Source organism: Palaemon carinicauda, chromosome 42 (assembly GCF_036898095.1).
Source record: "Palaemon carinicauda isolate YSFRI2023 chromosome 42, ASM3689809v2, whole genome shotgun sequence".
Lineage (NCBI taxonomy): Eukaryota > Metazoa > Arthropoda > Malacostraca > Decapoda > Palaemonidae > Palaemon > Palaemon carinicauda.
In genome coordinates, this window is record NC_090766.1 from 40,961,251 (window position 1) to 41,033,339 (window position 72,089).

The 72,089-nt window shown below is 41.8% G+C and overlaps 1 long non-coding RNA gene across 3 annotated transcripts; it reads right to left on the reverse strand.

Moving 5' to 3' along the window:
- Positions 1 to 11,821: 11,821 nt before the first annotated feature.
- On the reverse strand, positions 11,822 to 50,432 carry LOC137632759 (uncharacterized). 3 transcript variants are annotated; one of them, XR_011042113.1, is made up of 8 exons: positions 50,232 to 50,432; positions 31,665 to 31,926; positions 29,027 to 29,120; positions 15,826 to 16,088; positions 13,569 to 13,640; positions 13,089 to 13,221; positions 12,617 to 12,785; positions 11,822 to 12,201 (listed from the first exon to the last, which is right to left on the reverse strand). It is a non-coding gene; the product is annotated as an uncharacterized lncRNA (long non-coding RNA). The 3 variants fall into 3 exon arrangements; XR_011042112.1 differs by lacking the exon at positions 13,569 to 13,640; XR_011042114.1 differs by lacking the exon at positions 13,569 to 13,640 and having other exon boundaries at positions 15,826 to 16,097.
- Between the last annotated feature and the right edge of the window lie 21,657 nt (positions 50,433 to 72,089).

Sequence of the window (72,089 nt, forward strand, 5' to 3'; positions counted from 1 at the left end):
CTCTAGCCGGCAGGTGACATTCCCGGCAACAGAGTTCCTGAGTCAGGAGAGGGTCGCAAAGTGTGCCATACAGGCCACTTCGTGATCAGTCAGGAATATCGCGTCCCGTTCATAACATCTCATCCTCCCCTGACAGCGAATCCAGTGTCGTTGAGGTCCTATGCTCATGGGATTGGTAAAGGGGCTAGCCCTTTGGGCAGAAGTCGAGACCATGCTCAAGAAGGATGCTCTCCAGGAGGTCGTCAATGGCTCTCTGGGCTGCTTCAGTCGACTCTTTTCTCGTAAAGAAGGCGTCTGGAGTCTGGAGACCCGTCGTCGACCTCTCAGCTCTGAACAAGTTTGTCAAACAAACTCTGTTCAGCATGGAGACAGCAGACACGGTCAGACTTGCAGTGAGACCACAAGACTTCATGTGTACACTGGATCTGAACGACACGTACTTCCAGATCCCAATCCATCCGTCTTCCAGGAAGTACTTTAGATACAGCCTAGACAACAAGATCTACCAGTTCAAGGTGCTGTTTCAGTGTCTCCACAGCACCCCAGGTATTCACCAGAGTTTTCACCCTGATATCTTCATGGGCACACGGGATTGGCATCCGTCTCCTCCACTATCCGGATGACTGGCTGATCCTAGCAGACTCGGAGTCGACCCTTCTTCGACACAGAGACAAGCTTCTGGGACTTTGCCAAGATCTAGGGATCATGGTGAATCTCGAAGTCTTCTCTGCTTCAATCTCAACGACTGGTATATCTAGGCATGATATTGGACACCAATCTCCCCAAAGCCTTTCCATCATACGACAGGATTGCAAGGCTGAGGAGGGTCGCAGATACTTTCCTCAGACGAGGAGAGCTTCCAGCCCAATCTTGGTTACGTCTCCTAGGTCCCCTTTCCTCCTTGGCCCGTCTGGTTCCAAACGGCCGCCTGAGGATGAGATCCCTGCAATGGCGGCTCAAGTCCCGGTGGAATCGAGGCCACGTTTCCCTGGACATTCTGGTCCCTATGGGTCCTGCGGAACGGACTGACCTTCAGTGGTGGGTGACGGATGGAAACCTTCGAAAGGGAGGGGATCTTCTCGTCCTCCCCCCGGATTTGATGCTGTTGTCGGACGTTTAAAAAGAAGGGTGGGGGGCCCACGTTCTGAACCACAGGATCTCAGGCCTATGGTCAGAATCAGAAAAATGCCTCCACATAAATCTGCTAGAAATGAAGGCCGTATATCTGGCACTTCAACAATTCCAACAGACCCTGGCGGATCACTCCGTTGTGGTCATGAGCGTCAACACCACGGTAGTGGCTTAAATCAACAAGCAGGGAGGTACCTTTTCACGACAGCTATCCCATCTTTCAGTAGAGACACTGAGATGGACCGAAGTCCTCTCGATTCCACTAAAGGCTCGCTTCATTCCGGGCAAGAGGAATGTGCTCGCCGACAGTCTGAGCAGAGCATCGCAGATAGCGAGTACCGAGTGGTCTTTGGATTCCACTATCGGCTCGCTTTATTCCGGGCAAGAGGAATGTGCTCGCCGACAGTCTGAGCAGAGCATCGCAGATAGCGACTACTGAGTGGTCTTTGGATCCTCTAGTAGCCAACAAAGTCCTGACTTTGTGGGGTTCCCCGACGGTGGACCTGTTCGCGACAGCCTTGAACTTCAAGCTTCCGCTGTACTGTTCTCCAGTCCCGGACCCCAAGGCACTCTGGCAAGATGACTTCCAACAACGGTGGGACAACACAGACGTTTACGCCTTCTCACCATTCTGTCTGATGAGAAGGGTGCTCAACAAGACCAGACTATCGGTCAACCTGTCAATGAACTTAATAGCTCCCATATGGCATCATGCAGTGGTTCCCGGACCTTCTGCAGCTCCTGACGGAACTCCCGAGAGAACTTCCTCCACAACACGAGCTACTCAAGCAACCACACTGCATCATCTTCCACGAAGCTGTAGCATCGCTTCGGCTTCACGCCTGAGGACTATCCAGCATCTTCTCACACAGAGGGGCTTTTCGCAACAAGTTGCGGAAAGGATGTCTCGACACTTGCGAAAGTCGTCTGCAGAGGTCTACCAGGTGGAGTGGAGTGTCTTCTGTGGTTGGTGTCGTGGAAGGGGTATCTCTCCTCTCGATGCCACTATTCCAGCAATAGCAGAATTTTCTTGAGTATTTGCGGGAAGAAATGCGCCTTGCGGTCTTGGCGGTGAAGGCTATCGCTCAGCCTTAAGCCTGGCCTTCAAGCTGAAAGGAATGGACACTTCCTCCCCGCTGGAACTTTCTCTACTACAAAGCTACGAGTTTACCTGCCCTCAGTCATAAGTGAGACCACCTCCATGGTACATGGTTCGTGTCCTCAGGTCTCTTAAGAGACCTCCGTTCGAACTATTACGCCAGGCTTCTGATCGTCGCCTGACTAGGAAGGCTATGTTCCTGCTCGCTCTGGCCTCTGCCAAGCGAGTCAGTGAACTTCACGGTCTCTCGTACGACGTCGCCCATTCACAGGGATGGGTGGAGGTAACGTCCGGGTTCGTGCCTTAGTTTGTTGCTAAACTCAAAATCCTTGAGTTCTGGACCCACGGTTCGACTCCTTCAGGATTTCGAGTCTCCGTTCTGTAACAGATGACCCAGACCAGCCCCTACTGTGCCCAGTAAGGAGTCTGAGGCTCTGAGGCTCTATCTTATGAGAACAGCTGCAGTTTGTCCTAGAGTGCAAGCCCTGTTTGCGAGCACAGGAAGGACGAAGAGGGTGGTCACAAAGAACACCATCTCAGCTTGGATTCGCAGGGACATCCACCATTCCCTGAATCCAGACCCTCCTCCGTCACGTCGCCCTAGAGCACATTGTGTCAGAGGCATTGCTACATCCCTGACATTCAAGAGAAACTTCTCAGTGACGCACTATGTACAGGCTGGGGTCTAAAAAGCGTCAATCGACCTTCTCAGCCCACAACCTGCAGGACGTGACCCCACAGGAGGCTCGATATGTTCTCTATCGGCCCTGTGGTGGCTACACAACAGCTTATCTAACCTCAGGCTCCTTAATGGACAAGTAGCAGAAGGTTGAGGGCATTGTTACCCGGTTTTAGTTTGCATGAATGAAAAAGTATGCCTGGCCCTTACTATTTTCTTCATCCTCCCCTCTCTTGGGGAAAGCAGCATCCTGGGTTCTCTGCATAGCTGACCTCAAACCACTGCAGGTAAACCATGCTTCCTTGTGCTCCTAGTATTAAATAATACTGTCGCGTCCCCCATACCCTGACGAGGTGGTATTGGGAACGTCCTAGCCTAGAATTCCATCTAAAGGACTTCGGGTCGACTTCCTAGGACAAGCCACACTTCATTCCTTCACACACAAGCTTATGTAGGCTGCACGTTCCTTGCGTCGCAAGGAACTTGCGAGGTGCAGGGACTCCTTATCTCGAGTGCTACACACTCAGATTCTGAGTCCCCGGCCAAAGCCCAAGCCAGTAAGGCTGGGTCTTACTACCCTACCTAAGGGTTAAGTCACCCCATGTAAATAGCGTGGTTTGTATTTCGGTTACGGAAGAAATGACAAATTCGGAGATAATTTGTATTTTTTCCTAACCATACAAACTTTAGCTATTTACACATACTTGCCCGCCAGCCCTGTACCCCGTGAAGTCCTACCTCTAAGCAAAGTGAATCGGTTCACCGGCGTGTGAGGGGGGAGGGGTAGCTAGCTACCCCTCCCCTACCCCTTCGCTAACTAGAGAGGGGGCAGTTAACCCTCGTTAGAAATCTAATGGCTCGCCGTTTCAGCTATGCCGAAAGTAATACCCCATGTAAATAGCTAAGGTTTGTATTGCTAGGAAAAATACCAATTATCTCCGAATTTGTCATTTTTTCCTTTTATTGGATCAAATGCCTGTAGTTGCGGATATGGCCATTTTTGGCAGTTGCGGATATGGCCATTTTTGGCAGTTGCGGATATGGCCATTTTTGGCAGTTGCGGATATGGCCATTTTTGGCAGTTGCCGATATGGCCATTTTTTGGCAGTTGCCGATATGGCCATTTTTTTGGCAGTTGCCGATATGGCCATTTTTTTGGCAGTTGCCGATATGGCCATTTTTTTTGGCAGTTGCCGATATGGCCATTTTTTGGCAGTTGCCGATATGGCCATTTTTTGGCAGTTGCCGATATGGCCATTTTTTGGCAGTTGCCGATATGGCCATTTTTTGGCAGTTGCCGATATGGCCATTTTTTGGCAGTTGCCGATATGGCCATTTTTTGGCAGTTGCCGATATGGCCTTTTTTGGCAGTTGCCGATATGGCCATTTTTTGGCAGTTGCCGATATGGCCATTTTTGGCAGTTGCCGATATGGCCATGGTTGGCAGTTGCCGATATGGCCATGGTTGGCAGTTGCCGATATGGCCATGGTTGGCAGTTGCCGATATGGCCATGGTTGGCCGTTGTGGTTTTGCTCTTTACTTAATGTGTTTATTTGCTCTGTATTTTAGGCAGTTGTGGTTTTGCTCTTTACTTAATGTGTTTATTTGCTCTGTATTTTAGGCAGTTGTGGTTTTGCTCTTTACTTAATGTGTTTATTTGCTCTGTATTTTAGGCATTTGTGGATCGGGCCTATTCGGGCACTTGCGGATCGGGCCTATTCGGGCACTTGCGGATCGGGCCTATTCGGGCACTTGCGGATCGGGCCTATTCGGGCACTTGCGGTTTTGCTCTTTACTTAATGTGTTTATTTGCTCTGTATTTTAGGCATTTGTGGATCGGGCCTATTCGGGCACTTGCGGATCGGGCCTATTCGGGCACTTGCGGATCGGGCCTATTCGGGCACTTGCGGATCGGGCCTATTCGGGCACTTGCGGATCGGGCCTATTCGGGCACTTGCGGATCGGGCCTATTCGGGCACTTGCGGACTAGGTCCTTTGTTTGGGCATTTGGGGACTAGGTCCTTTGTTTGGGCATTTGTGGTTTGGGCCCTATTTGGGCATATAAGTAAAAAATCTTAGTTCAGTGGTTTTGTTTATTAACACACCATTGGTGGTAGTTTATCCAATATCTAACAGTTTTAACTTCTAAAATTTCCAGTTCAGAAAACTAAATTTACTGTAACATTAATATGAATTGGTCCCCATTTGGTGTGCACAGCACTACACCAATTCTCTAATAATCATATTTATAAGGTATAGATCCAATAACGTAGCATGACTTTAGATTTGAAAATTATTAACTTACGGCCTGCATTTTTTGCCCTATGCAGCAGGGAACCCTACTCTCTCTTGGACCCCCCAGTCATGTTGTTATTTGTTCGAAAGCATTCAATATTTCGCATCACATATTGCTGATTATTGCCAAATCCACACTATCGAAGCACTTAAAGAACTAGAAAGTTTTTAGTTTCTTCTTGAAAGCCTTACTATCTAAAGGCTTTCAAATGACCAGTGTTCTGTAGTCACGGGGCCGCATATTCAAAGGCTCTAGAGCCTATAGTAGACGTACATCTAGGTTCCAATAATTTGAAACCATATGTAATTAATCTCTTAACCCGATTTGTTGGCTGCACAGTATGTAGCAATTCTCTCGGGTATTTTGGTCGTCAGGTTCTGATAACTTAGCCAGGCTTAATACTAGAAAATTCTAGGTAGTTATCTAGTTTGAGCTTCTATTTAAACACTGTTCTAGTTTTGAATTACTGTAAACCTTCTGGATTTCAACTTGATTCAAGGAAGTCTGTTTTTGCTTTGTAGGGAAATATTAATTCATAGGGATAAAGATGTTCCGCTAAAGTTGGGATTCTCCATGTATGATTTGCACTGAATGGTCTCCAGGACCGACCCAACACCAGCCAAATGGCCGAAATCATATAAATAAAAGTTTCCCGAGTATTTTTAATCTTACTTGACGATAAGACCTGTTTTAATCTTCTTGATAAAGCTTGTTGTCTCGCATTCCATTTCTGGTTCTAGATATTAAGCATACGATTAGTCTTACTATAATAATAGTTTTGGATTAAGTTTTGAAAAGTTCAAGGATTTGAGTGGTTTCTATGATGATGCTGAAGTATATATACTAACTTTAATCATTTTTAATTCTTAAGTATTCCTATATTTTGGTAATTAGTGTTGTAAATACTGGTACATTTTAAACAACGAAAATTATCCTTGTCAGCTAATAGGTGCACTACATCCTTGTATCTTAATCTTGCTACAGGTCTTATGTATATAGTTTCAAAGTAAGCAATCCATTGCTCAATCTGAATTTCCAATAGTTACAAGTGTAGAATATATTTGGCTTAATTTAATAAGGGTACTGTCAGTTGATTATGATAAGTTTTATACGGCAGATTTTGTAGAAATCGATTGTACAAGTCACATCCAACCGGGACCCAGCATTTAGAACATTTCTATGAAACACGGCATCTAACCAAAATTCACACAAGTTTTTTAAATCATTTATAAGAACTGATTAACAGTGTTAAGTGGTAATGATAAAAATAGAGGTGGTCACCCATCGTTTAAGATAACATGTCATTCTAATCGTAATTATAGAATAGACCTTGATCAATTTAACTAAGTAGTTTAGACTGCTAATATGCTCGTTTAAAGTAGGAAAGCTTAAAGTGGGGAATCTTCAGAAGTATAACACAATAAGACAAGGGTCGCTAGATTGAATTCAGTAAAGTAGGCCTATTTAATTAGTAATTTGGGCCATACAGCACGTATCTGTACCCGGGGAGGTAATTTAGTGCCAAGGTGCAATTGTGGTCCGGGAAATACCCAGAATCAAAGTATGATTTAAAAGGTAAGAAAATGTAACAGATCGAAGAGATGCAGGAAACTTGAGGCAGAGTAGATGGATAAGAAGTGAGTGCAATTGAGAAAATAAGGGATTCAGTTGATATGAAGTACACCTGGCAGTAATTGTAGATTTTTTAGTAGCTGGTTATAAATATCTTTGGTGGTGATTTTAGTCAAGAAATTGAATCCTTCATTGTTAGTGGTATCGGAAATTATTGGTTTAGTTAATGCCGTAGCAGTAGTTATTAACCAAATGAACTTTTTTTTTTTTTTTGGGGGGGGGGGGGTTGTTGCGTACAATAACCTGCCAGAATTTTTCATTTTCTATTATATTTTATTCTTCACAGGACGCTGATCAAACCATCTATGCAGAGATCTTCATTGAACATACTCTCTTGAGTAAAACCACGAATCATGAGAGATGCTTATGGTACAGGCAGAAAATACACAAATGGATGCTGCGTTAAGTGACTGCATTGAACCACGTGAGGTATGCTACAGTCACATCACGACCTTGTAGATGTTGTTCTGTTTGATGTGGATTGTCAACCTTATTTTTCCCACTTTATTTCTGTCAAGTTGCATTTCTGTGGCACATTTACTGTGTAATGTATACATGTACAGTAGCTAGCACGGACTTTGGAATTTGTGGTATGTTTAGCCACTTAATTTCAGTTAAGCTCTCCCAACGTTGAAAAAAAAGTGAAAGTTTTCATTTTCAGGTCAGCAATGCAGCTTTCCTTAGTTTTTTGGCTTGGGTGTGACTTCTGGCTTGCTGCGGTGACGCGGTAATGATTCAGTGCAATGGAGTAACTAGGAAAATCCCCGATGTTGTACGATTATTGAACAAATAGGGAAATCCTGGATGTTGCACAATTGAAGGGGGAGATTGGGCGGAAACATGGAAGAAAGAAATAGGACAAATGTAGAGGCTGATTAAACAATGTAGCTAACGGTTCAAGAGACCCTGTAAGACTAGTGTAATACTATGGTGGATACACTGAGGTTACGGAAGTAAAGGTGAATTGAAGCAGCAATGAAACATTTCTATGAATTTGGATTTTTTAACAATTCCACTAAGGAAATCTTGTTCTCTAAATATCAAACTAAATTGGTGATAATAGTTTACATTCAAGATAAGTTTAATTTTTTTTTTTTAAATTCAACCAAATTATCAACAATACCAATACAAATTTTTGAAAATTGATTAATGCATAGACTTTGAAGGTATAGAACACTTGCTTACCTGTCTTGTTGTTATAAAGATCTTGAAGGACTGTTAGGTTACTAGAGTTGAAACTTTTTAATCATATTTATCTGAATTTAAGAATAATTACAATCATTGTTGTTGAATTTATAGAAGCAGTAGACTGGCAAAGCTTGTAATTGCATAAAGATATTTTAAATAACTTATGCGTTTTAAAACACTCCAGGAAGAAAGAGCCTTGGTGCGAAATTTTATCTCTGGACGTTGTGAAATTAAATCTGTAGCATACTTCACAATGGTTTCTCAACAGACTGCTTGTTATCGTAGTATCATTTATTTATATAATGTACAAAAGGGGTAAGGCATTCTAATAGGTATTCGATTCATTCCTAAGAAACACCAATATATTCAGTAATTTTATTGCATGATTGCATTAGTTACTTGAAACCATCATAAATCCTTTAATATGCATTTGACAAGTAATACTCTCATACATAAAAGCCGTCTTATGTGCATATTTGTTAACTGATTATTTTTTTCTTCCAGGAATGTTGATCTAGTGTGAACGTCGCAGTTGAGGTAACTAAGGTTATGTAAACACAACTTGGCAACCTGAACACATTGGAGAGTGGTTATGGGCATAGATGACCACAAACGAGAACACTACTGCCGTGGTCGTTGTTCAGGCAAATAACGACGACACTCGCAGGTACACAATTCCATAAGTAACAAGTTTAACATGACATCTGGCCATTATTGTTTTTGTCCCAAATATTAGTCCATGGCTAAACATTACCTTGAAAGATTGTAAAAAAAATTTGGGCCCATTGTCGTGTACTTTTTCAAAAGTCAGATTCGTAGCCATCTTGATGTTTTTCTTTTTTAGATCATAAGTTTTCGTTTCTGTTTAAAGTGTTGAAGTTTTCATTTGAATCTTGCTGCTAACCTTTGCTATATCTGGCAGTACTGGACTAAAACAACTAACCTTTAGGCCAAAGTTTGAGCCCAGAAGCTGTACTAAGTTCAGGACCTGATCGTGGTTGTTTTCAACTTTTATAGCGGTCATTAAGTGAGAGAGAAATTGCCCTGGAGACTAAGAAAAATATGTTAGCACTGTTTGTTAGGTCCATATCATTGGTTTTTACACTAGTCATCACCGGTCATTACTGTAGCCCATCATGGTCGGATAATGATAGATGCAAGTCAGGTAGTGCCCTTTTGTGTAGATGCAGTCTAAGTCGCTACATCCTAGAGCGGGTATCTCCTAACTAGAGGTCTATGGTGACTGCAAATAGTGATGGTGACTAATTTGAATCTCCCATGAAAACAATTCCCTTTGTAGTTGCTGGTCTCTTATAATAAAAAGTTCAAAGCACTATAGCTATTGTTACTACAACACCTGCTACTACTTCATGTGATGTTGATAACAAAAGCTAGTTTCGAATTGAGCGATTAATCTAAAATGCATGTTATGAATGCACAGGTATCTAAAATGAATTTATAGCTATTGTTCTGATACACAATAAAAAATTGTTGAAGGCAGAGATGTACAGAAGATTCTGTTGTCCTGAGAGGGTTCCGAAGTACTCTGGAAAGGACCCAACACCTCGGACCTGAGTATCAAGAGACTTTTAGTATTGGCTGGTCCAAGAAAAGGTGTCGAACTCTCACTGGCTTTGAGAGATGATCCATAGAGTGTAGACCTCATCTGATGTGGCGAAGCATTAGCCAAGATCAAAGCATGCAAGTAGATGTTGGCCCGACCCTATCCTAAAGGACAAACCTGTCAGTGGGAAAGTGTTGAAAGCCTGTGTTTTGGAAACTGCCTTCATGGCCTTTTACTTGATATACACACAGGTTCCTTAACAAATTTTGTTTGTGAACCTGTGGTGGGTGCTCTGGTAGTAGTAAATATCCCAGCTCGCACACGGGGCAAGGGTGCATCTTGTCTAGGGTAATATGCAGATGTAAGTCTAGAATGAACGGTAGTAGGACTAGCTCTTGCCTTCATTTTTGTGACCTAAGCGGTTGATACGTGGTGTCGAAACGTTACGGGTGGTTGATTAGTTGCATGCTGGTCTACCATGTGCTAGTAATTTACCTTCAGAGCTCCATTCTTTATTAGTAGTTCTCCCGCCCCTTATGACCAGGGAGGTGGTGAATCTTGTACTAACAAATTAATCTTTAGCTCGGTTTTTGTTTCAAATTCTTGTTCCCTTCGGGGGAAAGAAACCTCCAGTTTTGATTAGGTAAAGTTGTGTACAGTCGAGGCTTTTTACCAGTCTTTCATCAATAAAAATCTGATAGCGAGGTGTGGCTGTCATCACTTTGCATCTCCATAGATCAAACATGATCACTAACATGAGGAAAATGAACTTTTCAGGCTGGGTTCCAGGAAACTAACACCATCCCACCAAGCAGTGAGTTTCTTTTAAGTAAGAGGACGAGGGGTTATATGATACATAACAAATGACAATGAAATTGTATTTTTTTTTTTTAAATTTTGGCTTTTCCTAGTCATACAAACCTTAGTTTGTTAATCCAACTAACCACCTCGATCATCCCTCTGTCCTGGGGCGATATATCGAAAGTGAAGGGTCTCCGGCTAGATAGGGGGCGGGGATCCATGCCCCACACAAACGCTAAAACAATATACCCAAATTAAAGGACTCCTGTTTGTATTGGCGGGAAAGATACAAATCAATTCAAAGAATGGCGAATTTCAGTATTGAAAACTCATTTATTTTCCTACATTAATTATCACAAAATTATGCACTTTTGTTAGTTAAAATTTCTTTGAAAATTACATTAATCCATGATTTTTTTTTTTTAAATGTCCAAGTACTGCAATTTACACTAAATCTCGCTTACATTTTGTGCATAGTCGAAAATTTCTTATGAAAATTTACTTTAGTCTACTAGCAACTACAATGGTTTCAAATTTAAATTTTACTTAATATTTTTACCTTGAAAGTATATGGTATTTTTTTCAGGGAGGTATTTGATTGGGGGATAACAACTCAAAGCAAGCGTGAAACAATTGGAAACTTTCGGCAGCATCTGTTTGTTCGGAAAATCCAGATATTGCTAGTTACATTAGCAATTGCAACATGTCCCGTTCTAGTTTTGGTGAGTAATGAAGAAGGGGAAATTGTTTTAACTCGATTATTCTAGTAAGTTGAAGACTGAACATCTATCAAGTTTTAAAAGTAAATTAAAAGTTCAATCTTTATGCATTCGTTAAGTTATTTTTATGCATTCGTAAAGTTATATGCTATTGAGTGTTTGACAGTGCTTGATTTTATATGCATGTAAGGTAACTCAAATTGTCTTTGTTGATGCATATCTTTGTTTTCAGGTATCCTAGGCCCATTAGTAGATAATTTTACTCATTTATATATTTTGCAGGCTCATTGTCAGAAAAGTGAGGAAGGTCAATCGTAGTGCAGGGGAGAAATTACGTTATAACATGAACTGGCAGTCACATAGTCACAGCAATGGGAGAGGAAAAGCAACGACTGGTATTTTACAAAAGGAACTGATGTATGAAGGGAATAAGGAAACGTCAGCCAAGAGAAAAAACCAATGACAGCAAGAAACTTGAGACGAGATATATAGGTATAAGGAAACGTCAGCCAAGAGAAAAAACCAATGACAGCAAGAAACTTGAGACAAGATATATAGAAGAGTATTAAAAACCTATAGTATAATATCTCTTTAAAGGAACTAAACAAATACGGGAAAATAAACATTACGGGACACCATAGCAATTTTATTATCTTATTTGCAGTATAAAATATACGAAAAGTATAATAGTTATATAGTTCCACCCCTTCCTCTCCTTGGATTTCCTGCTGCTTCTTATTTTTAGTTGTTTCATTTTCTTCGTTAATACATTCAATCTACTTCTTCGTTTGGTTAAATTTCTACTATTCACACTTCTGGGTGAGAGACCTTTTTATCACAGTCCACATGCTTCAGTCCGTACTACATAAAGACTGGAAGGCAACGGCGGTGGAAAAAGATTCAGTGGACGCAATGTGTTGGTACCTGAAGACCCAATAAAGTCCCAATAAAGTAAAAGTCCGGCCGATCGTTGACCACATAATGGAGAATCCCCCAGACTTGCACAATTCCGGCCAATAGTAATGTAACAACGTCCCGATTCATACGCGTGCACTAAGACACTTCAGGACCTTTCGTTATGTTCCACACTCCTGAAACGATAATTATTCATGAAGATTCACCTCATTAAGTAATAGTGTGCAAATTTATTTCCTTTTCTCTCCAAGCAAGAAATGAGGTAAACAAAAATTACAGATTACTAAATTTTTTTTTCCACCAAGTTACCCCTATATATAAAAATAGTGAATTCCTCTAGTGATTTGTCAGAAAAAAATGCCCCAACAAATAAATGCTAAATTAGTTTTACTTCCACAAAAACGATTTATGTTGTTGTACAAGCAGACAGTACATTTACCTTTACATTTCTATATTTGGTGTGACTGAAAGAATTCTATATTTGGTGTGACTGAAAGAATTTAAAATTTGATACACCAAATGGCTTCTGCAATCCTTAATAAATGACCCTTTATATACAACTGTATTAACGATTCATTTCGATTTACTTACACCAAGTAGACGAAGCGTGAAACAGATTCGCTTCGACTTAAGCCTAGTCCTAGGCTTAAGTCCATATGCGAAATTTAAATCTCTCTTGCTTTGGCGATGGATATAGACTCGATGGATATTTTAGTCTATAAACCAAAAGACTTGACATTCTTACAAACCTCTTCTAAAGCTGTTGAAAAAAAAAAGGGTTAATTTCAAGACTCTTGAACCTTTAGAGACTAAAGAATATTGTTTACATTTCAGTGACATGAAATACACCTATCATTATATTAAACTTAAGTAGAATCAATGATAATTACTTAAAAATCGGAATGGTTATCAAGTAAAAACCTGATACCAACTCTGCATTTTCAGTATGTGAGCATTCTTAATATCCAGTTTTAATATAGAGAACACTAGCCAATTTTGAAGGAATTAAGCAAAGCTTGGAATTTATTACACCCAAACTTTAAAGATGACCAATTTTACTTACAGCCTTACTCCGTTCCCAATTATATTGTAACACGTGAATTAGTAACCAAAAAATTCCATTAGGATTTAAAGTATCTTGTTGACTTTGAAGATTTTATCTTGATATTAGACCCATTGCAAACTTTACTCCCCATCTGAAAAGAAGAAAAGAAATATTTAAACTAATTTTATAATAGCAAAACCTTTAAAGTTGAGTTCGTAAATCTAATTGCATTTTACTCGATTTAACAATTCAAAACGAGAATAATGTTCCAACATTAAAAAAAAACTTTAAATACGATAAAACGGCCTGATACAATAGAGATGCTAAATCGTCTATTACAACATATGTTGGAAAGCTATTTAACTAGCAGTATTTTCTTAAAATTGATTTTCTTTATATTGGAACCACTGCACCTTACATTAGAATTTATAAAATACAAGTTTGTTACTTTAAGACAGGAAAAACAATTAGAGCTTCAATGAGAGTTCCCAAACTTACTTAGAAATTAATTGAAGATTTAAGTTCTTGGCATTCCTTTGAAATTCATACTTTGGCCAGAAAACCAATTATCTGTTTGTGAAAGGCGCATTACCATAAACTAGAGATACGTGGCTTTTTACTTCTCTCAACAAATTAAGAAATATATATAATTTATACTACTAGAGCCTAGATCGGCTGATGGCTTAGGGCCTAGATTTGTACACCAGACAAACTGTTACAACAAGGACACCTAAAGGTAATTTAATCCAATAACCTTGTAACGTTTGCCAAATTCAAACACTATTGGAGTAAGGGGACTTTTTTTTTTTTTTTTAGGGGGGGGAGAGGAGAGCGGCTTCATTGATCATGCTCAAGCCTACCAATTTCATCTCTTATTCCTTTGAAATCCAACAATGACATATAATATTTTACTTATTTATAATCTTCAATTCTTAATATCAAATTAACTCATTAACACCTTTGAAATTCAATGATTGTCCTCATACTTTCTAGAACACGTACACCAAGACATTTCGTAGAAGAAAAATAACTACCGAAATCAATTTACGATTTAACAGTTATGTGATGTATAATTTCAGTGCTAGAAGAGAAACTAATTGATGCTCATTTCTAAACATTTCTTTTAACTAAAAAATCTTTGGTGCATACTCTGATCTTAGTTCAATACTTTTGAATTTAAATTTTTCTCAGAATGGTATTTCTGGAGTGTCAAGAGGATTAATCTTTTTTTTATATCTCTGCAGTGGTTGGCAACTTGTAACAAATAGGACGAATTAATGACTGTAAGAAGTGAGATTCGTTTCACTTAAAACATGTAAAATTAAGTTTTGAGTCCGAACAATTTGCCAGAAACTGGTGAAGGCTTGTTAACACAAGTCAACATAAAAAAATCTATACAATTCTCATAATATAAGCTGAAGCTCTAAATGCATTAGTTCCAAAATAATACAAGGCAGATTTCAAAAGTAATTAGCATTCTTTTTGTGACATAAACCATTCATATAATTATTCGCCACCATCAGCTGGAAGGTATGAGAATTGGGGAGTGTACTTAACACTAATCTGACATAATTCATCAACACCAGAGACAAATACGGTTGGTTCTAAGTTTGAGTATGATCAAAGACAAAGTCTGTATTTATGGGAACCACGTAAATTACTTCAACTGTATACTACAGTAGTTATTGTGAGAATATACACCTTACTTGGTTTATAGAAAGATATTGGACTGTTTTACCTGCAGGTAGTCCCAATTTCAAGCATATGTAGATTAATAATAGTGCCTGTTGCCTCGTGTACAATACGGCTTACGATGCAGACGGACAGGCGAAAGTAAAGTTTTAACATATCTAAAGAAAAATTCAAGAGGATTCCATGTTTCTAATACTAGTTTAGAGTAAACAGGCTGGGACATGGCAGTTATTAATGCAAGGATAAGACAATGTGTTTCTCCTCTTCCCTACTGGTCGAAAGAAAAAAATAATTGGATACAATAGGCTATGGGTCTTAGATAGGAAACAAGACAACCTGAACCAAAACCATTCCAGTAATTATATGACCTTGGTTGTTAAAGAAAAAGGAGAACATGGGTCAAGTGTCACTAGCCAATTACCTTTTCTGAAATCTTAATCCAGATCAACCATTAGGCAAATTCTTTTCTGTACATGAGGAATTAAGTACCAGAGTCATTGAGTAACAACTACAGATACTGTACTATAAAGGTGTTCTGCAAGGACTTAATAGTATGATGCCAGTAAGGTTTAGGGAGGTGAAGGAAGTCTCTTATCACCAGACTTGGACCTTGAGTATCTCCAAGTTTCTCACAAATGAAAAAGTAGGTGATTTGTAAACTATGGTGCCAGTGTGAGCCACTTCTCAGTTATGAGACTGGATACAAGTTCTTTATGTTCTTTAGGACCATAATCTGGAGTGGTTTAAAGGACATGAAACAAAATTACAATAAAAAAGGCAAGCTACATATATTGAATAGCAACCCCATTAGGTGTCATCAATGACCCTCACATTTTTAAAAAGTCTAAATGATCACTGTGAAATATTTTTGGAAGCCAGTTTTGTGGCACCTAAAGCAAGAGTTCTTCAGAGTTTGTATTTTTCTAATTCAACAGTTAAATTTTGACTACCAATGTAAATGTTTTGATAATATTCAAGCAACAACATTACCAAAACAACGTCATTCATATATAAATTCACCTAAGTTTATATGGCTTTTAATGCCACCTCTGGAACCGTTTACCTTTAAAGATGGTGATGTAAAATATACATCTCTATGCCCTCTACTCTTAATTCAGTAGGGTGTCAACATTACAGGCTTCATCATAATAGAGAAGATGAAAGTACAGTACGTCATGTCCAAATTATTTTATTTTGGGCTTCCCTCAGGTGTAGTACCAATGTCCCCTTGCAAAAGGTAGCAATTTGTACACAAAATGCAGTCTTCCATCTGGGAACAATTGCATTCAATAAGATGCTGCTACCACAAAAAGCGAGTCTCTGAAACTAGAAGAACTATAAATAAAATGAGTTTAACTAGTTTGAACTGAATATAAACTTCATTTAAGCAAAGTGCATGTGTAAAAACTGTATTGTTGGTTATATTTAAATACATAACTTTAATATGACTTTGAAGGCTGCTATAGGAGCAGCTCAATGCACATATGCACAAATGGCAACTAACTGGATGGCCATTGGAAGACATGTGAATCACTCGGAAAAAGAAGGCATATGGAGAGTTTCATTGAGCATTTCATCAAATTTATACCAAAATAAATATATCTCTTAATTTACCTCTTATATCCTTATTTACAGCATACACGTTCTGATATTCAATAATACTCCATCTCGATGCCAAGGAATTTAATGAAAAATAAATAACCATAAACAATTTAAGACAAAGATAATCAAACTTTTCTTTTCATAAATATAATTCCAATAACTCATTCCAAACATAGGTCTAGAAAACATTTCCCCCAAAATTTGAAAAGAACATTCTAATATCTCGGTGATTACACAGTCACAGATATACAGATTACTCTAAAATAGTACAAACATCTAGATTAAAGGCAAGGTTGAGATGAACTACAGTTAAGGTAGAGACATAAGCACAGTTAAGGTGGACAACTCAAATGTAGGGAACATAAATAGCTTTTGATTAAGTTCCGTAATGTTAAGATGGGTTGTACATTAGAACCTCGAGTTTGGCTATGTATTTACCCTATACAGTACAATATGTTTGGCTAGGGAATATGTTATGAACAGCAAGGCAAGAAGAAATAGACTCTTCTACTGTATTACATGGTTTAGGCAGCCAAATGAGTAAACAGAGAAGTTGGGCTATGCAATGAAAAAGTGGGACAATTCAAGTTACTGTTCATGCTAGGGATGTAGGCAGAAACACGATGCATTGACTAGGTGAAGCAAAGTTGCGTCATTTGTCAGGACTGTATTTCATGTGTAGAATACCGACTTACATTAGACTTTAGCATTTCTTGTGAATAACTAATTTCTTTCAGATCAATATTTTCAGAAATAGAAGTCACCTTTCAACATAATGATAATGGAGTAACACGGTGGAGAATCCGAGGCTTTTGCAAGAGGTAACAACAATAAATTACATGTTTGAAATCAACACTAAGCCATCATCACCCTACCCTAAATTAAAATATACAGTACTGTTCTTATACCATAGGAACTATACCCAACGAGACACGGGGTGTTGTAATACTTTGCAAATATGAAATAAAACTATGAATCTAGATTAAGCTAATACTCAATAAACATGTTTCCTAGTTGTAGGCTACCTTAGGGATAAGAAAACTGGTGAATCCCAGTAAAGATGTAAAAAAAAAAAGAAAAAAGAAATTTGTTAAGCATAAGACCACTGCTTCCCACTGTAGTCTCCCTTTTTGTTTTGAAAATATAACTTCTATTTGTAGAAAGATTTGAAAGATGGCAATTTTACAATAGTGTTGGATACATTCAAATTGAAATAAATCCTAAGGAGGCTTTGGATAGGCTACAGTCAACTTTAGTTATTCCAAGAGAAGACAACATAAGGAAATAAAAATTTCTTAAGAATTAGTTATAATAGTCAAGTAACCAATGAAGAAAGTCCTTGATGATTAAACTAAAACCAAAAAGTTTTAATCAATCAATAAACAATGTGCTCAGTCATTTTCACCTGTATTGCTGTATATACAGTGTGCTTACAAATGGGGCACTTAATATGTGTAGCCATAGATTAGTTACTTAAAACATGCATTAAAAAATATCACTAATTGTCCATTTTTGATATGTTTGAGACGATTTTTTTATGTTCAGCATACAAAGATAACCGAGTAAGCAAAGAAACAAAAAAAATTGTAAATACTAACACATTAAAACGAATTTTAATTTTTTATAGGTATACAAACCTGAGTCCTTTATAATAGGAAATGCCTTTAACAAAGCTGGAGCAGGAATTGAAACCATTAAAGAAATAATTATTGACAAGGGGAACGCAGCGAGTAGCCCTAACCACTTTTTCTGTCGAAAGACTTTTTGACCATTTCAGGATAAAGAATTGGTTAAAGTGGAAAGTTTAACTTATAGAATTATTCTTCGTATTGATAGCAAAATGTTTTCTTCGTATTGATAGCAAAATGTTATTTTCCTTAGTAAAATAAATTTTTGAATATACTTACCCGATGATCATGTAGCTGCAACTCTGTTGCCCGACAGAAAAAACCTAAGGTCGGGATACGCCAGCGATCGCTATACAGGTGGGGGTGTACAACAACAGCGCCATCTGTCGAGTAGGTACTCAGGTACTTCTTGTCAACAAGAACCAATTTTCTCCTCGGTCCACTGGGTCTCTATGGGGAGGAAGGGAGGGTCCTTAAATTCATGATCATCGGGTAAGTATATTCAAAAATGTATTTTACTAAGGAAAATAACATTTTTCAATATTAATCTTACCCGATGATCATGTAGCTGATTCACACCCAGGGGGGTGGGTGGAGACCAGCATACATGTTAACATTAGAAGCTAAGTATCCCGTATTTCATTTTAGCAGTTATTCAAAATAACAAACATAAAATAAATAAGTACCTGGTAAGGAAGTCGACTTGAACCATTACTCTGCCTTTTTAAGTACGTCTTCCTTACTGAGCCTAGCGATCCTCTTAGGACGCTGAGCGACTCCTAGGTGCTGAAGTATGAAGGGCTGCAACCCATACTAAAGGACCTCATCACAACCTCTAATCTAGGCGCTTCTCAAGAAAGAATTTGACCACCCGCCAAATCAACCAGGATGCGAAAGGCTTCTTAGCCTTCCGTACAACCCAAAAACAACAATAAAAAGCATTTCAAGAGAAAGATTAAAAAAGGTTATGGGATTATGGGAATGTAGTGGTTGAGCCCTCACCTACTACTGCACTCGCTGCTACGAATGGTCCCAGGGTGTAGCAGTTCTCGTAAAGAGACTGGACATCTTTAAGTTAAAATGATGCGAACACTGACTTGCTTCTCCAATAGGTTGCATCCATTACACTCTGCAGAGAACGGTTCTGTTTGAAGGCCACTGAAGTAGCGACAGCTCTAACTTCATGTGTCCTTACCTTCAGCAAAGCAAGGTCTTCTTCCTTCAGATGAGAATGGGCCTCTCCAATCAAAAGCCTGATGTAATAAGAAACTGCGTTCTTAGACATCGGTAAAGCAGGCTTCTTAATAGAACACCATAAAGCTTCTGATTGTCCTCGTAATGGCTTTGTACGTCTTAAATAGTACTTAAGAGCTCTTACTGGGCATAGTACTCTCTCTTGTTCGTTTCCCACCAAGTTGGACAGGCTTGGGATCTCGAACGACTTGGGCCAAGGACGAGAAGGAAGCTCGTTTTTAGCTAAAAAACCAAGCTGTAAGGAACATGTAGCCGTTTCAGATGTAAAACCTATGTTCCTGCTGAAGGCGTGAATCTCACTGACTCTCTTAGCTGTTGCTAAGCAAACGAGGAAAAGTGTCTTCAAAGTGAGATCTTTAAAAGAGGCTGATTGAAGCGGTTCGAACCTTGCTGACATCAGGAACCTTAAAACCACGTCTAGGTTCCAACCTGGTGTGGCTAACCGACGCTCCTTTGAGGTCTCAAAAGACTTAAGGAGGTCCTGTAGATCTTTGTTGGTGGAAAGATCTAAGCCTCTGTGGCGGAAGACTGCTGCCAACATGCTTCTGTAACCTTTGATCGTAGGAGCTGATAGGGATCTTACATTCATTAGATGTAAAAGGAAGTCAGCTATCTGCGTTACAGAGGTACTGGTTGAGGAAACTGAATTCGCCTTGCACCAGCTTCGGAAGATTTCCCATTTTGACTGGTAGACCTTGAGAGTGGATGTCCTCCTTGCTCTGGCAATCGCTCTGGCTGCCTCCTTCGAAAAGCCTCTAGCTCTTGAGAGTCTTTCGATAGTCTGAAGGCAGTCAGACGAAGAGCGTGGAGGCTTGGGTGTACCTTCTTTACGTGCGGCTGACGCAGAAGGTCCACTCTTAGAGGAAGAGTCCTGGGAACGTCCACTAGCCATTGCAGTACCTCGGTGAACCATTCTCTCGCGGGCCAGAGGGGAGCAACCAACGTCAACCGTGTCCCTTCGTGAGAGGCGAACTTCTGCAGTACCTTGTTGACAATCTTGAACGGAGGGAACGCATACAGGTCTAGATGGGACCAATCCAGAAGAAAGGCATCTACGTGAACTGGTGCTGGGTCCGGAATCGGTGAGCAATAATTTGGGAGCCTCTTGGTCATCGAGGTAGCGAACAGATCTATGGTGGGCTGACCCCACAGGGCCCATAGTCTGCTGCAAACATTCTTGTGAAGGGTCCACTCTGTGGGGATGACCTGACCCTTCCGGCTGAGGCGGTCTGCCATGACATTCATGTCGCCTTGAATGAACCTCGTTACCAGCGATATCTTTCGATCTCTTGACCAGGTGAGGAGGTCCCTTGCGATCTCGAACAACTTCCTCGAATGAGTCCCTCCTTGCTTGGAGATGTACGCCAAGGCTGTAGTGTTGTCGGAGTTCACCTCCACCACCTTGCCTAGAAGGAGGGACTTGAAGTTTCTCAAGGCCAGATGAACTGCCAATAGCTCCTTGCAGTTGATGTGAAGTGTTCTTTGATCCGGATTCCACGTGCCCGAGCATTCCCGTCCGTCCAGTGTCGCACCCCAGCCCGTGTCCGATGCGTCCGAGAAGAGAAGGTGGTCGGGTGTCTGAACAGCTAACGGTAGACCTTCCTTGAGAAAAATGCTGTTCTTCCACCACGTCAGCGCAGACTTCATCTCTTCGGATATAGGAACTGAGACTGCTTCTAGCGTCATGTCCTTTCTCCAGTGAGCAGCTAGATGATACTGAAGGGGGCGGAGGTGGAGTCTCCCTAACGCGATGAACTGGGCCAGCGATGAAAGCGTCCCTGTTAGACTCATCCACTGCCTGACTGAACATCGGTTCCTTCTCAGCATGCTCTGGATGCATTCTTGGGCTTGACTGATTCTGGGGGCCGACGGAAAAGCCCGAAAAGCTCGACTCTGAATCTCCATACCTAGATAGACAGTAGTTTGGGATGGGACGAGTTGGGACTTCTCTATATTGACCAGGAGACCCAATTCCTTGGTCAGATCCATAGTCCATTTGAGATTCTCCAGACAGCGACGACTTGACGGAGCTCTTAAAAGCCAGTCGTCCAAATAGAGGGAGGCTCTGATGTCTGCCAAATGCAGGAATTTGGCAATATTCCTCATCAGTTTGGTAAACACTAGAGGTGCCGTGCTTAGGCCAAAGCACAGGGCTTGGAACTGGTAAACGTCCTTTCCAAAGACGAACCTTAGGAAAGGTTGGGAGTCTGGATGGACGGGGACGTGAAAGTACGCGTCTTTTAGGTCCAACGAGACCATCCAGTCTTCCTTCCTGACCGATGCTAGCACCGACTTCGTCGTCTCCATGGTGAACGTCTGCTTGGTGACAAAAGCAATGAGAGCACTGACGTCCAGCACCGGTCTCCACCCTCCTGTCTTCTTCGCTACCAGGAAGAGACGGTTGTAGAAGCCCGGGGATTGATGGTCCCGGACTATGACTACCGCTCCCTTTTGTAGCAAGAGAGACACCTCTTGCTGTAAAGCTAGCCTCTTGTCCTCCTCCTTGTAGTTGGGAGAGAGGTTGATGGGAGTAGTTGCTAGAGGGGGATTGCGCAAGAACGGAATCCTGTACCCCTCTCTTAGCAACTTCACAGACTGAGCGTCTGCACCTCTGTTCTCCCAAGCCTGCCAGTAGTTCTTGAGCCTGGCTCCCACTGCTGTCTGGAGAGGTAGGCAGTCAGATTCTGCCTTTTGAGGACTTGGAACCCTTCTTCTTTTTGCCACGTTGACTGTCGGCACGGGTACCTCCTCTGCTGGAGGTTCTGCCACGAAAGGGCGGGATGAACCTAGACGCTGGTGTGTCCATCCTAGGTCTAGGCACGGAAGGTAAAGCTGTGACTTTACGTGCGGAAGACGCCACCAGGTCATGGGTATCCTTCTGGATCAACGAGGCAGCAATCCCCTTGATCAGCTCTTCCGGAAAGAGACACTTGGAAAGCGGAGCAAACATCAACTCCGACTTCTGGCATGGTGTGATCCCCGCAGACAAGAGGAAGCAAAGGTGATCTCGCTTCTTAAGCACTCCGGACACGTAAGAAGCCGCAAGCTCGCCAGACCCATCCCGAATGGCTTTGTCCATGCTTGACATGATAAGCATGGCAGAGTCCTTATCCGAAGGGGAGGTCTTTCTGCTTAACGCTCCCAAACACCAGTCCAGAAGTTGAAGATCTCAAAAGCACGAAAAACTCCCTTCAACAGATGGTCCATGTCCGAAAAGGTCCAGCAAATCTTGGAACGTCTCATAGCCAGCCTGCGGGGAGAGTCAACCAGACTTGAGAAGTCGCCCTGGGCAGAGGCAGGAACTCCCAAGCCGGGTTCCTCTCCCGTGGCATACCAGACGCTAGATTTGGAAGCAAGCTTGGTAGGTGGAAAGATGAAGGCTGTCTTCCCCAGTTGCTTCTTGGACTGCAACCACTCTCCCAGTACCCTCAAAGCTCTCTTGGATGAGCGCGCGAGTACGAGTTTCGTAAAGGCAGGAGCTGCAGACTGCATGCCTAAAGCGAACTCAGAGGGAGGTGAGCGCGGGGTTGCAGACACAAACTGGTCCGGATACAACTCCCTAACCAGGGCAAGGACTTTCCTAAAGTCTAAGGAGGGAGGCGTAGACTTGGGTTCTTCTATGTCGGAGTGCGGATCGTCTAAATGCGCAGCTTCGTCGTCATCAGATACTCCTTCATCCGAATGCTGAGGAAGTGGCAAAGGAGGAGCAGACAGCTGAACGGCTGAATCCGGCAGCACGGGTGCATGCGTAGCTGCACTGGATCCAACATCATGCCGCTGCTGGACAGTCTGAGAGCTGGCAACAACAAAAGCGGAGTGCTGGTGCGTGGGAGGGACTGCCGTGGGTTGCGGAGACTGCCGCATTGCGTCAAAACACGGCAGCTTGACAGCACCTTCCCACTGCTGATGCGGTAGCTCACGCATGTCAACGGAGGGTGCCGCATGTCGGCTAACGTCAACATGCGTCTGGCAGGGTCGACTGCGCATCGGTGGTGGAGCTCTCACAGGCGGAGTGTGGGAGCAGGCAGCCGCAGTATCTGCCGAGCGCACAACTGTGGCAGGTTGTAGGTTAACAGGAGCAGTGTCAACCTTCTCAGCACGATACTCCTGCATGAAGGAAGCAAGCTGAGACTGCATAGTCTGCAGCATAGACCACTTAGGGTCTACCGTGGTTGGTGCGGCAACAGATGGAGTGATTGCCTGCTGCGGAACCACTCTACCTCTCTTGGGAGGTGTGCAGTCTTCGGAAGACTGCGGCGAGTCCGAACTGACCCAGTGGCTACACCTGGGCTGTTTGACTCGCTCGGAAGGGACCTTGCGCTTGAGAGGTCGTGAGACCTTGGTCCAACGTTTCTTCCTAGAAACTTCTTCCACAGACGAGGAATGAATGGGCTCACTCGTCTGTTTGTGGATGGGACAATCTCTGCAAGATACGTCCGCAACCACTGAGGGTACATCCGTACGCTGATCAAGGCCTGTCGAACCCTTTGGTCCTTCGACATTGCTTCTCCCCTGGGCTTGGGAGCTTGCAAGAGGTCCCGGACTGGGAGGACGACTGGCACGAACAGATGCACCCTCATGCGTAACACTGACACTGACACTTTTCACCGCACTTGCACTCACTACACTTCCCACTGCACTTTTCTCTTTCAACTCTTTGACATCGGCCAAAAGTTGATTCCGGTCATTAGCTAATGACTCCACTCTGTCACCAAGAGCCTGAATGGCCCGCATCATGTCCGCCATCGAGGGTTGAGCACTAGTAGCAGGGTCGGGAGTCACCACTACAGGGGAAGGAATAGGTTGAGGGGCATGGGGAGAGGAAAAATCAAAAGAGCGAGACGAACTCCTCCTGATCCTATCCTTCTCCAGCCTACGTGCATTCTTAAGGAATTCATTAAAATCGAATTCCGAAAGCCCAGCGCATTCCTCACATCGATCTTCCAATTGACAGGATTTACCCCTACAATTGGAACAAACGGTGTGAGGATCTATAGAGGCCTTCGGAAGACGCCTAGAACAGTCCCTAGCGCTACACTGCCTGTACTTAGGGACTTGAGAATGGTCAGACATCTTGAATTCTTGAATTAGCCAAGGGGGGAATCCAAATTCTATCAAAGTCGTCAACAATTAATCCAAAACTAATCAAAAAAGCTTGATAAGTTAATGATAATAACTCCTGAACAGCGAAAGCTAATATCTAGAGCGAATACATCACCAAAAAGCGTGAAAACAACTCCAGAAACAACAGCGTATCCAAGTAGGTCTTGCCGGTGGCACGACAGAGGAAAAATTGGTTCTTGTTGACAAGAAGTACCTGAGTACCTACTCGACAGATGGCGCTGTTGTTGTACACCCCCACCTGTATAGCGATCGCTGGCGTATCCCGACCTTAGGTTTTTTTCTGTCGGGCAACAGAGTTGCAGCTACATGATCATCGGGTAAGATTAATATTGAAAAATACAAATTACTTTTCAAATTTTAAATTTGTTCTTGACTGTATACAAACTTTTCATCCTTTTATGTAGGAAGTCCCCTCAGAACCGATCTGGTTGGTTCTTTTTCTTCCCTAGAAATGCCATATTCTTGGTCAGTATGAGAGGAAGGAGATGAATAACAATTATCACACCTTCATAGGGAAGAGTTGAGTAACAGGCCCTAATAAGTTCTTGGTTGGTTCCTCGTACTTTGGTTTGAGCTGGAACCTATCTCCCCCTGAAAAGGGACATGCTGTCTGGAGTGAGATAACTGATGCAGGATGGCTGATGGGAGGTATTCATTCTACAATTTTCCACCTCAAAGTGATAATGGTGGGAACTCCTACTTACAAACCCAGTTTAATGAAAATAAGTGCCAGAAATGTAGTTAACCAATATCAATGTGAGATCCAGCATGTAATGGTATGAAAGATTCCTCCCCAAAATAAACAAAAAGAAAAAGCTGAAGAGTCGGTTATTCTATCCTAACAAAATTACATCCAACATGCTACTATAGAAAAGATACAGTCTCTATAGGGAGCCAGTCAAAAGCAGAGTCAACAGACTAGTGGGTATAATCCCTTGAAATTGATGGCTATCAACAAACTGAGCTCTACATCAGGTTGATACCTAGACTTCCTCAAAGGGCAAAGCAAATGCTCTAAAAAGTCTCACAAGTTAGAAAGAGACACCCGACAGTTGATTGCTCACCTTCCTGGTAGTCCAAGGATAGATCACTATAAGTGTTGACAGACTAGAAATCATTCTGGAATTACTAATCTTGGAGCAATCATGGTCATCCTGAGACATGAGGTCAACATCAGTTGATCAGCTAGTGGACACGCTGAGCAGAAGGAAATCAAGTTCAGGTGGTCCCATGGCTGTTGGAAGAGCCTCAAACACTATCAATGGGAATCAGATGGGGATTAAAACACTAGGAACTTCCTGTTAGCTGTGTAATGGAAAGGACTGTTCCCAGTGAGTCCACAAACCAAGAAGCCTCCCGGCTAAGCAAGGATGTAAGGACCAAACAGAGTTTACAGCTTGTGACTAAGCACTTCTGCAAGAACATTTCTAAATCTACCTGGCTAACAGTTCTAAGGCTTTGCTACACCACCATTTACGCATCTGCCTTATTAGCTTGCCCCACATCCCTCTAACTCACTAAAGACATTTCTAAGTATCCATCCTACTATTCAGGACTAGACACTTGTTGGCCTACTAAAAGAAAGAGAATGGATTAAGAAGAGGAGTTTGAAAAGGAAGGAGAACGAAACACTACTTTGCTTAACAATATCTCCTCTGGCTCTAAAAGCCAAGCAGTAGAGGTCTGAGCAACTATTGATAAAGCTCTTTCTTTCAAGTGTTGAAATAAATGGGTTGTTATTGCTAAAAGAACGGCTATACTAAGCTCTAAGAAGGGATCAATCCCCAATCCTGAGAAAAAGGGTGAAATAAATCAGTGTAACTAACAAAGTGGACACGGCCCCACATCAAGACTGTACATCTATGTCGGACCCTGTGCCTGAGACACGAAGCTGTGGCACAGTGCAGCTCTGGTCACGTACATTGGCACCATAGGTGTGCAAAGAGCCAAGATACTATTCCCCCCCCACACATTGGTACCGGTACCGATGGGTCCGAGGTATCCCTACCAACAGGGCCGAGGTGTCCGTACCGACGGGGCCAAGGTACCCACGCGGCCGAGGTACCCACGGGGTTAAGGTACAGGTAGTGAAGGGACTGGGGTGCCAGTGCCAATGGGACCAACAGCCCAAGATATTGGTAATGACAGTGTACACTGGATCTGCCTCCACATGGTTGAGGTTCAAGAAACTGGCCCCCCATGGTATAGGCACAATAACCTTTCCTACCCCGACTCTTGGTACAATAAACCAGCCCCTACTGATTCAAGGGGTCAAGGAACCAGGAATGCCTACCACAGCATTGAGGAACCAGCCCCCACAGGATCATTGTAAAAGGAACAAGTCCCTATTGGGCTGGGGGAACAGGAATAGGGGCCCGTGAGCTGAGGAATAGGAACAGGGCCACTGTGGACTTGAGAACAGGAACAGGGCCACTGTGGACTGGAGAACAGGAACAGACTCTTATGGACTAAGTAACATGAGTCACCCCAAGGGCCTTGGACCTAGCTCCCATGGTAACGAAGAACAAAGAACCAGAATAAACCTGCCCCTTCGGAGCTAAGATACAAGCACAATTCCCACTAAGCAGAAATATTGGCCTCATCATGAGCTGAGAAACAGGAACCTGCCTCATCATGAGCTAAGGAACAGAAAACAGCCCCACAATGGGCTAAGGAACAGGAGGAACCGACTCCACCACAGGCTAAGGAACAAGAGGAAACGGCTCCACCATGGGCTAAGGAATAGGTGGAACACGCTCTGCCGTTGGCTAAGGAACATGAGGAATTGGCTCCACTGTGGGCTAAGGAGCATGAGGAACCGGCTCACCTGTGGGCTAAGAAGCACGAGGAACTGGCTCCACAGTGGGATAAGTAGCACGAGGAACTGGCTCCACTGTGGGGCAAGAAGCACGAGGAACTGGCTCCACTGTGGGGCAAGAAGCACGAGGAACTGGCTCCACTGTGGGGTAAGAAGCACGAGGAACTGTCTCCAACATGGGCCAAGGAGCAGGAGGAACCAGTTCCACCATGGGCTAAGGAGCAGGAGGAACCAGTTCCACCATGGGCTAAGGAGCAGGAGGAACCAGTTCCACCATGGGCTAAGGAGCAAGAGGAACTGGCTCTACCATGAGCTAAGGAGCAAGAGGAACTGGCTCCACCATGGAATAAGAATCAGGAGGAACCATCTCCACCATTGGCTAAGGAGCAGGAGGAACTAGCTCCCCCATTGGCTAAGGAGTAGGAGGAAACAGCTCCACTGTTGGCTAAGGAGCAGGAGGAATCAGCTCCACTGTGGGCTAAGGAGCAGGAGGAATCAGCTCCACTGTGGGCTAAGGAGCATGAGGAACCAGCTCCACCGTGGGCTAAGAAACTTGAGTAACTGGCTTCACCATGGGCTAAGGAACAGGAAGAACCAGCTCTACCATGGAATAAGGAACAGGAGGATCCAGTTCAGCTGTAAGCTAAGAAACAGGAGAATCCGGCTCCGCCATGGGCAAAGGAACAGGAAGGAACAGGCTCTGCCATGGATTAAGTAACAGGAGTAACCAGCTCCGCCATGGGCAGGATCTGGTTCCACTGTAAGCTAAGAAACAGGAGAATCCGGCTCCGCCGTAGGCAAAGGAACAGGAGGAACAGGCTCTGCCATGGACTAGTAACAGGAGGAACAGGCTCTGCCATGGACTAGTAACAGGAGGAACCGGCTCCGCCATGGGCTAAGGAACAGAAGGAACCGGCTCCACCATGGGCTAAGGAACAGAAGGAACTGGCTCCACCATGGGCTAAGGAACAGAAGGAACTGGCTCCACCATGGGCTAAGGAACAGAAGGAACTGGCTCCACCATAGGCTAAGGAACAGAAGGAACTGGCTCCACCATGGGCTAAGGAACAGAAGGAACAGGATCTGCTATGGGCTAAAGAACAGGAGGAACCGGTTCTGCCATAGGCTAAGAAATCGAAGGAATCGACTCTGCCATGAGCTAAGGAACAGGAGGAACGGTCTCCACCATGGGCTAAGGAACAGGAGGAACGGTCTCCACCATGGGCTAAGGAACAGGAGGAACAGGCTCCACCATGGGATAGGGAACAGGAGGAACAGGCTCTACCATAAGCTAAGGAACAGGAGGAACAAGCTCCACCGTAAGCTAAGGAACAGGAAGAACAGGCTCCACCGTAAGCTAAGGAACAGGAGGTACAGGCTCCACCATAAGCTAAGGAACAGGCTCCAGCATAAGCTAAGGAACAGGAGGAACAGGCTCCAGCATAAGCTAAGGAACAGGAGGAACAGACTCCACCATAAGCTAAGGAACAGGAGGAACAGACTCCACCATAAGCTAAGGAACAGGAGGAATAGGCTCCACCATACACTAAGGAAAAGGAGAAATTGGCTCCGCCGTTGGCTAAGGAACAAGAACCAGCTCCACCGTGGGCTTAGAACATTGTTGAAGATGTTTTCTTTAACCCAGCAGTATGTAATTTACATACGAATATTCTAGTATTGTACACAATAGAAATGAATTGCATGAGAATTGATTAAAAATGTAAGTGACAATAGGGAACTTTTCTTTATAATTCACTTATGTTTACAGTTAAATGTACTCTACTTTATACAGTACTCAACTGCACTGTGTGTTTTGTGTTATTATATAGTCGCCTCACCTCAGTTTATTGCCGTAACACTCGAGACTTCATCTATGTTTTAAAGTGCTTCCAGAACACAAAAATGACTTCCAGATTTTTGTTCAGACAGCATCTGTAACGTTTAAATTGCTTGCAGATTACTCAAATTACTGACAGATCTTTGCTTAGACAACAACCTTAACATTTAAAACATTACCATAAGACAAAAATCATTGCTTTATCTACTCGTCAGGCATGACAAAACAAAACAATAAAAATGGCGGCAGGCAGCCTCCTTCAGTCCAGCAAATAAAATAATCGTCTACATTTTATTTAACACTACTCAAACATTCATGAAGTAGATAAATATAGATAAGGTTCTAGCATTGAATTCAGTAATGAAACTATAAAATAAGATTCTATACAACAATTTAACAAACACGGTAGTATCTACACAAACTTTTGTGTGTACGGCTATCAGTACATTTCTCCTCTGATAACATACTTAACAGTATTATAAACAGTATTGTAAAGTAATAAAGTCAAATCACTTGTAATCACCTGATATTGATTTTATATGAAAGGGGATTATTTGCTGTCATCTGAAAGTCAAGAGGAATTTGAGTAAGGCTATTCATACTCTAGGCTAAGGCATTTGAGTTAGGCTATTCATACCCTACGCTAAAATTTTACTCACGGGAGCTTGTACGATAACGATTTAGGAACAATTCAAGCTACGAATGGCCTCTGAGTTTCCATTGTGTTCGTTGGTTGGGGACTATGTATAAATATAGTAAGAAGACTTATTCTATACAAAGATTTAATAACCATACAATGTTTTATGAACTAAGTAATACAGTAAAGGGTAGGACTAATGTGAACAATAAATCTTGTACAGCGTTAACTTATTAAAAATAAACTTATAGTAGCCTCCAATCATTTAAATGCATTGTGTAAAGCTGTTCTGACATCGTCGTTCATGCTTGCCTATTTATCAACTCTGTTGTGTGAACAACATTCAAGGGCAGGCCTTGCAAAATGTGCATGCCATACACATTGTAAAGTGGGCATGCCCACCCATCTGCATAGGTCTTAGGTTTGGGCACAACAAACCTAGGTTTTGTACGGTTAGGCAGAGAAACTGGTGAAGGCTTGTTAACTCGAGTCAACATGAAAAAAAATCTATACAATTCTGATAATCTAAGCTGAATCTCTAAATGCAATAGTTCCAAAATACAAGGCAGATTTCAAAAGAAATTGACATTCTTCTTGGGACATGAACCATTCTTATAGTTATGAGTATTCCCCACCATCAGCTGGAATATGCAATTAAAAGGTGGAGCTAATGAATTATTAGAAGGTATGAGAATTGGGGATAATAATTAACACTAATCTGACATAATTCATCAACACCAGAGACAAGTAGGGCTGGTTCTAAGTTTGAGTATGATCAAAGACTTAAAATCTGTATTTACAGGAACCAAGTAAATTACTAACTGTATACTACAGTAGTTCTTCTGAGAATATATACCCTTGCTTGTTTTATAGAAGACAGTCCAAAGGTGGGAAATTCCTATGAGAAAGATATCGACTGTTTTACCTACAGGTAATCCCAATTTTAAACATATGTAGGTTAATAATAATGCCTGTTGCCTCATGTACAATATGGCATATGATGCAGACTGACAGGCGAAAGTACAGTTGTAACAAATCCAAAGAAAATTTCAAGAGGATTCCACATTTCTAGAACTAGTTTAGAATAAACAGGCTGGAACATGGCAGTTATTAATGATGGTTTAAGACAATGTCTCTCTCCTCTTCCCTACTGGTTGAAAGAAAAAATAATTGGATGCAATAGGCTATAGTCTTAGATAGGAAAAAAGACTCAACCTGAACCAAAACCATTCCAGTAATTATATGACATTGGCTGTTAAAGAAGAAAAAGGAGAACATGACTGAAGTGTCACCAGCCAATTACCTTTTCTGAAATCCTATGGCAGATCATGACCATTGGGCAAATGTTTTTCTGTACATGAGGAATTAGGTACTTGAGTCATTGAGTAACAACTACAGATACTGCACTATAAAGGTGTTCTTCAAGGACTTAAGATTATAATACCAGTAAGGTTTTGGGACTATAAGATTCCAGAAAGGTTTAGGGAGGTGAAGCAAGTGTCTTGTCACCAGACTAGGACCTTGAGTATCTCCAAGTTTCTCACAAATGAAAGTAGGCTATTTGTAAACTGTGGTGTCAGTGTGAGCCACTTCTCATTAGTTATAAGATTGGATACATATTCTTTAAGACCAAAATCAGGAGTGGTTTAAAGAATGTAAAAAAAACTACAATTTGTGGTTTAAAGGACATAAAAAAACTACAATTAAAAAAAGGGGAGAGCTACATATATTGAATAGCAACCCAATTAGGTGTCATCAATGACCCTCACATTTTGAAAAAGTCTAAATTATAATTGTGAAATATTTTTGGAAACCAGTTTTGTGGTACCTGATGCAAGAGTTATTCCGAGTTTGTATTTCTTTAATTCAACAGTTCAATTTTGACTACCAATGTAAATGTTTTTATAATACTCAAGCAAAATTATCATCAAAACAATATCCTTCATAATATAAATTCAAATAAGTTTACATGGCTTTTAATGCCACCTCTGGAACAACTTACCTTTAAAGATGGAGATGTAAAATCTGCATCGCTATGTCCTCTACTCTTAATTCAGTAGGGTGTCAGCATTACAGACTATCTTAATAGACAAGATAAAAGGACAGTACGTCACGTCCAAATCATAGTATTTTGGGCTTCCCTCAAGTGTAGTACTAATGTCCCCTTGCAAAAAGTAGCAATTTATACACAAAATGCAGTCTTCCATCTGGGAACAATTGCATTCAATAAGATGCTGCTACCACAAAAAATCCAGTCTCTGAAACTAGAAGAACTATATGTAAAATCAGTTAAAACTTGTTTGAACTAAATATAAGCTTAATTTAAGTAAAACTTCATGTGTAAAAACTGTATTGTTGGTTATATTTGAATACATAACATCAATATGACTTTGAAGGCTGCTATAGGAGAAGCTCAATGCACATATGCATAAATGGCAACTAATTGGATGGCCATTGGAAGACAAGTGATTCACTTGGAAAAAGAAAGCATATGGAGAGTATTTCATCGAGTGTTTCATCAAATTTATACCAAAATATATTTCTTAATTTACCTCTTATATCCTTATTTACAGCATTCACATGTTTTGATATTCAATAATATTCCATCTCAATGTCAAGCAATTTAATGAAAAAAAAAAAAATACACCATACACAATTTAATACATGAAAGATAATCAAACTAATTTTCATAAATTTAACTTCAATAACTCATTCCAAACATAGGACTAAAAAATACTTCCCCCAAAATTTGAAAAGAACATTCTAATATCTCAGTGATCACACAGTCACAATTTACAGATTACTCTTAAAATAGTAGAAACATCTAGATTAAAGGCAAGGTTGAGATGAACAACACGAGTTAAGGTAGAGACATAAGCACAGTTAAGGTAGGCAGCTCAAATGTAGGGAACATAAATAGCTTTTGATATAGTTCTGTAATGTTTTGTTTGGTTATACATTAGAACCTCGAGTTTGGCTATGTGTTTACCCTATACAGTACAATATGTTTGGCTATGTGCTTACTCTATACAGCACATTATGTTTGGCTAGGGAATATGTTATGAACAGCAAGGCAAGCAGAGATAGAATCTAGTACTACTGTATAAGATGCTTTAGGCAGCCAACTGAAAAAACAGAAGTTGGGCTATGCAATAAAAAAGTGGGACAATTAAGTTACTGTTCATGTTACGTATGTAGGCAGGAACACGACACATTGACTAGGTGAAGCAAAGTTACGTCATTTGTCAGGACTATTTCATGTGTAGAAAACCGACTTACATTAGACTTTAGCATTTCTTGTGAATAACTAATTTCTTTCAGATCAATATTTTCAGAAATAGAAGTCACCTTTCAACATAATGATAATGGAGTAACACGGTGGAGAATCCGAGGCTTTTGCAAAAGGTAACAACAATAAATTACAAGTATGAAATCATCACTAAGACATCGTCAACCTAACCTAAATTAGGATATACAGTACTGTTCATACACCGTAGGAACTAAACCCGACGAGACCCAGGGTGTTGTAATACTTTGCAAATATAAAATCAAACTATGAATCTAGATTGGACTAATTCTTAATAAACATGTTTCCTAGATGTAGGCTACCTTTGGGATAAGAAAACTGGTCTATTTTTGTAAAAAAAAAAAAAAAAGAAATTTGTTAAGCACAAGACCACTCCTTCCAATTGTAGTCTCCATTTTTGTTTTGAAAATCAAATTTCTGCTTGTAGAGAGATTTAAAAGAAGGCTAATTTACAACATAAGATTTCTTGACAAATGAGTTATAATTGTCAAGTAACCAATGAAGAAGGCCATTTATGACTAAAACCAAACTAAGCTTCAGATTAAGTTCTAATCAATCAATAAACAATGTGCCCAGCCATTTTCACCTGTGTTGCTGTATGTACATACTAATTAGGAGTGTGCCCTTAGATTGTGGGGTATTTAATATCTGTGTAGCCACTGATTAGTTACTTAGAACACATTAGAAAACCTCTCTCAAATAGTCTATATTTCAAATATGTTTGCGATTATTTTCGTGTTCAGCATGTAAGGAAAACTGATTAAAACAAATAAGAAAAATGGTAAATAACACATTAAAATTCATTTTTATTTTTCATAGCTATACAAACCCGAGCCTTTTAAAATAAAAGAATTCCTTTAACAAAACTGTAGGGGTCATAAAAAAAAAGAAAAAAAAAGTGTTATTGACAGGGGGTGAGCTCAGGCGAGTAGCCCTGGCTACTTTCCTGTTGAAAGATTTTATTTACCATTTTAGGACAGAGAATTGGTTAAAGTGGAAAGTTTAACTTTTAGCGAATACTTCTATCTATTGATAGTAAAAATACAAATTCCTTTTCAAATTTTAAATTTGTTCTTGACTGTATACAAACCTTTCATTTTTTCATGTAGGAAGTCCCCTCAGAACCGAAGTGGTTGGTTCTTTTTCTTCCCTGGAAATGCCATCTTCTTGGTCAGTATCAGAGGAAGGAGATGAATCGAACAACCTATCAGCCACCCATCATAGGGGGGAGTTGACTTACAGGCCCTGACAAGACTTGGTTGGTTCCTTGTACTTTGGTTTATGCTGAAACCTTTCTCCTCAGCAAGTGAGATGCAGCCCGGAGTGAGATACCTGTTGCAGGATGGCTGATGGAAGGTATTCATTTTACCATATTCCACCTCCAAGTGAAAATGGTGGGAACTCCTACTTACTGATAGCTTAATAAAAATAAGTGCTCAGAAATGAAGTTTACCAATATCAATGTGAGATTCAGCATGTAATGGTATGAAAGATTCCTCCCCAAATAAACAAAAAGAAAAAGAAGCTGAACAGTCGGTTATTCTATCCTACTACCAGAATTACATCGAGAATGCTACTAAAGACAAGATACATAGTCTTTTAAGGGAGCCAGTCTGGGTTGGCTGCTTAAACATAGACCTAGTGTGAATAGATCAAAATTGAAATTGATGGTTATCAACTGAGATCTATATCAGGTTTATACCTAAACTTCCTCAAAGGTCAAAGAAAATGCTCTAAAAAGTCTGAATAAGTTAGAAAGAGACACCCGACAGTTGATTACTCACCTTCCTGGTAGTCCAAGGATAGGTCATTAAAAGTGTTGACAGATTAGAAATCATTCTGGAATTGCTCATCTTGGAGCAATCATGGTCATCCTGAGACGAAGTCAACATCGGTTGATCAGCTAGTGGACACGCTGAACAGAAGGAAATTAAGTTCATGAGGTCCCATACCTGTGGGAAGAGCCCCAAACACTGTCAATGGGACTCAGATGGGGATTAAAACACCAGGAGCTTCCTGTTGAAAGGACTGTTCCCAGTGAGTCCAAAGACCAAGAAGCTTCCCTGCTAAGCAAGGATGTAAGGACCAAACAGTTTATACCTTGTGAATAAGCACTTCTGCTAGAACATTTCTAAATCTACCTGGCTAACAGTTCTATGGCTTTAGTACACAACCATTTATGCATCTGCTTTATCAGCTCCCCCCACATCCCTTTATCTCACTAAAGACAGTTGTAAGTATCCATCCTACTATTCAGTACTAAGACACTTTTGTTGGCCTACTAAAAGAGAGAATGGATTAAGAGGAAGAGTTTGAAAAGGAAGGAGAACGAAACGCTACCATGCTTAACAATATCTCCTCTGGCTCTAAAAGCCAAGCAGTAGAGGTCTGAGCAACTATTGATAAAGCTCTTTCAAGGGGTGAACTACATGGGTTGTTATAGCTAAAAGAACAGCTGTACTAAGCTCTAAGAAGGGAGCCATCGACCATCCAGGAAAAAGGGTGAAATAAAGCAGTGTAACTAACAAGGTAATGAGGAGGTGGACATAGCCCCACATCAAGACTGTACCTCTATGTCGTACCCTATGCCTGAGACACGAGGCAGTGGCACAGGCTGCAGCTCTGGCCACGTACATTGGCATCATGTGTGTGGAAAGAGCCAATATTTATTCCCCCACAGGTCTTGGGCCCAATTGGTACCGGTACTGACGGGGCCGAGGGACCCCTGCCGACGGGGCCGAGGGACCCCTGCCGGCGGGGCCTAGGGACCCCTGCCGGCGGGGCCGAGGGACCCCTGCCGGCGGGGCCGAGGGACCCCTGCCGGCGGGGCCGAGGGACCCCTGCCGGCGGGGCCGAGGGACCCCTGCCGGCGGGGCCGAGGGACCCCTGCCGGCGGGGCCGAGGGACCCCTGCCGACGGGGCCGAGGGACCCCTGCCGACGGGGCCGAGGGACCCCTGCCGACGGGGCCGAGGGACCCCTGCCGACGGGGCCGAGGGACCCCTGCCGACGGGGCCGAGGGACCCCTGCCGACGGGGCCGAGGGACCCCTGCCGACGGGGCCGAGGGACCCACGCAGCCGAGGTACTCACAGGGTTGAGGTACAGGTAGTGACGGCCCGGGACTGAGTTGCCAAGTGTCAATGGGACCAACAACCCAAGATAATGGTAACGACAGGGTACAATGGACCTGCCTCCACGTGGTTGAGGTTCAAGAAACTGGCCCCCCATGGTTTAAGTACAATAAACTTTCCTACCCAGAATCTAGGTACAATAAACCAGCCCCTACTGATTCAAGGGGTCAAGGAACCAGGAAGGCCTACCACAGCATTGAGGAACCAGCCCCCACAGGATCATTGTAAAAGGAATAAGTCCCTATTGGGTGAGGAACAGGAACAAGGGCCGCTGTGAGCTGAGGAATAGGAACAGGGCCACTATGGACTGGAGCACAGGAACAGACTCTTATGGACTAAGGAACATGAACTAGTCATCCCATGGGCCGAGGATCTAGCTTTCATGGCCACGAAGTACAAAGAACCAGAATAAACCGGCCCCTTCGTAGCTAAGATACAACCAACAGTCCCCACTAAGCAGAAACAATGGCCTTACCATGAGCTGAGAAACAGGAACCTGCCTCACCGTGAGCTAAGGAACAGAAAACGGCCCCACCATGGGCTAAGGAACAGGATTAACCAACTCCACCATGGTCTAAGGAACAGGAGGAAACAGCTCTACCATGGGCTAAGGAATAGGAGGAATTGGCTCACGAGGAATTGGCTCCACCGTTGACTAAGGAACAGGAGGAAATGGCTCCACTGTGGGCTAAGGAGCACGAGGAACCGTCTCCAACATTGGCCAAGGAGGAGGAGGAATCAGCTCCACCATGAGCTAAGGAGCAGGAGGAACTGGCTCTACCGTGAGCTAAGGAGCAAGAGGAAATGGCTCTACCGTGAGCTAAGGAGTAAGAGGAACTGGCTTAACCGTGAGCTAAGGAGTAAGATGAACTGGCTCTACCGTGAGCTAAGGAGTAAGATGAACTGGCTCTACCATGAGCTAAGGAGCAAGAGGAACTGGCTCTACCGTGAGCTAAGGAGCAAGAGGAACTGGCTCTACCGTGAGCTAAGGAGCAAGAGGAACTGGCTCTACTGTGAGCTAGGAGCAAGAGGAACTGGCTCTACTGTGAGCTAGGAGTAAGAGGAACTGGCTCTACCATGAGCTAAGGAGCAAGAGGAACTGGCCCCACCGTGGGCTAAGGAGGAGGAGGAACCAGCTCCACCATTGGCTAAGGAGCAGGAGGAACCAGCTCCACCATTGGCTAAGGAGCAGGAGGAACCAGCTCCACCATTGGCTAAGGAGCAGGAGGAACCAGCTCCACCATTGGCTAAGGAGCAGGAGGAACCAGCTCCACCATTGGCTAAGGAGCAGGAGGAACCAGCTCCACCATTGGCTAAGGAGCAGGAGGAACCAGCTCCACCATTGGCTAAGGAGCAGGAGGAACCAGCTCCACCATTGGCTAAGGAGCAGGAGGAACCAGCTCCACCATTGGCTAAGAAGCAGGAGGAACCAGCTCCACCATTGGCTAAGGAGCAGGAGGAACCAGGTCCAACATTGGCTGAGGAGCAGGAGGAACCAGCTCCACTGTTGGCTAAGGAGCAGGAGGAACCAGCTCCACTGTTGGCTAAGGAGCAGGAGGAACCAGCTCTGCCATGGGCTAAAGAACAGGAGGATCTGGCTCAGCTATGGACTAAGGAACAGGAGGATCTGGCTCAGCCATGAGCTAAGAAACAGGAGGATCCGGTTCCGCTGTGAGCTAAGAAATAGGAGAATCCGGCTCTGCCGTGGGATAAGGAACAGGAGGAACAGGCTCTGCCATGGGCTAAGTAACAGGAGGAACCAGCTCCACCATGCGCTAAGGAACTGGAGGAAGCAGCTCCACCATTGGCTAGGGAACTGGAGGAACCAGCTCCACCATGGACTAAGGAACAGGAGGAACCTGCTCTGCCATGAGATAAGGAACAGGAGGAACCTGCTCTGACATGAGATAAGGAACAGGAGCAACAGGATCTGCAGGAGGAATCGATTCTGCCATAGGCTAAGGAACACAAGGAATCTGCTTCACCATGGGCTAAGAAACCGGAGGAACCAGCTCCATCATGGGCTAAGGAACAAGAGGAACAGTCTCCAACATGGGCTAAGGAACAAGAGGAACAGTCTCCAACATGGGCTAAGGAACAAGAGGAACAGTCTCCAACATGGGCTAAGGAACAGGAGGAACAGTCTCCAACATGAGCTAAGGAACAGGAGGAACGTTCTCCACCATGGGCTAAGGAACAGGCTCCACTGTAAGCTAAGGAACAGGAGGAACAGATTCCACCATAAGCTAAGGAACAGGAGAAATTGGCTTCGCCGTTGGCTAAGGAACAAGAACCAGCTCCACCATGGGCTTAGGAACATTGTCGAAGATGTCTTTTTTAACACTGCAGTATCTAATATACATATGAATATTCCAGTATTGTACACAATATCAGAAATGAATTGCATGAGAACTGGTTAAAAATGTAAGTGACAATAGGGCACTCTTCTTTATACTTCACTCATATTTACAGTAAAATGTACTCCACTATATACAGTACTCAACTGCACTGTGTTTTGTGTTATGTATACACTATATACTACGCCTCACCTCAGTTTATTGCCATAATACTTAAGACTTCATCTATGTTTTAAAGTGCTTCCAGAACACAAAAATGACCTCGATTTTTGCTCAGGCAGCATCTGTAACGTTTAAATTGCTTGCAGATTACTCTAATTACTGCCAGATCTTTGTTTAGACAGCAACCTTAACATTTAAAACACTACCAGAAGACGAAAATTATTGCCTTATCTACTCGTCAGGCATGACAAGCCAAAACAATAAAAACGGCGGCAGGCAGCCGCCTTCAGTCCAGCAAATAAAATAATCGTCTTCATTGTATTTAACACTACTCAAACATTCATGAAGTAGATAAATATAGTTAAGTTACTAGCATTGAATTCACTAATGAAACTATAAAATAACCTTCTGTACAATAACTTAAACACAATAGTATCTACACAAACTTGTGTGTATACGGCTATTTGTACATTTCTCTTTTGATAAAAACATACTTAACAGTATTATAAACAGTATTGTAAAGTAATAAAGTCAAACATCACCTGTAATCATCTGATATTGATTTTATATGAAAGGGGATTACTTGCCGACATCTGAAAGTAAGAGGTATTTGAGATAGGGTATTCATACCCTAGGATAAGGTATTTGAGTTAGGCTATTCATACCCAACGCTAAAATTTTACTCTCGAGTACTTGTACGATAACGATTTGGCAACAATTCAAGCTATGGATGACCTCCGAGTCCCCATTATGTGTACGATAACGATTTTGGGAACAATTCAAGCTACGAATGGCCTCTTGAGTCCCCATTGTGTTCGTTGGTTGTGGACCAAGTATGAATATAGTAAGAAAACATTCTATACAAAAATTTAATATTCATACAATGTTTTATGAACCGAGTAATACGGTAAAGGGTAGGACTAATGTGATCTATAAATCTTATATAGCGTTCACTTATTAAAAAATAAACTTAAAATAGCCTCCTATCATTTAAATGCATTGTGTAAAGCTATGCTGACATCATCGTTCATGCCTACCTATTCATCAACTCTGTTGTGTGAACAACATTCAAGGGCAGGCCTGGCAAGATGTGCATGCCATTTGCAAAGTGGGCATGCCCACCCATCTGCATAGGTCTTAAGGTTAGGCACAACAAACCTAGGTTATGTACGGTTAGGCACAGCAAAGTTATGCTGTGCGAGGGTATCCACAACAAAGCTAGGCTATCAAAGTTTTTGGGCTCAAGCCATGACGTCCTGATGGAAGGTTCCTTCAATAGCTTCCTAGGATATATTTAACTACAGTGGATATTCCAAGAGAATTAAACTAAAGGTTATCACAGAATTCTAACTTCTGGTGCGAGTACCCTAAAGGTTTCCCTCTAGGATATCGTATATAAACAGGGGACGCATGTATTAACACGCAACATAGCTATCTACACCCCATATAGAGTTAAGACTTCGATATGTAAAGGTGGCTGAGTAACTGAGGAGCCGTTCCACAGTTACACTCATCCGTGGCTGCTTTTGGTACTTGAGACCTAAACAAACGGGCGCCATTGCTAAATGACGTCACGTCTGTCCTCATCCTTTCGCCTGTAGCTTCTTTGCTAAGTCGGATTTTTCCCGAGTGCTTACTTTATCAGCTTGCATTGCCGTTATGTCGCTACCTTCGGCCTCGCCTTCTTCTGGAAAGTTGAGTACCAGGTCCCAGTATTGTTTAAATAAGCTCTAGCCGTAAAGTAACTTCTACTTTTCGTAAAATATTGTGTTTTGTGGCAGAGCTGTGCCGATACCGGACGGCGCCATTTTATGGCGCCGCTGTTCATGTTGCATGCTTTATTTAGTTAGCCAGAACAGCCTTCTCCGATCATTTAACTAATTAATATTATTAGTTATTTAGTCTTCATAGCTAGGGAATCTTTATATCGTGTTTTAGCGCTCATCAGACTCAGTCGCTGTTCGACCCCATACTAGATCGCTAGCTTAGCCCCTAGGCTGGACAGCCTAATGCTTGTTTTCATGCATGATATATACCAGTGTTCCTAAGTTAAGTTATGAAGATTGTGGTATTATTAAACATACTATTTACTGTGATGTAAATGTTTTCGCCTTCGGGGACCATATAAGGGACAGTGTTGATTGTGTATCATCCCCTCCTAACCTAATGTAGGAACCCTTATATGCTCCCTTTACCCCCTGCCTGTGGGCATTCCCTCTGGGTAGACTTGCTTTCCCTTCTATATAGGGGAATCTCGTCTACAGCCAGAGTATTTATCGCTTCTCTGCCTACCCTAAGGGAATGACCCCCCCTTAGGGTCATGCCTTAGATATTAGGAAGGGCCCTGCCCTTCCTCAGTTGCACCTGGTTGGGTTACTCCTTCCTCCCTGCAACTAGCGATGAGTCTTTCAAGCTTTCCTAGCCTAGGAGTTAGTCCTCCTACTCTAGGTTAAGCTCTGGGGGTTGACTCTGCCTTATAGTTTGAGACGGTACATTAGTACCGTTCTCGATCTGGGCTACCTATCCTAGGTTAGGGAGCGTTCTCCCTTACCTCTGTCCTTAGTCCTACAACTCCTCCCTTGGGTGGAGTGATAGGGCTAACTTGTTCTCCTGCTAGCTGGCCGCTCTGGTAACTTACCCTTCATAGCGTTCTATGGGGTGGTTGCCGGCGGCGGTCCTGCTGGCGGGGGATTCCCCCTCTTTGAGGGCCCTCTATCCCTCCCTTTGGTTACCACAGGCACCCAGCCACCTGCCGGCTCCCTGCCGCCAGATGTTAGGAGTATCCACTCCTATCATGATTGCACTCTCTCCGGAGGATGCCGGAGGGGTATAGGATCTTACCCCTTCCATCCCTCTTTACCTTTCTCTCTTTCTATCCTGGTGCCGGTCCCTTGCCGTCTCTACTGCCGGCGATAACCGCCACTGTCTCAGGTGACATTCTTTCATAAGATGCCTCCCCCCCTTTAAGACGTCAGCCTTCCGTGTGCCGGAGGCTGCCGCCTTCCGTCGACTTGCCGCTGACGTCCCACCCTTCATTTTACCTAGTAACAGCCGGCCAACTTTCGGAGTCGGCCACCCGCATGCCGTCCTTGATTGCCGGCAATCTAGGTATACAACCACATACATATCTATCTTATGAATTGATTCAAGACTCACCATGCCGTCGGCCTTCGGCTGCCCGAGCCACCGCCCCCTGCCAACGACCCGCCACTCTGCCGGCGGTCACCACTATGGTATTATCCTTATAGATACTCAGTGTGTCTGCCTTGATGCCTTCCACCCTGCAGGACCGGCCTCCTCTGTGCCATCGGTCTGCCGACACCCTCATGAGACGTTAAGGGACATGTACCCCTTCCCTGGCTGCCGGCAACATGCCAACAGTCAATATACTGCAGCCAGATGGCTTGGCCACTTCCATATAGGTATTGTCTTACCATCCAAGATTGTGGCTATGCTGTTTGATTGCACATTACAATAACTCCAGCATACTCTGTGTATCTTATTGCAGTCGATTGCCGGAACCTACTTTTAATAAGGGGTTTATCCTATGCCCCCTCTCACCCAGGGATCTGAGTGGTCTCAAACCCTTTTACACTCTGTGGACAATTCCTGTTAAAAGCCTAGCTTGGCTCATCCATACGGATTTCCCTCATTGTGACCTTCGGGCACAAAGGAATTGTCTACGGATAAGGTTACGGTAACCGGCAGGGCAGGATTCACAAGTATGTGTATCTACTTCCTTTCCCGCTCATCAATCTTAAGCATTAATATGTTCTTATAATTAAGTTATTCTTAATTTTCGATTAAGTTATCCTTAATTTTAGAGTAATGTAAGTCATTCTTATGCCTTCCATGTACTCATGATCTCTTTCTTTTACAGGAGGAGTATCTGAAGTGTGAGAGTAAATTCTGCGGGGTGAAGCGCCCGGACTTCTACGCGCACAAGGCGTGCCGGACACACGCCCCCTGCGCCGCCAAGAAAGGCGACTTGAAGTATTGGGACCCGCAGAGCTGTACAGTCTGCAAAAGTCTTCTTGTCGAGGTGTTCGACGATCCTCCTTCTGCGGAGGCAAGGGACATTGCTAGGGAGAAGCTACGCAAATGGGTGCGTGGCTTCCAGAAGAATGCCATTGGACCGTATCTTCCCAACGAAGACTTGAGGGCCTTGCTTTTCCCAAAAGCATCAAAAGATTCAGTGGTCCCCCGTGATCAGATCCCCACCGTCCAGATCGTGGTGGAACCTGATGTAGTCATGGCACAGTCCATGCGTGAGTGCCATCTTGATTCCGACAACGCGGAACGTATGTCAGAAGTGTCGGAAGAGACGGAGAAGAACCTCATGGGCAAGGAACTCGAATATGAGGAAGATCGGGTGGAATACCCTGATTCGGAGACCGAGGTCGCTCCTGCTCCCCCAGCAACTCCTGCACCGTCCGAGGAACCTGTTCCTTCGACTTCTTCCACCCCGGACCCTCTTCCATCGGCCACTCAAGAGGTCTTCAAGATGCTTGAAGCCCTCATGGAAAAGAAGCTACGAGAAACTCAGGAACAATTCCGGACAACTCTCTTCAGCTTCAAACAACCGAAAAGGATTTCGGTTAAGGACCTCCCCACCTGCTCGGAAGCTAACCCATGGAGATACGCCGAGCATATGCCAATTACAACTGGCAAGATTTACATCAGTGAAAGGATTGGCTCTATCTTGCTGGAAGAAGTGGAGTTCTTCCCAAATTTCGAGGCTTATCCGAACTGTTACGTCCGGCTCAGGTCTGAACCAGCCTCAAAGGAGGAGACCGAACCAAAAGAAGTTATTGTGTTCGATCTCGCGAAAGCCCAAGCTATGTTAGCTCAGGCGGTGAAGAGTAGGGGTTTCATTAACTCCAAGATGCCGGCGCTTAGCAAGAAGCACCCAATCTTTGTTGCGCCAAATTCTGCGACCTTCCCCTTCATCGAAAAGGCCTTCACAGCTGTCCTAAAGGCAGTGGAGGAAGGGAAACCTTGCCCTGCACTGGAGGAGTGCAGACCCTTCTCCATTACTCTTCCCCCCCGATGACAGGCAGTAGAAAGACATCCAGTCGACCTTCACGGTAGGGAAACTGGAGCCTGACGTAGCCGGTCGTCAATTCAATGAGGACCTCCCAAGGCTGAACGATCACCTCCTTCGCAGGGAACAGGATACGAAGGAGAGACTCGCCGCGTCGCTGTCCCATCAGGTATAGCTTGAACTCATGGCTGGGGATACTAGAGTCCCGGACTTTTATATGGTCCTAGCTAAGTCGCACCTGGCGACTGTAACCAAGGATCTATATAGCTTCACTAGGGCTCGCAGAGCCTGTCGTGAATTCGTGTTTGCTAACGCGACAGTGAAACACGAACCCCGGAGGCTGATTTCCTCCAATATCTGGGGCAAGTATCTCTTCCCATCTACCTTGGTGAAAGAGATAGTGGACAAAGCTGCCACGGAGAATGGGAACCTTCTCTATAAGTGGGGCATGTCCCGCAAGAGGAAGTCCTCTCAGGATGATGGCCCTCAGCCTAAGAGGAAAGCTTCGAAGCCCAAACCCCAGCAACGTCAACAGAGATGACAGTTTTCGGGTCCCGCTACTCCCCAAGTGGCTACGCAGCCCCAACAGACCTTTCAGTTGGTCCCCCAACCGGAGGTGTCGCAGTCACCGGTCTTCACCCCTGCATACGAGCAACACTCGACTAACTTTCGTCCCAGAGGTAGGGGCTCAGGCAGAGGCTCCGACAGAGATTCATCTCGCCGTCCCTACAGAGGCAGAGGAGGAAGGGGAGCTAGCGGCCGAGGTGGCAAACCCTCGGGACACTAGAAGCAATGATGTGCTTCCGGTGGGAGGAAGACTCCGCCAATTCCAGGATCATTGGACCTTCAATCCCTGGGCACACAGCATCGACAAGAAGGGACTGGGCTGGAGCTGGACTCATCCACCCCCAGCCTTCCAGCAATTCTTCCAACAGTCAACCCCCCTCCTGGAAGAATATGTCCTGGAACTCTTGAACAAGGTGATCAGGAGGGTAAAGTCAACCAGGTTCCAAGGGAGACTCTTTTGCGTTCCCAAGAAAGACTACGATAAACTCAGTCATTCTAGACAAATTCATTGCGAACAAGAAATTCAAGATGCTGACTCTGCAACAAATAAGGACCCTCTGCCTCAAAGGGCTTACACGGTCTCCATAGACCTGGCGGATGCCTACTGGCACATCCCAATGAATCATTACGCTTCATCCTACCTAGGATTTCGACTCCAAAGGAAAAGTCCGCCTTCAGGGCCATGCCCTTCAGGCTCAACGTGGCTCCACGGATCTTCACCAAGCTGGCAGACGCAATCGTCCAACAGCTCCGTCTTCAGGGCGTCCAAGTGATGGCCTACCTGGACGACTGGTTAGTCTGGTCGACATCACCCGAAGATTGTGTGAGAGCCTTCAACAAAGTCACCCAGTTCCTAGAGCATCTGGGCTTCAAGATAAACGCCGAGAAATCTCGCCTCTCTCCAGCTCAGAAGTTCCAATGGTTGGGAATCCATTGGGATCTTCAGTCACACCGCCTTTCCATCCCACAGAAGAAAAGGAAGGAAATACCAGGGTCTGTCAGAAGGCTTCTAAAATCCAAACGGATCTCAAGACGACAGCAGGAACAAGTCCTCGGCTCTCCACAGTTCGCCTCTGTGACAAACCCAGTGCTTCGTGCACAGCTAAAGATGCCGCGGGAGTCTGGAGAGGTTTCGCATCCATTGCTCGAAGAGACCTCAAGAGACGGCTTCCAAACAGACTAAGCTTACTCTTAAAGCCGTGGTCAGAAGCAAAGGCCCTGAAAAGGTCCATTCCTCTTCAACACCCACCTCCATCGATCAACATCCACACGGACGCTTCACTGGAGGGTTGGGGAGGTCACTCTCACCAACAACAGGTTCAAGGAACATGGTCTCCCCTATTCAAGACGTTCCACATCAACATCTTGGAGGCCATGGCCGTTCTTCTCACCCTGAAGAAACTCTCCCCGCCTCCCTCGATCCATATTCGTCTGACTCTAGACAACTCGGTGGTAGTCAGATGTCTCAATCGTCAGGGCTCGAGATCGCCCCAGATAAATCAGGTACTTCTTCCGATCTTTCGTCTGGCAGAAAAGAAGAAATGTCACCTGCCTGCAGTTCACCTACAAGGATTCCGCAACGTGACGGCAGAAGCTCTATCAAGGACAAGCCCAATAGAGTCGGAATGGTCTCTAGACGCAAGGTCATTCTCCATCTCTCGCCAAGTCCCAGAACTTCAGATCGATCTCTTCGCGACGAGCGACAACAATCAACTTCCTCGATATGTGGCCCCGTACGAGGACCCCAAGGCAGAAGCAGTGGATGCCATGTCACTGGATTGGAACAGATGGTCCAAGATATACCTGTTCCCCTCTCCCAACCTTCTGCTGTAAGTCCTCTCCAAACTGAGAACCTTCAAAGGGACAGCGGCCCTAGTGGCTCCCAAGTGGCCCCGGAGCAATTGGTACCCCCTGGTTCTGGAGCTGCAGCCCACGCTGATTCCCCTACCGGGTCCAGTTCTCTCTCAACAAGTACAGAAGTCGATGATTTCCACCTGCAAATCGGCCTTGACTAGACCACTCCTATATGCCTTCCAGATTGATCTGTTCAGTGATATCTTCAATAAACTGCCAAAGGCATGCGCTAGACTACGCCCAGCACCCCCATCAAAACCTATCTCCTGGTCCCTGGACAAGGTGCTCCATTTTGCTTCTAGCCTGGACAACGATTCATGCCCTCTGAAAGACTTGACTCAAAAAGTTATCTTTTTTTTGCTCTCGCCTCGGGAGCACGAGTCAGTGAAATAGTGGCATTATCAAGAGAAAAGGGTCATATCCTGTTCGCAGAGACAGGAGAGCTTACCCTCTTCCCCAATCCAACGTTTCTCGCTAAGAATGAACTACCCACCAAGAGATAGGGCCCTTGGAGAATCTGCCCCCTGAAGGAAGATGTCTCTCTATGCCCAGTGGAGAGTCTTAAGGTCTATCTTCAAAGAACTCCAGACTTCGGTGGAGGACAACTCTTCAAAGGAGAAACATCGGGTAGCGACCTGTCACTGAAACAACTAAGAGCGAAAATCACCTTCTTCATTCGCAGAGCGGATCCTGACAGTACACCCGCAGGTCACGATCCTAGAAAAGTCGCTTCTTCTCTGAACTTCTTCCAGAGTATGGATTTCGAAAGCCTCAAGAGCTTTACAGGCTGGAAATCATCGCACGTTTTCTTCAAGCACTACGCAAAACAAGTGCACGAAGTTAAGCATTTCGTGGTAGCCGCAGGTAGTGTTATGAAACCTGCTGTTTAACTCGGCATAGAACAGTGAGTTACTTGGGACTTTAACTCTACGGGTGCCTGTGTTGACCCTTTTGTGATACATAGTGATTTAATGGACACTTAGTGTTTCTAATAGACTGTTCTTACCAAGGTGAAATGCCATAGACTTTACATGAGTGCCACATGGCCTAGGGCATTATGTGTTTTCTTTGAAAAAGACTGACGTTCCTCTGGAACTTGTTTCTAAAAAGTAAATTTTCTTTTCAGAATCAAGATTAAAGTCTTTATTTGCTATGTACATTATTCTTTTATTATTGTAAATAAACTCTATATTCATTATTGTAATTACTACCATAATGATCTGCAATCTTAGAAATAAAATGCCTATTTTATTCCATGTGCGTCTCTCTCCACTCCTATTCTTTATCAAGAAATATAAGATTCATTTACCCCTCTTTTCCCTGAAAAACGAGAAGAATATCTGTAATTATATTATATGCTCACTCATGCCTTGATAATATTCCTATTCGAATATTAACCCTTGTCCTGTCTCCGAGACTAGAGCGATCTCTCCTCCAGGGGGAGTAGTAAATGTTATTTACTTACCTATGCTTGATAATATTCCTACCCGAATATTAACCTTAGTCTTGTCTCCGAGTCCAGCGTGAACTCTCCACAGGGTGAGTAGCTCTTCAATGATCACTTTGAGATGTTCCTATTGTCTACCAGGACTTCCCTGCCAGGGGGGCAGGAAGCTAGTTCATCATAGAATCTCTGGTAAGGACATGTTCTATAATACTGTTCGAACCCCTTAGCACTTGGCTTAAAAGGGGGAAAAATTCCACGATACACTAATTCTCTGGTACACTTCCATCAGGACGTCATGGCTTGAGCCCAAAAAACGGATTTTGAGCAAAGCGAAAAAACTATTTTTGGGTGAGATAGCCATGACGTCCTGATGGACCCTCCCGTCTATTCTAGTTCAGCCTTTCAGGCCCCTCCCTGACCTGCTGTATCATTGAGATTAGCAGAAGCTGAGCTCAGGATGAGGACGGAAGTGACGTCATTTAGCAATGGCGCCCGTTTGTTTACATCTCGAGTACCAAAAGCAGCCACGGATGAGTGTAACTGTGGAACGGCTCCTCAGTTACCCAGCCACCTTTCCATATCGAAGTGTTAACTCTATATGGGGTGTGGATAGCTATGTGGCGTGTTAATACATGCGTCCCCTGTTGATATAAGATACCCTAGAGGGAAACCTTTAGGGTACTCGCACCAGAAGTTAGAATTCTGTGATAACCTTTAGTTTAATTCTCTGGGAATATCTACTGTAGTTAAATATACCCTAGAAAGCTACTGAAGGAACCTTCCATCAGGACGTCACGGCTATCTCACCCAAAAATAGGTTTTTCGCTTCGCTCAAAATCCGTTTTATGCACAACAAAGCTAGGCTATGTAAGATTATTCACAACAAAGCTGGGCTATGTAATGTTGTGTACAACAAAGTTAGGCTATGTAAAGTTAGGTGCAACAAAGCTAGGCTATGTAAAGTTAGGTGCAACAAAGCTAGGCTATGTAAAGTTAGGTACAACATAGCTAGGCTATGAAAAGTTAGGCACAAAAAAGCTAGGCTAACTAGGTTAGGGATAAAGCTAGGCTATACAAGGATTGGCAAGATCAAATTTGGCTATGCATAGGCTATGTGTATACTTGGCCAAGCCAGGCGAGGCGAGACGAAGCAAGGCTTTCCAAGGTTGGACTATGTTAAGCAAGAATAGGTAAACTTGGGCTATCTGAGGTTAGGCACCTATTGGGCAAAGCTGGGTCATGTATGACTCTACAATTGGATGTTAACTATGTAGAGTTAGTGGGAAAACTTCCACAAAATGTAAGATTTTCCATAAATTTCCATCATCTAAATTTTCTTTGACTAAACTAAAGTAAAACTAGGGTCGGATATTGGTTTATTTTCTTTGATATTTATTCATCTTGTAAACCTCATCAAAACCTAAACGAAATTAACACTCAAATTATATGTAGGTTCGAATTATATTTGTAGAAATGTTTCTCAATCACACAGTTTTAAGTAGATAAAGACAGCACCGCACCTATGGCTAGCTTGGGCGGGTATCGTTAGGTTTGACAGCATCCCTATTATTTTGCTCTAGTGTTGTCCCCCGCCCAAAATGCAAATTATCCTCTGGTCCATCATTTTTCTTGGTTCCCCAAGATGTTCTGTATCTCTAGAACTACTTATTTCTGATAACAGTTTATGTCCGAGAACTTATAAAGTTTTTAAGGTTAAGAATGTAGCCCTATTATGACACCTAAATATACCTTAACTTTTATTTCCATCCATAACCAAAGAAAATGGTAGCCTATGAAATATAGTTTTGCAGAAAAGCATCAATCAAAGATGCAGAGACCATTTTCTATGCTGCAGCTAACTGCATCTACCATTCTCTAGCTGGAATGAAATTAAGGATATATTCTAGCCTAAGGTAACCTCACCTAACCTGACTCCGATCGGTCTTCTTACCTATCGGGAGGATGGCTACACCACCTCTGCAACTTTCTAATTCACAGCAACATATCAAAATAGATACATATTACGCTATACCAGTAACAAAATCTCCCGAAACACCCAGCATACACAAAATATTTAGGTACAAAGATTTGTTATTAATCAAGTCGGGTAATACCATTGTTTTTTGACAATTCAAAATACAATGATTAGATTATTCCAATGACATTTCACACTAGGAAAGGAAAAAATAGGTAACCTGTTCTAATATCTAAATATAGTCCAAATTAGCGGTTTGTTATGGGTAGCCAATGGAGTCCTACTTTAATAATCGATACTACTGTTAGTGTGCCACATTTGTGGGAGTATATCACAGCCTACTCACCCCAATCATAACTTGATAAAAAAAAATGACCCTTCCCCTAGTTTGACCATATAGCCTCTAATTAATGCTGTGCTACAATAAAAATTAAAATCATAATTTACAAGATATTTTGGGGGGATCGTTTCCCGCAGCAAAATTTTGGTTTCACTAACCGTAAAATAAAAAATAAAAAATTTAGAATAACCATGCTTACTTCTACCCTCCTAGTGTTCGGAAATCAATACACAATATTTTCCCTACCATTTTAAGGGTCGAGATTGGGTTTTCATTAATAGCAATAAATTTTAAATATTAACAGTGAAATACAAACACTTCACTTCGTTGTTCACTTTATAGATATAGTGCCTATAATTAAACATTGAAATTAAAAGACCAGTTACCTTTTCAAGAAAACTCCATTTTTATCCACATAGCTTTCTTCCCCTTCATAGCATTTGACATGGAAGTGTTAACTTGATGGTAGTTGCATTTTCCACACAATAAACTTAGCCAGATCCAGATATTCCATCGCTCATGGAAAGAAAGGGCAAAATACGAAACGAACTACTGAAAGTTTGATTGTTCAGCCTTCAAACAGCCAAGGAATCTCAGAAACCAGTGTTGGTAGATTGGTTAGTCTAAAAATCCCCCAAAATTGTGGAAAAAAAAGCCCCCAAACAACCAAAAAATCCCCTGTTTCCACAAATATATTTTCTTCTGATCCTGTAGGCTTTACTAATATAGAAATTACTCACTATATTCCATACAAGTGCAAGTAAACTAATTGTAACAATATAAAGGTTTACTCATCTTTGTTACTTCTTCATAAAAATTTGTACAGAATATCCCCGTCAGACACCCAAAATCCCCAAATCTAGGGTGAAATCCCCATATCTGGCAACACTGAGTGAAACTCCAGTATCCGTGGACGGTACATAACGAATAGAGCGCCATCTATTGTCAAAAGTAGTAAGCAAAACAAATAACGCCAACCATCAGTGTTATGTCTTGAAGAGTATTTAAGACTTTATTCAAGATGTTGCGAGAAGAATTAAGAAATTTGGATTATTCAAAGAAGCTGTTCTAAATTTAACTCATCAAAGTTATCCAAAACTAAGTTGTAATATCAACTGTAACTGACAGACAAATGGTACAGTACCGGGATGAATCAAAATAAGACAACAGGAGGGACTTTAATAAATAAACCAGGAAATTTAATTGACGTTGAAAATTAGTATTGTCAGCAAGCTTTTAGACAAATCTCGTCCACATCAACTTTATTTCCATTATCTGTCCAATCTGAATAGCAAGTAATAAGGCCTACATTTTATCTGCAATTATTAATTTTTAATTATATTAAAATTGATCAGGTTAATTAGTGAGAGACATGATCATATACAGGGTTGGTTTTATTTAAATCAAAATATTTAAATCAGGTGATTTAAATCGAATCAAATGAGAGTAAAAATCATGATTTAAATAAAAAGGAAATTAAATGTCAGAAATTGCCTTGGAAAACGGAAAACATAAAAAAACTAGTTAATTTTTATAAGTATCAAATATCTTAAAGGCCGAATGGCAGAGGCAAGGGACAGTGACATTAATTTATCAAGCACGACAAAGCCATAGAGACTGAACATATATGCATATGATCAGCGTCCAAGCCCCCTCTCCACCCAAGCTAGGGCAAAGGAGGGCCAGGTAATGGCTGCTGATGACTCAGCAGCCATCCTTAGCTCTCAAGGATGGTGAGGTTGCAGTGACCAAAGAAACTAAGAAGTTTGAGCAGGACTCAAATCCCAGTCTGGCGTTTACCAACCAGGGACGTTACCACATCGGCCATCACAACCCTCCAAATGAACAAAATCTTTGGTTAATAGCTATAATATTTCGGGTAAACTTGGTGTTCCTGAGAATTGCAGTTATTGTTGCAATTATACAAATTACAAAGGTCTTCATTTTTCTTAATAGCGTTAATAAGAATTAAAGATTTTGTTGCAAGTATATAGATACTCGTAGATGCTTGTTTCTTGAAAGCTCTAAAATCAAACAAGATACATTTCGCTTCAAAAACTTCAAAAATTCAACTTACAATAAGAAAAAGACATACTCGCCCCTTATGATACTACAAACAAGGTCTTAATTTTTCACATCCTGAGAAAATATATTATTATTATTATTATTATTATTAAATGCTAAGCTACAACCCTAGTTGGAAAAGCAGGACGCTATAAGCCCAAGGGCTCCAACAGGGAAAATAGCCCAGTGAGGAAAGGAAACAAGGAAAAATAAAATATTTCAAGAACAGCAAAACCATTGAAATAAATATTTCCTATAATAACTGTAAAAATTTTAACAAAACAGGAAGAGAAACTAGTGGGAAAGAAAGTAGGCTACACACAGATTCCAATACATGCATCTTTAAGACCACTTTATTTAATCTATTACTCGTTATATATTTGATAGAGGAAAATAATATATCACCTGAAGATCTGTCGTATCAGGTTTGTTGGGGGGGGGGGGGTAGCTGGATCTTCAGGCGATCCTTTATTATTCTCTATTAAATATATAATGAGTAATAGATTAAATAAAGAAATTGGGCTTAAAAGGCAGGCCCACACGCTCCGTTTTGCACAACAATTTGTCTGCGCAGTCTTAAGACGAAATGAAAACCTTACAATTTTATTGCGTCTACACGGTACCATGATGTTTGCACGAGTTTCGCTCAGTTTTGTCAACATCGTCATGGAGGAGGTACTCCTTTTCTCAATTTTGACGTGTTGTATGGTGAAAAAAAAAAAAAAAAAAAAAAAAAAAAAAAGATTGGAACGTCTCAGAAGCACCTGGTGTTCAAAGTGGTCGCAAAAGGGGCTTTTGAAAAGCCAAATTTCTCCCATATTAAATTACTGCGTGAACTATGTGATGAGCCTTTGCGGTAAACACTTCTCAAAGAATATTTTTTTTTACCTCCATGTCTCTGTTGGCATTTTTATCAATTTGAAATGTTCCACTAAGCTTTCATAAGCCTTCCCCTTTTTATCCCGGTCACTATAATCCTTTGATTTGACACGCCAAATGCATGGGAAACTTTCGTACAATGCAATAATTTCTGTGAGGAACTCTCGAGAACATTGCCTAAAGTCTGCCATTGTCGCTTGTTGAATTAAAACTAAGGCACAAAATGAAACGAAAGACGGTGCTACCGTCTACACTACCGACTTGTCTGCACAGTTCATGGATATCTATGCTCTCCTAGCTCAGTCATCGCTGTACCATCTTGTGCTGGAGTCAAAACTGCGCGGTTTTCCTGTCCACATGCAACGTTTTATCTGCAACGTCTTGAACTGTGCGGACAAAAGGTTGTGCAAAACGTAGCGTGTGGACCAGCATTAAATAGATGTGATCCAAAATAATTAATTTCTTCTCCAGATGTTCCCTGCTACGATTTTGCAACAATACTTATGCTTATATCTTGTTTCTATTGTCTTAATAATTTTGGGCATGAAAATTAATGTTCTAGGATTATTTTTGTTCCTTTAACTGTCTTAATTTTATGAAAATGAAAGTTCTGTATTATTTAAAAAAAAGGAATAGGAAGAGAAAATAAACAAAATAGGTAGCCCGAGTGTACCCCTCAAATCACTCTGGCAAGTAATGACTCAGTGCCGATATCTAGTAAAGTTCGATATCTAGGTGTATTTCTTGACTATAACCTGTCTCTCAATGTCAAAATAAATAATGTAATAAAAACTGCTGGTTACCATCTAAGAAATATTGCGTTTATAATAAAGTACCCGCGTGAAAATTCTGTAAAAAAAAAAAAAAAAAAAAAAAAAAAATGTGATAAACTGTGTTATTACCAGGATTGACTACTGCAAATCTCCAGAATGCGAATTGTTAGAACCAAAACTGTAAAGAACGTGTTTCTATCAAAATAGAAATAAAACATCACCGCAGTTAGGAAAAAAAATACCCAGAGTCTATAATAATCCGAAGCCTTGGAAAAGGAAAAATATCCAAAACTAGTTACTTTTTATAAGTATCAAAGGCTTTAAAGGCCGCTCATGAATGTGTACCAACCGCGTGTCACACGATCGTACATTAATTATTTTGTATATATTATGCTTGTATCTGCGCTCTTCCCTTGCACTAAAAAGATCCTGAATGATCATGTCTCTGGTTTTCCTCTGTAGCATTGTCTGTCTTGTGAACATGAAAATGCCTGTTGCCTTGAGGTTTTGTACATAAAGGAGAGTGTTCTATGATAAACTCACTCAGTTGATTGCATCCTGCCTTTGAGTCATAACCTCTCTCTCAGCCGTCACATTGGTGACCCCGGAAGTCGACTCGCTCCCACCGCCTTCCACCCCCACCCCCCTCGCCCCTCCATCATTGGTACTAAGGCGGACTCTACGGAAGTTAGCGCTGCGGCTCCAGCATTGAAACTTTCGTCATTCGCCACCGGAGAGGTGTTTGCTTGGTTTCAGCACGCAGAAGTCCAGTTTCGCATCAACGGCGTGACTCGCTCAACCACCAAAGCAGATTATGTTTTCGTGGCAATACCCGAGGACACCTTCCCAGAAATATCCGACTGGCTTTGTGAGCAAGGAGACACCCCAATAGCGTATGACGCCCTCAAAACATACCTTCTGCAGCAGTACTCGCCATCGCCAGCCGCCCGTATAGCAAAGCTTTTTCAGCTCTCTCAACAACCGTTGGGGGACCAAAGGGCTTCGCTTGCCCTCAGGGAAATGACCAGTATCGCTCGCCTTCAACCTGTCGCAGACGGCTCTCCTCGAGAGGTGAACCTACTTCGTGCCCTTTGGATACGCCGTTTACCCGGACCTAAACGCGCTGCAATACCCGATGTAGATAGTTTACCCATAAAGGACTTGATGACCAAAGCCAACGCCCTTATGGACAGCCACTTCAAGACCTCCATCAACACCTCCACCCCTGACGACGAGGATGCCTATTCAACGTCAACCGAAGCTGACATGAATGCCGTAGGACATGCACGCCTACCCCGTGACGTACCGAAGCGGCGACAAAGCTACCCACCACCCACCAATCGCTTGCGCCCCAACAAACGACTTCTACAGCCACTTACTACCTCCCATCCGCCGCAGTTTTGCTACTACCACTTCAGATTCGGGGCAACCACGAAGAAATGTGCCGAAGATTGTCAGTGGCCAAAAACGTGTAAGTAGGCCATCGCTCATGGCAGTGGCCTCCCGTGTTTCTAATCTTTTCTTTTTACATGCTTGTCGTTCTCTTTTGCCAAGGAAACTCTTCAAGACACGACGTAGTCTGTCTACACTTTTCCGACGTCCGCTTGGTAGCTGCCAACGGATCTGCGATACCCACCTACGGTTACGAGAACCTCACATTATCATTCGGAAACGGTAAATTCAATTGAAAGTTTCTCGTTGCTGACGTCACAATGCCAATCCTCGGTGCGGATTTTCTCTCTCATTTCCACCTTCTGGTCGATATCGCCCACCGACGATTGGTCAACGCAGACTCGTACTTGTCGACACCTCTTCAACCCCCCCCCCCTCTAACCTCGCTCTCCACATTAGCGCACCCACGGATGACTACGCCCACCTCCTCACGTCGTACCCGGAAGTTTTCCTTCCAGAACTTCGCCAAACGCCCAAGGTTCCTGCCAAGCACGGTATTTATCACCATATCAAGACGACAGGACCCCCAGTCTTCGCAAAATTCAGACGTCTGGCACCGGAACGATTGGCAGCCGCCAAACAGACGTTCGCCGAAATGGAGGAAATGGGCCTTTGCCATAAGGCCTCCAGCCCATGGTTATCACCCTTACACATCGTTCTGAAGAAAGATGGCTCCCTTCGTCTGTGCGGGGACTACAGGCGCCTGAACATGCAAACAGAACGGGATCGGATCACTACCCTCTCCCGAACATTGCCAACGTGACCTCCTACCTGCACAAAGCGAAGGTTTTCTCTACGCTCGACCTCCTGAAGGGGTATTATCAGGTGCCTATGAACCCAGAAGACATCCCCAAGACTGCCATCACCACTCCGTTTGGTACATACACCTTCAATTACTCCTGTTTCGGCCTTCGTAATGCTGGGGCCACGTTTCAACGTCTCATGGATGGCATCTTAGGGGACCTCCCTTTCTGTGTATGTTATGTGGACGACATACTTGTGTTCTCCTCCCCAAAAGAGGAACACCTCCGTCACCTGCGCATGGTGCTCGACCGCCTGCAACAAAACGGCCTTGTAGTCCGGTACGATAAGTGTACCTTTGGCGCCAACGAAGTGTCGTTCTTAGGGCACCGCATCACTCCTGAAGGGGTCCATCCCCTCCCTGAGAAGGTAGCAGCCGTTCAGAACTTCCCCGCGCCCTCGACCATCAAAGCTCTGCAGGAGTTCTTGGGCATGATTAACTATTATCACCGTTTTCTGCCAGCCCTTACCGCCACTCTTGCTCCCCTCTACGCCTCCCTCAAGGGCAAGCCAAAGGACCTGAAGTGGGGTCCCCTTCAAGAAGCAGCCTTCTGCAATGCAAAGAAGGCCCTATCAACTGGTGCGGCTCTCACTTTTCCTATCCCACATGCCCATCTCCTTCTCTCCACCGATGCCAGCGACGTCGCTGTTGGTGCAGTACTCGAGCAGGTGGTCAACGGCTCGCCCCGCCCATTGGCCTTCTTCAGCAGAAAACTGTTCAAGGCAGAATCGGGCTACTCTACCTTCGATCGAGAATTGCTCGCGGTGCACTTGGCTGTCCGTCACTTTCATCATTTCTTGGAAGGTACGCCCTTCGTCATTTGCACTGACCACATGACTCTGGTGCACGCCTTTACTCGACAGTCTGATGCCTGGTCCGCCCGGCAACGCCGACATCTCTCCGCCGTGGCTGAATACAATTGCACCCTTCAATACGTCCCTGGGAAAATGAATCCCGTTGCCGATGCCCTGTCAAGAAACACGCTAGCTGCCGTTCAACTGGGATTGGATTACAATGCCCTGGCTGAAGCCCAACGACAGGATCCAGAATATCAAGCATGTAGGACATCCTGCACGTCCCTCCGTTGGGAAGACTTCCCCCTCGAAGACTCCAACACCACCCTCCTCTGTTTCGTCAGTACTGGCAGACCACGACCTTGGATTCCTGCTCCCATGCGCCGACAGGTGTTTGATTTCATTCACGGCCTTTCACATCCCTCGTGCCGTTCTACTGCACAGCTGCTGAAGGCAAAGTTCATTTGGCACGGCTTTTCTAAGGATGTTAAGGATTGGGTCTGCACCTGTGCTTCTTGCCAAACTTCCAAAGTACATCGATACACGGATTCAGAAGTGGGCACCTTTCCTCAACCTCAGCGTCGATTCGCACACATTCACGTCGACGTTGTAGGCCCCCTACCCACATCACAAGGACATCGTTACCTGTTTACCGTCATCGACCGCTCCACTCGTTGGCCTGAAGACATTCCCATGGAAACTGCAACGTCTGCCTCTTGTACATCTGCCTTACTCTCTGGATGGATTGCAAGATTCGGTATCCCTGAGCATATTACTTCTAACAGGGGAACCACTTTCACCTCTCAATTGTGGACATCATTAGCGAATCTCCTGGGCATCACCCTACATCAGACAACGGCCTACAACCCCGCTGCCAATTGAATGGTTGAACGTTTTCATCGCACCCTCAAAGCAGCTTTGATATCCCGCTGCAAGGATTCCAACTGGTTTACTCAGCTTCCCTGGGTCCTCCTGGGACTAAGGACCACTCCTAAAGACGCCCTCAACGTCTTGGCAGCTGAAATGGTGTATGGCGACCCGTTGGTCGTCCCTGCCGAATTTTTTCCTTCTACAACCTCCTCCGACGATCTCCAGCGCATACGTCACGTCGTGGGAAAATTTACTCTGTGCCGCCAGACTTACAAGCCCCCAGCGAAGCATCACATAACAACGGACTTGCACTCTGCAACGCACGTCTTCCTGCGCAACGACACTAACAAGCCACCGCTAACACCCCCTTACACGGGCCCTTTTCTTGTGATCCGACGCAGTACGAAAGCATTCCTCCTAAACATTCGTGGCAAAGAAGACTGGGTCTCCATTGATTGTCTAAAACCTGCTTATCTTCTGCAAGATAAACCGCCTACAGTTCGCCTCTCTAGATCAGGGCGCCCTATTTAACATGTACAGTATGTCATTTTTTGGGGGGGGGGGCATGTACCAACCGTGTGTCACACGATCGTACATAAATTATCTTGTATATATCATGCTTGTATCTGCACTCTTCCCTCGCACTAAAAAGAACCTGAATAATCATGTCTCTGGTTTTCCTCTGTAACATTGTCTGTCTTGTGAACATGAAAATGCCTGTGGCCTTGAGGTTTTGTATATAAAGGAGAGTGTTCTATAACAAACTCACTCAGTTGATTGCATCCTGCCTTTGAGTCATAACCTCTTTCTCGGCCGTCACAAATGGCAGAGGCAAGGGAAAGTGACATTGCTCTATCAAGCAGGACAATGCCCTAGAAGCTAACCATATATACACATGATCAGCGCCCAAGCCCCCTCTCCACCCAAGATAAGGCTAAGGAGGGCCAGGCAATGGAAACAAAATCCTAAGAGACTATGATGATCCGAAGAAAGTTCCTTCTCGTGTAAAAGGAAGGAAAAGAAATTGGTACTAAAAGTGGCGTTTTGGGATTTCAAAAAACCGTGTGGAATGTTCAACCTGTCGTTGCATTGGTGGGAAGGGTTTAATTCGGTGATACAGAAGTCGTGTTAACGGCTTTCTTTGTAATGTTTATGTAACTGGAGTCGCAATTATTATGGTAATAATTGCTTAGAAATGTCTTGGTTATAGGTAGCTTATTATAAGGACAGAGTATTTCGATTCCTTTTATAAAAGCTATTATTATTATTATTATTATTATTATTATTATTATTATTATTATTATTATTATTATTATTATTATTGTTATTACAACCGTTGTTATTATTTTTATTATTATTACTATTATTATTATTATCATTATTTTTATTATTATCACTAGCTAAGCTACAACGCTAGTTGGAAAAGAAAGATGCTATAAGCCCAAGGGCTCCATCAGGAAAAAATAACCAAGAGAGGAAAGGAAATTAGGAAATAAATAAACGATATAAGTAAAGAACAATTAAAACAGAATATTTTAAAACACATTATTAAGGTAACATTAGAAAGGAATAGATGAAAAAGGTGTGAATCTAACGATGAAAGATTAAAGTAGTTAAAAAAGGTATTATGACAGTGAGTTTAAACCACCGGGGCAGACCCAACAGCTAATATTGCCTTGTGTCAGGGGAGATGATTTTTTTTTCTTTTCTTTATGTAGAACAGTAAGCGCTTTATTTATTTATTTATTTATTTTTTTTTTTGATTGAACATTTAGTATTGCCTCACTGCTTTAACAAAGGCGATGGATTTTTTCGCAATGAATAACATAGAAAAAACAATCACCAAAGGTCTATTGAAAAGATGATAAAAAGTGCTTCTTCATTAATTGAAACGAAGCCATTTTAGAATTTAATCACCAAATACTTATAAAAAAAAAAAAAAACTCGCCTATAACGTAATAAAAAATAATATCACAAGATTTTTATTAAGTTGATACATGACATTGAATTGTTATTATTATTATCATTATTATTATTATTATCATTATTATTGTTGTTGTTGTTGTTGTTGTTGTTGTTACTTGCAAGCTACAACCCTAGTTGGAAAAGCAGGATGCTATAAGCACAGGGGCTCCAACAAGGAAAATAACCCAGGGAGGAAAGGAAAAGAAGAAACAAATAAACTACAAAAAAAAAGTAATTAACAATCAAAATAAGGTATTTTAAGAACAGTAACAGCATTAAAATAAATATTTTATATATTAACAGAGGTAAGGAAATTAGTCTCTTTTTCATGATCAAAAGATGAATAGGAAGAAGAAAATAAAAGAAATGGCATAGAAAGGAAACGTTAAAAGAGAGCCAATATAGGTAAATAAAAGAAGAAAAAAAATAAAGCTGAATAATGTATGATATCACAAAACTTTTGTAGCTCTCTTGATCCCAGAGGGACTGCTCTTACATCTCCAGATACTGTAATCTTTTAGCTACTAACGCAGTACAGTCTGTAGAGTCTTTTGTAGAAAGTAAAAGCAGTTGTATTAAACTTAGTCTCTCTCTCTCTCTCTCTCTCTCTCTCTCTCTCTCTCTCTCTCTCTCTCTCTCTCTCTCTCTCTAGTTAAGCTGCAACCTTAGTTGGAAAAGTAGGGTGCTATAAGGCCAAGGACTCCAACGGCGAAAAATAGCCTAGTGAGTAAAGAAAATAAGGAAATTAATAAACTACATGAGAAGTATTATATATATACATATATATATATATATATATATATATATGTGTGTGTGTGTGTGTATGTATATACATATATGAATATATACTGTATATATGTATATACATATATATATGAATATATACTGTATATATGTATATACATATATATATATATATATATATATATATATATATATATATATATATATATATATATATAAGAGAGAGAGAGAGAGAGAGAGAGAGAGAGAGAGAGAGAGAGAGAGAGAGAGAGAGAGAGAGGAGAGAGAGAGAGAGAGAGAGAGAGAGAGAGAGAGAGAGAGATATCAGGGCACAAGCTCTGTGAAATACTGTTACTACATTAAAAACAGTAATGAAACACATCTACATTAAAAGAAATTAATGACATCATGATGTCAGCCGCTCAATATCGAGAAATACATATCACAAATTTAAGGAATATCTATTTTCATCAAATCCCCTTTCAGGTGAAGGTGAGGTCTGATGTCTTAAAGGTTTAGAGGCCGCTCATGAATGGCAGGGGCATATCGAGCAGGACAAATGCCATAGAGACTGACCATATTACATATGCTCAGCGCCCAAGCCACCTCTCCACCTAAGCCAGGACCAAGAAGGGCCATGCAATGGTTGCTGATGACTCAGCAGATAGACCTATAGGCTCCTCCAAACCATTAATCTTTAACTCACAAGGATGGTGAGGTTGCTGCGACCAAAGAAACTAACGACTTTGAACGGGACTCGAACTTCAGTCTGGCGTTTACCAGTCAGAAATGTTACCACATCGGCCACCACAACCCCAAAAAAAAAACAATAGAAAAAAGAAATCTGGAATTTGTATTTCTTTATACAATGAAAACAATCCATCATTAACAAGTTAAATAGTTAATCTATTAACTAATCATGTCTTTTCTAATCAGGCAACACATTTCAAGAGTTCCTCGCGTCTCTTCCACTCAGTTGAACTTGATTTTTGACGACTCTTCGAAATGAATAATGTCAACTGACACAAAGGACATCAGGGAAGAGGGACGTTAATGAGCCCTGTCGCTGCTAATCTATTGCATAATCGAATGTCGATGATTATTCCAAAATTAAGTGATTGCTGAATCTAGCACAGCGGAATTGGATTAGCATAATTTTAGGTCAAAAGTTTTTAGGTTGTCTTTGTTATGACTTTTTCAATTAAGAGATCATTAAGATTATCAGAAACAAGACCTTTTTTGTGTGTGTGTTTTTGGAGTTTTGAGGTATAATGAGTTTTGGACAACAATGAAGATTTCATTAGGATTATCAGAAACAGGACCTTTTTCTTCTGTCTTTTTGGAGATGTGGGGTATAACAAGTTTTAGACAACAATAAAGACATCATTAGGATTATCAGAAACAGGACCTTTATCTTTTGTCTTTTTGGAGATGTGGGGTATAACGAGTTTTAGACAACAATAAAGACATCATTAGGATTATCAGAAACAGGACCCTTTTCTGTTGTCTTTTTGGAGATGTGGGGTATAACGAGTTTTAGACAACAATAAAGACATCATTAGGATCATCAGAAACAGAACCTTTTTCTGTTGTCTTTTTGGAGATGTGGGGTATAATGAGTTTTGGACAACAATGAAGATTTCATTAGGATTATCAGAAACAGGACCTTTTTCTTCTGTCTTTTTGGAGATGTGGGGTATAACGAGTTTTAGACAACAATAAAGACATCATTAGGATTATCAGAAACAGGACCTTTTTCTTCTGTATTTTTGGAGATGTGGGGTATAACGAGTTTTAGACAACAATAAAGACATCATTAGGATTATCAGAAACAGGACCTTTTTCTGTTGTCTTTTTGGAGATGTGGGGTATAATGAGTTTTAGACAACAATGAAGATTTCATTAGGATTATCAGAAACAGGACCTTTTTCTTCTGTCTTTTTGGAGATGTGGGGTATAACGAGTTTTAGACAACAATAAAGACATCATTAGGATTATCAGAAACAGAACCTTTTTCTGTTGTCTTTTTGGAGATGTGGGGTATAATGAGTTTTGGACAACAATGATGATTTCATTAGGATTATCAGAAACAGGACCTTTTTCTGTTGTCTTTTTGGAGATGTGGGGTATAACGAGTTTTAGACAACAATAAAGACATCATTAGGATTATCAGAAACAGGACCTTTTTCTTCTGTATTTTTGGAGATGTGGGGTATAACGAGTTTTAGACAACAATAAAGACATCATTAGGATTATCAGAAACAGGACCTTTTTCTTTTGTCTTTTTGGAGATGTGGGGTATAACGAGTTATAGACAACAATAAAGACATATTAGGATTATCAGAAACAGGACCTTTTTATTTTGTCTTTTTGGAGATGAGGGTATAACGAGTTTTAGACAACAATAAAGACATTATTAGGATTATCAGAAACAGGACCCTTTTCTGTTGTCTTTTTGGAGATGTGGGGTATAATGAGTTTTAGACAACAATAAAGACATCATTAGGATTATCAGAAACAGGACCATTTTCTTTTGTCTTTTTGGAGATGTGGGGTATAACGAGTTTTAGACAACAATAAAGACATCATTAGGATTATCAGAAACAGGACCTTTTTCTTTTATCTTTTTGGAGATGTGGGGTATAACGAGTTTTAGACAACAATAAAGACATCATTAGGATTATCAGAAACAGGACCATTTTCTTTTGTCTTTTTGGAGATGTGGGGTATAACGAGTTTTAGACAACAATAAAGACATCATTAGGATTATCAGAAACAGGACCATTTTCTTTTGTCTTTTTGGAGATGTGGGGTATAACAAGTTTTAGACAACAATAAAGACATCATTAGGATTATCAGAAACAGGACCATTTTCTTTTGTCTTTTTGGAGATGTGGGGTATAACGAGTTTTAGACAACAATAAAGACATCATTAGGATTATCAGAAACAGGACCTTTTTCTGTTGTCTTTTTGGAGATGTGGGGTATAGCGAGTTTTGGACAACAATGAAGATTTCATTAGGATTATCAGAAACAGGACCTTTTTTGTCTTTTTGGAGATTTGGGGTATAATGAGTTTTGGACAATAAAGACATCAATAAGATTATCAGAAACAGGACCTTTATGTATTTATTTATTTATTTATTTTTTTTTTTTTTTGGAGAGTTGGGGCATATGGAGTTTTGGACAACAATAAAAACATCATTAAGATTAATAGAAACAGGACCTTTTTTTTTTTTTGTCTAATTGGAGATGTGGGGTATAATGGGTTTTGCACAACAAAGACATCATTAAGATTACCAAAAACAGGATCTTTTTTTGTGTTTTTGGAGATTTAGTGTATAATGAATTTTGGACAACGATAAAGACATCATTAAGATTACTAGAAACAGTGCTTACTTTAGGGGGCCACTTAGCAGAACACAGATCTCCACCACGGCATCTTATTTCTCGACGTTTTGAACTGATTTTTGACGTTTTGCTCGTCCGTGACTTAACCTTTGACCTTCCAAAATTCAATCATTCCCCGCTCTTTACATACCAGTTTAAAATCCCTGCAAGTTTCATTACTTTACGATTAAAATTGTGGACTTATGGTTGATGACTGGAATTTGACCTTTTGCTTGACCTTGACCTTCGACCATAATGCATTAATTGACGTGGATTTTCATACACTCAAATAATAACCAAATTTTTAGTGTCTGTGACAACTATGCCCAAACTTATGGCTGATTAAGGGAATTGGTCATTTTGCTTGACCATGACATTGGCCTTTGAACTTGACCTTCCAAAATTGAATTATTTACTTCTTTTTACATAATAGTTAGTTCCTGCAAGTTTCATTACTCTACGACTAAAATTCTGGCCAGGAAGCTGTTCATAATCAAACACACAAACACAGTATCACACATAAAACATAACCTCCTTCCAACTTCGTTGACGAAGGTACTAATGTTATTCATTATGTTAATAAGAATATGAGGCTTTTATTATTAGAATAAAAAGTTATTCTACCGATTGTTTGATTAGAACAAAACATTTTTTCTGAAGCATTATCAATTAATTTTCACTAGAATAGAAAGGGGTAACTTTTTCATGTACGTATTTATTTGATGGGACCTTTGTAAACAAGCCAATGGGTCTCGTGTGATTTGAACGCAGTTCATAGTACTGAGTAACATTTATCATTATACGAAAAACAGTAAATTTAAATTTTTATGTAATGTGTTTGTTCTAATACACTGTTAAAAACTTGCTGTAAAAACGGTAAAAATCCTGGAATAAATGTTTGAAGGCATTTACCATTTTAAAAAATGGTATATTCACGTAAAAAAATATTATTACGGCCACCAGCTGGTAAAAGATAATAACAAAATAGGGTGAAATTACGGTCGCCTATATTTTACTGAAATACGGCTGAGACCAATATATTTTTTTCGGAGAATTTCCTATTAAAATTAAGGTTTTTAACAGTGTACCTTTTTTTATTATACTGATCATGAAAACGTTCTTGAAATTTTGTTAGATTAAAAGCCACTTTTAACATTCTATCAATGTTTTTTTCTCTGGAATGTTGGCTTATAAGCTCAAACTTAATTCTTGTATTTTATCCAAAGCTGGGCTCACTCTGGTCATAGTCCACCGCATAGCAAAATTGGGCATTTTGATTTTGAGATGATGTAAGCGTTTCGAGTTAATGTTTGTACATAAGAATTATATATGAGTAATATTTCTGTCTTGTCCAAATTATACAAAAGGGTACACTCGGGCACACTAGTCTATCTAATTTCTCTTCATCTTGTTCTGTTAAAGTCTATATAGTTTGTATAGGATATATTTATTTTAATGATGTTACTCTTCTTAGAATATTTTATTTTTCCTTTTTTCCTTTCCTCACCGGGCTATTTTTCCCATTTGGAACCCCTGGGCTTATAGTATCCTGCTTTTCCAACGAGGGTAGTAGCTCAGCAAGTAATAATAATGATCATGATAATGATAACAATAACAATAACAATAATAATAATAATAATAATAATAATAATAATAATAATAATAATAATAATAATAATAATAATAATAATAATAATAATAATAATAAAGTTTGATATAAATCACTAATGGGAAAAATATGGTATTATATAATCTCAAGCATCTTATCAAATCATCTTCAGATTGTTCTGGTTATGGAGCCACTCTCTCTCTCTCTCTCTCTCTCTCTCTCTCTCTCTCTCTCTCTCTCTCTCTCTCTCTCTCTCTCTCTCTCTCTCTCTCTCTCTCTCATTAACTAAAGATAGGTACAACTTACCTACGAATCTCTCATTAACTAAAGATAGGTACAACTTACCTACGAAATCTAACTAAATTTTATTTTGTATTCCATGTAAATTCCTTTGTACAACCTTTAATACTATCTTTAATATGTACTTAAATGTCTGTTTAAACTTTATTTTGAAATCTTTTGGCATAACTTAATTACTATACAAAAGTAAACAATATTACTGTAGCCATATACTTGAATGTCTGACCCCAATGGGTGCAATAAATTGATTAAAACAAATCTCTCTCTCTCTCTCTCTCTCTCTCTCTCTCTCTCTCTCTCTCTCTCTCTCTATCACATCTGTTTCCCCCTTCCGATTATGAATATCCAAAGGGGATAGATAATAAGGGAAAAGAAACTATGAGTATGAACCACCTTCCACAATGAACACGAACAGAAAACAGCAAAAGAAATAAATAGACATAATTCCATCTTACCTTCTTTAAAACTCTTGTTCCAGGATCTCCCGTAATTAAAGAACGTGGGCGGATATTTACTCAAGTCAGAATACAATACGAGCTAATTGCTCGATGTCGCAGAGGGTAGGTTTTGCCAAATAAACACTGGGTCTTGTTTACATTAGAGCTGGCCATGGGTAGAGGAATCATCCCTGCTTGTTTGCTCGATGGAACGGGGAGGTTGTGGTCGGTGGGAGGAGGGGGGCGGGATCAGAGGGGAGTGTCATTGTCAAGTTGCTCTCGATAGGTTCGGTCAATTGATACAGCTCCCTTGTAGCTTTAAGTTGCAATATATATATATATATATATATATATATATATATATATATATATATATATATATATATATATATATATATATATATATATATATATATATATATATATATATATATATATATATATATATATATATATATATATATATATATATATATATATATATATATATATATATATATATATCACAGCGCTGGCAAGCGCGACCGGGGACAAAACAACGCCCTCTCTCAAAAATGCGGCCAGTGCGGTTATATACGATTACCAAAACGTGAAAATACAGGTTTTTAGAAAAGTACATTCCCGACAAAGTAGAAGCTTGAAACCTTAGGATTTGCTTTTTCTTATTATTTCTAGGCGATCCTGAAAGTTTCAAGTCCCTATCTTTTAAGGGTCAAGAGATATCACGTCAAAGATATGCCAAAATATGGCATATTTTGCATGAACATTCAGTGTTCTTTATATAGATAGATAGGTAGATATAGAGATAGACGCTTCAAAAGCAAAAACGGGGGAGCTTATTTCTCAGCTTCTGAATAAGCTAGAAAGATGTTCGAACCCAGGTTTTGAAGATAAACTTATAAGGGGTGGCCTAGGCTATGTGCGGATGTGACCAGGTAGTCACGTGGGGTAGGGTCACGGGACATGAGTTTTCAAAAGGTACTATAACGGCAATGCTTGTTTCTCAGCCTCTGAATCAGATAAAAAGACGTTTGACCCCAGGTTTTGTAGGTCTGAGCTTAAATTGTGGCCTAGGCTATTTGCGGACGCATTTAGATGGTCACGTGGGGTAAGGTCACGTGACATAGATAGATAGGTAGATATAGAGATAGACGCTTCAAAAGCAAAAACGGGGGAGCTTATTTCTCAGCTTCTGAATAAGCTAGAAAGATGTTCGACCCCAGGTTTTGAAGATAAACTTATAAGGGGTGTGTTAGGCTATGTGAGGATGTGACCAGGTGGTCACGTGGGGTAGGGTCACGTGATATGAGTTTTCAAAAGGTACTATTACGGCAATGCTTGTTTCTCAGCCTCTGAATCAGCTAGAAAGACGTTTGACCCCAGGTTTTGTAGGTCTGAACTTAAATTGTGGCCTAGGCTATTTGCGGACGCATTTAGATGGTCACGTGGGGTAAGGTCACGTGACAGGTTTGAAATAGTATACTAGCGGGAACGCTTGTATATCGGCCCCCGAATGATATGAGCTACAAAGACGTTCGACCCCAAATTTTAAAACCATAGTCTTAGATTATTGCTATGATGGTTCGAATAATCATGTGATGTCACATTTGAAGTCACGTGATCTTTGTTATTGAATGACTCCTTCTTCTGCTTATGATAATGTTCATTAGCTCTGTTTCTTAAGGAGTTAGAAAGACGTTCAACACAAGATTTTGAAAATCTGAACTTAGGTGTTGCCTACATTATGCTGGAATTTACCTTATTAACAATTATCTTGTGGGCTAAGGTAACATGAGAGATAACACGCTATTTCAGATGAGAGGTATGGAGTACTTTTTGACGCCCGAACAAGCTGCTCAGGTATTTTACTTTTAGTAGGTTAACGACATATATAAAGCTGCTTGACTTTTTGATTGTGTATGTTTGGTCCCATAATGTTAGTAGATCACCTAGCTGCATAAGCTATTCTGTTCATACTGCAGCGAATTCTTCGGTGTTATCTGTGGGAAACTGTACGGGATTTGAGGCAGCCAGCAGTTCAGTTATGTAATAACGATGAAATTACGTCACGGCTACTGACCAAGGAATAGATAACATACGCTTGCGCAAAAAAAAGAGTGAAATTTAAGCAAAAACCGATAAATCGGTTGGAACCTTTGACCGGGAACGCCTCTCCATGTCCTAAAATAAAACAGAGAAAGAATTTTCATCTTTTCAATTGAGCGTCTGAAAGAATTGATATAAAAAGAAAATTTTGACCGGGTGTCACCGGTCGCTTGCTTTTGACATTACCCATAGTCATGATGAGGAGTTGTCAATTTTTGAGAGAAGGTAGTAATGGTAATTGACTTATCTTTCATGTCAGTCACAGGACTTGGCGTTAAAGACTAATGTAGATCACACGGTAGCGTGTAGCATGTAGGTACGTCTTATAGGAACGAAAAGTTACTTGATAGATGTCCATGTTGATGTTTATTATAATGAGGGGGAATGAGGTTGATTGTAGAGATTAGGACATAATACTAATAGGTAAAAAATTCTCATAAGTTGTAGATAGGCGGTCAAGGAATGGATGTAGGAGGTACGAGGTAGATAGTAAGGGAAGTAAAAGGTAAACAAATTTTTAGGTAAACAAATAACGCGTATGGTAAGATGTAAAAGTAAATCTAAAGGTAAGTAAGATGTGACGGGTAACGGGTAGGAAGTAAGAGGTATGCCAGTGAATTAAGGGCTGAAAGGTAAGAAATGAAAGAGGCAGGGTACAAAAGAGAATGTGTAGAAAAGGTAGGAGGTAAAAGGTAAGAGGTAAGAGGTAGGAAGTAGAAGGTAAGAGGTAAGAGGTAGGATGTGGATGGTAGGAAGTAGGAAGTAGATAGTAAGAGGTAAGAGGTAAGAGGTAGGATGTGGATGGTAGGAAGTAGGAGGTATGCTAGTGAATTAAGCGTTGAAAGGTAAGAAATGAAAAAGGCAGGGTACAAAAGAAAATGTGTAGAAAAGGTAGGAGGTAAAAGGTAAGAGGTAAGAGGTAGGAAGTAGGAAGTAGAAGGTAAGAGGTAAGAGGTAGGATATGGATGGTAGGAAGTAGATGGTAAGAGGTAAGAGGTAGGATGTGGATGGTAGGAAGTAGGAAGTAGATGGTAAGAGGTAGGAAGTAGAAGGTAAGAGGTAAGAGGTAGGATGTGGATGGTAGGAAGTAGAAGGTTGGAGGTAAGAGGTAGGAGGTATAAAGATCTAGGATGTAGGATAAAAGATGTAGGAGGTTGAGGGTAGGAGGTAAGAGATGTACCTCTTATAAGAGGTAAGCGGTAAGAGGTAGGAGGTAAGAGGCAAGATGTTATCTAGGAGGTAGGAGATAAGAGGTAGGAGGTAGGAAGTAAAAGATAGGGGGTAGGATGTAAGGGTAGAAGGTAGGATGTGGAGGGAAGGAGGTATCACAGCGCTGGCAAGCGCGACTGGGGACATAAGTATATAGGATGAAGGATAAAAGATGAAGGAGGTAGGAGGTATAACTATAAGAATGCAGGATGTAGGAGGTAGGAGGTAAGAGGTAGAAAGAAGAAACAAGGTAGGAAACAGGAAACACGTAGTAAGAGGTAATATCTATCAGAGGCTGGAGTTATAATGCGTTCCTCAGCATAGTATAGGTGTAGAATACTACATTTTATCTCCATGAATTGATCACAAGTCACAGTGTTTTGTTTTATGACTATGGGTAATGTCAAAAGCAAGCGACCGGTGACACCCGGTCAAAATTTTTATTTTTATATCAATTCTTTCAGACGCTCAATTGAAAAGATGAAAATTTATCCTTTGCTTTATTTTAGGACATGGAGAGGCGTCCCCGGTCAAAGGTTCCAACCGATTTATCGGTTTTTGCTTAGATATATATATATATATATATATATATATATATATATATATATATATATATATATATATATATATATATATATATATATAGAGAGAGAGAGAGAGAGAGAGAGAGAGAGAGAGAGAGAGAGAGAGAGAGAGAGAGAGAGACTATTCCAAAATCTATTTTTGGGTGAGATAGCCACGTCGTCCTGATGGACGGTTCCTTTAAGTAGCTTCCTAGGGTATATTTGACTACAGTGATATTCCCAGAGAATTTAACTTAAGGTCTCCAGAATTCTAACTCCTGGCGCAAATATCCTTAAAGTGTCTCCTTTTAGGATATCTCATAATATCAGGGGACGTATTCTTGACATGCCACATAGCAATCTGCACCCCGCATAGCGTTTATGCTTCGAGGGGAAAAGTGGCAAAATAAAAGAGGAGCCGATATTAAGTTCCTTTCCTCCATTACTGCTAAAGTACCCTGATGGCACTATTCGTCCATCCAGATGACGCTATAATCACCGCCATCTTTATTCCTTGTAGCGTTAAGCCAGTACTTATTGATACAGTATTATTGGGAGGGATCCTGCCAAGGCCTTTCATGTAAAGGTGGGCAGGTCCATCAGGACGACATGGCTATCTCACCCAAAAATAGATTTTTCGCTTCGCTCAAAATCCGTTTTTTTGGGCTCAGGCCATGTCGTCCTGATGGAAGTTTATCAGAGCATTAATGTATCCGTGGATTTCCAGTCATGCCTTAAACCTCAAGACAATGTTTCCTTGGTCATGTAGACCTAAGAGACCTATGACATTACCGTTATATGTCATTTCCTCTAATCATAGACTATGCTAGTGCTTCCTGACCCCTACAGGGAAGAGTCAAACTAGACTCGGGCAAAGACTCGAAGTAGCATATATCATATTGCCAATCTAGCATTCAAAAGGACATACAGGTCTCACTGTATGTCTTTTAGCCAAAGTATGTATTTGTAATATGAACACAGGTGCATGTCAGCCACCATAGCATCAGAGGTATAGTAATCCAGACGTATACCACCAGAGGCAAGTTTGTATCTTGTATTGAAACAAGTGGGTTTTAGGTAGAAAGGTTTGTTTATATATAGGAACAAAGTTACTACCTTTTTTATATTAATATGCAGAATAATAAGGAATAATGAATGCTCTCACAAAATTTTATTAATATGTTTAGGGCGAAATAAGACGCACAAAACAATTAATCATTTATTGTCAAGCAATAAATAAATTTTCAGCATACATACATAAAAATGCAAGTGAAATATTATTTATTAACATGGACAAACAGAATAAATTAGAAATAATTGTTTTACCTGAAAACAAACATTACCACTCACATGAAAATTTGATAAATTTTCTTATGTCTTTCTGAGAAGTCTGTCTATTTACACTTGTGTAAAAACACATGGCACTTAGTGTTCAGTCTATGTTTTATCACCTTTGTACACTGGAACAGTCCATAATGAGGTAAGAGATGTACCTCTTATATGACATTTCACTCACCATGTTGCACTATAAAGTGCCAACATGTACACCCTATAGAATTATAGTCCCACATAATTCACTGTTCCTCGCAGCACTAAGCGACAGGTTTTAGTACACTACCTGCCGCTACCACGAATCTTTTTAAGTTCTTGAACTTGCTTCGCGTAGTGTTTAAAGAACACTCTGGATGACTTCCATCCAGTAAATGAGCGAAGGCTTTTGAAATCCATGAGCTGGAAGAAATTTAACGGAGAAGCAATTTTCCTAGGATCATGACCTGCGGGTGTACTGTCAGGATCCGCTCTGCGAATGAAGTAGGTTATCTTCCCCCTTAGTTGTTTTAGGGATAAGTTTGAGCCCGATGTTTCACCTTTAAAGAGCTGTCCTCCCCTGAAGTTTGAAGTTCTGCGAAGATAGACCTTTAGACTCTCCACTGAACACAGCGAGACATCTTGCTTCAGAGGGCAGATTCTACAGGGACCCCACCTCTTGGTGGGTAGCTTATTCTTGGCGAGAAACGTTGGGTCGGGAAAGAGATTTAGCTCTCCCGTTTCAGCAAACTGGATATGGCCTTCTTCCCTAGACAAGGCCACTATCTCACTAACTCTAGCCCCTGAGGCTAGAGCAAACAAGAATATAACTTTTTGAGTCAAATCTTTCAAAGAGCAAGTTTCATTGTCCAAACTTGAAGCAAAATGTAGTACCTTATCCAAAGACCATTAGATGGGTCTTGGAGGAGCTGCAGGCCTGAGCCTAGCACAGGCCTTAGGGATTTTGTTAAAAATCTCA